This window comes from Ursus maritimus, unplaced genomic scaffold (genome assembly GCF_017311325.1).
Source record: "Ursus maritimus isolate PB19 unplaced genomic scaffold, ASM1731132v1 scaffold_12, whole genome shotgun sequence".
NCBI lineage: Eukaryota > Metazoa > Chordata > Mammalia > Carnivora > Ursidae > Ursus > Ursus maritimus.
The window spans coordinates 31,420,929-31,491,935 of NW_024423564.1; the positions used below are offsets into that span (position 1 = coordinate 31,420,929).

Here is a 71,007-nt window from a genome sequence, read left to right on the forward strand (position 1 = left end):
AGGGGAACTGTGGAACAGGAGGGGTATAAAGTATTCTTAATATGGAAATACATCTTATTAAAACAGTATATTTAATCATTTGAATTAAATTGTACCATGCTATAATGGCACGTAACTACTTTGTCCTTTGGAGAAATACTCACTATTGATTCAAGATTATTAAAAAAAAAGACTAGGAAGCTCATGAATGTTTTTAACATTCCTTGTCATATATTAGCATAAAATAATAATTACCAAATTATGTGATGTTCTCAGGAACAACTCTTAAGAGCCTTGGAATCAAAATAACTCCATCAGTATCAATAGATTCAATGTGTGGCTTAGCTTTAATTGCACTTAGGAGAACCTATTTGTTTTTAGCATTTGAAAGCAAGTCTAAATTGTGTCCAGTGGGGGCACTTAGAGTAGCAGGCTTTGGCACCTGCCTCAGGTAAGGAAAGTTTTTGTTTATTTCATTAGTGCTTGATGCTTTGACAGACTATGGCTTTCTACTTACTGCAAGAAGAGCTGCCAGCTATCCCTGCTGGGAGAAGCTAGTATGGGACTAGCAATGAACTTTTGAAAGAAGTTATTATGCCTTATATGGTTGATCTCCCATGCAAATAAAAGAAGCATTTCATACTGTAGCTAAATCGAATTGGTACTTCATCCAGTGTAAATGTATGCCAGCACGCTTTCTGGCTTTTATCAAATACTGCATCTCTCTCCAAAGTAGCTTCCAAGTTCATCCGTCTATAGGGCAGCTGCAAGGCAGGGCTGGAGTAATGCAGACTCATGGATCTATATAGAAATAAAAAGGAATCAATCAGACCAGCACATGTTTACCAGTAATACCGAAATACAGATTCCAGGGATCCAACCTCCAAGATTCTGTAGGTCTAAGATGGGGGCTGCCTTTTTTTTTTTTTTTTTAAACACATGGAGTCTTTCTGATGCAGAAAGTTAGCAACTTATTATAGGAAATACCGTTCTACTCTCCACCCAGTACTGAACCAAGCCTCATGATAAATGAAAAGAAATAATAGATGTGGTCTCTACCCTTAAAGAAGCTTAGGAATGCAAATATCTCCCAAACACTAACAGCTAATATTCATTGTGTTATTTCTAGAACACATCAAACAAGCTCTGCATCAGAGCTTTTGCACTGGCTATTTCCTCCTCACAAACGAGTCTTCCCTCAGATATGTCTTTGGCCCACTCCTTTATCTCCTTTAAGTCTGTACTCAGATGTCACCTTCTTAATAAGCCCTCCTCCTTCTGCATTTAAGATTACAACTTCAGTGTTCCTTATATTCCTACTGTCTTAATTTTTTTCTATAGCACTTAAACCATTTGATAGAGTATCATTTTTTTTGATAGAGTATCATTTTAATACTATATATTTTACTTACTTGTCTGTTGTCTGAAATAGACCCCAAGAAAGCAGAAATTTTAGTCAGTTGTGCTCACTGCACTGCTAAATCTCCAGTCCTATATAGTGTCTAAAACATAGTGGGCACTGAGTAAGTATCTGTCGCCTGAGTGAATAATAACTACCGTTTATCGAGCACTTATTGTTCTAAGGGCTTTGCAATAATTCTGTTAATTTCCCCAAGAAGTCTAGAAGGTAGGAAGTATGATTATGTCCATTACGAATAAGGAAACTGAAGGAAAATACTGCAAGAAATCATCCAGGTGGTACATGATGGAGCTAGAATTTGAATCTGGGTGATAGGACTATAGATCTGATCCCCCCTTTTTTATTAAATTTTTTATTATGTTATGTTAGTCACCGTACAGTACATCATTAGTTTTTGATGTAGTGTTCCATGCTTCATTGTTTGTGTGTAACACCCAGTGCTCCATGCAATACGTGCCCTCCTTAATACCCATCACCGGCCTATCCCAATCCCCCACCTCCCTAAATCTGATCCTCTTAACCATATTCCTTACTAGCATAGATAATATATTTAATATTCTCTTTGTGTAAAATTCAAGAGGCAGAGCTCTTATGCTTGTTTTTTGTTGTGAAATTTGCAAAATTCTGAAGGCAAAGATTGATGAAGCAAATTGTGTAGGATATAACGCCCTTGCTTTCTGATCTGGGGCTATCCTCCCAACAGGCTGGTGTTATTTCTAAAAAGCCTAACATTTTAGAATTAAGTCAATCTGACATTTGTAGCTACAGGGTTGACCAGGCTCTTGGTGGGCATGGGAGTGTTATGGGTGTTGTGGTGGGGGAGCTCTCCGTCACCCATTCTCAATCCAGATGACCTGGAATCTTAAGGATAATACAATGAATCCATCCATTTGAGTCCTGTGAGATAAGATTAGATTCACTGACTTGGATAACTCTACTGGCTGATTTAGGTAATATGGTTCCTCTAGGTGAATGCCAGCCTAATCTTTTACCACCTCTTGTGTGTCCTTCCTAAAGCAGAGGGTTTAATCAATAAACCCTTTACCTCTGCTGTTTAACTCTTGTAAATATTTAAAACTTCTCTGAATTCTGACCCCTATCATTTTGATGATCTCAAGAGTCCTAGAAAAATCAAATACTTATTGGAATTATGTATGTTGGGAGGAATTTACTGATTGTTGATGATCATTCTTCCAAGTCCCTGCTGCAAGTGAACAACAACACACTAACTTACTACTTTTGCAAGGATATATGCTATTGGCTATATTATTGATTGATACTTATATATGGCCCTTGATCCATATTGTTTTGAATCATTAAGGAAGGCAGAGTTGGTCATTAAATAATGAAACCCATTCTATATTTCAAATTTATTACTCTGCTCCAATTCATTCGGAGATCATAACGCTGTTTTGATTTCACTTGGACTGAAAGCCAATTAATATGATTAACCTACTCTAGAATACCCTCTAAGAAAGGAGAACATGGATCTTGAGAATTTAGATGCCTCGCCTGGAGATGACTGTATCAGCTTCAAGTATCACCTAAAATTTCTAACAACCACCTAACACGTACTTATGAAGAAAGAAGCCTATGGAAACTTTGTCCTCCACTGAGCAAGATTGCATTTGTAAAGATAATATTAATACAAAATTTTAATGCTCTGTGGATCATTATCTGGCAGCAGACCAACAGTAGAGCATAAAACATTAACAACTAAAAGGGGGTTCTGAGTCTTTAAAGTTTCTAATTGTGGTTCATTATAAAAAGCCACCAAAATCATCTTGAGCCAATTCATGGAAAATTAAATAGATTTGGTTTAATAAAATCTTCAGGTCTCTGAATAAATTATGAATGCATCCTGACTGTAAGAAGGGTACATTGACATTAGGAAATGGTAATGAACAGATATTCAAGAGGAGGGGGGGACTCTCTGCTGATCATCCCATTTGAAACTGATTAAAAGCTGAGGAAATGAAAGTTTTTCATGGGTAGATGTGCAACAAGTCATGAGTTGTGGACTTTAATAATATATTTTCTTCACAAGCAATAACACAGCAATTAGGAGATGCTCATTGAGGTAGAAATAATGGTAACTGCTGTGCAGATTAGGTTTGCTGAAGGGAGCTCTCAGACATACACTAAAACAACATATTCCAGGTTCTTGTTGGTGTGTAATTTCTACTTTATTTACTTATCATCTCAGTTAAAGAGGACTCCTGGCAGTAATGAGGCTACATAGAAATGTTTAAGATGCTACAAATTATATAAAAGATAAATCTAATGATTACCTATTCTAATGACAGTGCAATCTTGTCTTTCCTCATGGGGAAATTGTATGGTTGTGAGAAGCTCATAGCTGGGGAGAGTGCCATGGTACAAATGTATTCATTATTTTTCTGCCTGCTTTGCTTCTGCATGGCTGTTCATGAAAGCTAGGTAATTCATTCGAGCAGGAACCACTTACCGAATGGTTCACAAACCTTTCACTGGTGCTGCAGTGCCTGTAAGCAACCTGGCAAATACATAAAAATAATACGCTGGAAAGCAGGATGGAAAATTTTTTAGCAAGGAGAGAATGACCTACAATGGTGTTACCAAAATAAGGGAAAAGAGGGTCGGGTGAAAATAGTATATTGCCACCCCATTTCTATTCACTATAATTGCCTTAAAAGTAAACACTCATGAAAGACACATAATGAAACTTAGAGAAGACCATATTTCTGAGGATTTCTGCATTCACTGGGGGAGGAAGCTAGACAAAACACAGAAGACTCGAGCAGAGTTCTGTGGTTTGTTTGAGCAATAACTCTGATTTGCAGAAGACAAAGATAATTTGTTTTTCTTTTTCTTAATTGTATTGTTCCAGTTCAAATGGATTTTCTTTTCTTTATCTCTTCCCTTTTCTCTTTCTTTCTTTCTTTCTTTCTTTCTTTCTCTCTTTCTTTCTTTCTTTTCATGAGAATTTCCCTTCTAAGGCTCTGCCATCTAAATACAAAAAAGCTTGAGAAAGTAAATAATACTCCACCTCCTCCTCATGGTCACCCCTCCTTTTTTATGAGGGAAGTGATTGAGAGAAGTCTATGTGGCAAGTAAGTGACTTGGGTGAATCTTGTGACTTGAAATGCACTTTGTTATTTTCTGTGAAAGAAAGATGTATCCAAACCTCTGGTATGATGCCTAGTATATCTTAAATGGCAAAAATAATTTTATGTGATCTTTTCCAATTTTCATTTTTTAATTCTCTGAGTTAAATAGCTCCCCTTCCTTCCCTCAGCCCCCATACCAAATCACTTAAAATTGGTGTTTAAAAAAAAATTGGTGTTTAGCATATGCTCCTACTTGTGTTGATTAGTAGCAGCATATTTGTGTGGCTCAGATTGAAATCTGTCCCTTTCATATCCTTACAGGTAGCAAGTGCTTTCTGATCATTCAGGTGTCTCTCAGAGGTGTGCATGACAAAATCCCTGATTGTCTCATCTCTTTGCAGTCCTGAGTCCATGATAGGCATTGCTAATAAGCATGTCTTTGTTTCTTTGGAGCCTGGAGATGGCCTCAAAATCTTTGTCAGTAAACGGTGGTCCACTGTCAGAACAGGCAAAAGTGAAAGCTATCAGCCACTTCTGCTCTAAGGCCACACTGTGCAGGAGTCAGTGCGATGTCGTCCTGAGCTCTGGACCTTGTTCTTGGCTTGTTCTTCCTTTTTATTTCTGACCACTTTCACAGTTCAAGAAAGGAAACAGTTCTAGATTTAGAGTCAAACAAACCAAGTTCTGCTATTCTCTTTGCCATGATAACTTACTTGCTGTGAAAACTTCTAAACCTTAGTGGTTTAATACAGTTAAAGTTTGTTTCTCATGCAGGTCCTAGACCAATGCTGTATTGTAGTGTGGATCTGCTCTGTGCCACTCTATACTCCCTCTCATCTAGGGACTGTGTCTTTCCTTAAAGTCTTGGAATCCTCCATTAGATCCTCTGCATTTAGCCCCAGAGGAAGGAAGAGAGAAAATTCCTGAATTCCAAGAGAAGTTTTAGGGAAATGTAGTTTAGATGTATGTCTAGGATAGGGATTAGTACACTTTTTCTGTGAAGGACCAGATAGTAAATATTTTAGGCTTTGTGGACCATACAGTCTGTTTTAATTACTCAATTCTGCCACTGTAGGACAAAAGCAATTCCTAGTAATATGTAAATGAATGGGTTTGGCTGTTATCCAACAAAATTTATTTACCAAAACAGGTGGCAGGCTCGATTTGACCAGCGAGCCGTAGTTTGCCAACACTACGAAAAGGTAGGTGGTTTGGTGAGCACGTAGCTGGGTCTCTTCTATGGTGATCCTACTGTTTGACCTTGGTAAAGTAATTTACCTTCTGTGAGTTTCAGTTTTTACATCAGTAAAAAAAAGAAAAAAAAAGATATGGCATCTGCCTTGATTTATCTCAGTATTGTTGTAAAGATCAAAAGGGAGAACGGATTATTAATACTTTATACATGTAAGACAACATATGTATGTATTCTTTTAAGAGTGTACAGAAATGGGGGTGCCTAGGTGGTGCAGTTGGTTAGGTATCCAGCTCTTGGTTTCAGCTCAGGTCATGATCTCAGGGTCGTGAGATCAAGCTCTGTGTTGGGCTCTGTTCTCAACATGGGGTCTGCTGTTCTCTCTCCCTCTCCCACTGCCCATTCCACTAGTGCTCTTTCTCTCTCTCTCAAATAAATAAATCTTTTTTTTTAAAGATTTTTTATTTATTTATTCGACAGAGTTAGAGACAGCCAGCGAGAGAGGGAACACAAGCAGGGGAGTGGGAGAGGAAGAAGCAGGCTCCTAGCAGAGGAGCCTGATGTGGGGCTCGATCCCATAATGCCGGGATCACGCCCTGAGCCGAAGGCAGACGCTTAACTGCTGTGCCACCCAGGCGCCCCTCAAATAAATAAATCTTAAAAAAAAAAAAAAGAGCGTACAGAAATGCCCATTGAGGACAGCTGTGACGTTCTGCTTCTAACAGACATGAGAACCTTCATATACTGGAAAAAAACAAGGGGAAAACAATGTTATTTTTTTTAAGACACTTGAATATTAGTTAAAATTATTCCTTAAAATCCAATGGGCTTAAATTAATCCAATTCTTGATTTATTCTTTCTATGAAAATCCTAGGTTGGATCCAATTTAAGGATTCAGTGTACTTAGAAAAATAAATCCATGGTTGATTTCGTCAGCCACCTGAAAAAAACTTTTATTTAGAGGACTTGTTATGGATGTGACTGGAATTTCTTTGGAAAGGATTCTTGTTGTAATAATAAAGGAAGTTTAACACTATACGAAAAGTATTCTAGTTTGAGCATTACAGACTCAGACAATAGAAATTTATTTCCTCACAATTTTAGATGCTGGAAGTATAAAATCAAGGTGTCGGCAAGGTTGGTTCATCCTTGGCTTGTAGATGGCTTTCTTCTCTATATCTTCAAGTGGTCTTCACTCTATGCCTGTATTCTAATCTCTTTTTGAAAGGACACCAATCATATTGGATTAGGGCCCACTCATATGACCTCATTTTACCCTAATTACCTCTTTAAAGGCTCTATCTCCAAGTGTAGTCACATTCTGAAGTACTAGGGACTAGGACTTCAACATATGAATCTTTGGGAACACAGTTCAGTCCATAACACAAAGTTTCTGCTTTCACTCTAAAAAGATGGAGATATCTCTTAGAATCCGAAGCCAGTTTAACTTTGTCTCTTATAGGTATCTCTTTCAAGTTTTTCCTTTCCTCTTAACTACTGCTCTTTATTACCTTTTTCTCCCTTCATATTATTAAAAAATCTTTCCTAAATCCATGTGTCTTCCAGAAGTAGAGTTTGGATAAAAAGAGAACAAAGAGAACATTTAATTCTCTGTTATATTTTCACTTTTCTCTACAATTTCTCTTGTTGACCTCAGTAGTTTGAGTCTAGAGGGAACAGCTCTTAGGAAATGAAAAGATTAAAAATAGATACTAACTGGTGATAAAATCAAATGTATTTGTATTCCATAACTATAGAGAAGGCTCTACTCTGTGTGTGCGTTTCCTACCTTAACAATTTTATGCCAATATGAATAGGGTTGTAATAAAAAATCCAAAAGTAGCATTATGAGTATTAATTAATGATTGAAAAGCATTTGAAAATGAAAAAGCATTCTGTGATTAAGCACAAGGCAATATTACCACTGTCACGTCAGCAAAACAAAACAGGGGCACCTGAGTGGCTCAGTGGGTTAAATGCCTGACTTCAGCTCAGGTCATGATCTTGGGGTTCTGGGATAGAGCCGTGTGTCGGGCTACCCACTCAGCAGGGAGTCTGCTTCTTCCTCTCCCTCTGTCCCTCCCCCACTCATGCTGTCTCTCTCTCTCTCTCTCTAATAAAGAAATAAATAAAATCTTGAAAAAATACCATTATGGCATGCTGGTTCTTACCTCTATCTGAAATTCTAGTTTTAATGTATTAAAGTGCTCAGATTTCCCTGTTTATAATTCTACATTATCAAAAGCTTATTCCTAAAAACATTTAAAGTCAAATGGAGCATGCTAGTAAATTCAACCTAAGTGTGGCCTTTTAAGCCCCATCCTTTATTGTGACTTTCAGATAAACACAGTCGCAGGCTATGATTAGCACTTGATAATACCTTTGAGTTTTTTTATTTTAAACCTTATACAGACTCTTCATGTCTCCAAGCCTTCTTCCTATTCATTCAATACATATTTATTGCCAGGCATTGTGCTAGGTAGGTCCTGGGGACATAATCGTGGGCAAAACCAAATGTGACAAAATGGGAGAAAGTATTTGTGACCATATACCTGATAAGGGTCCATCATCTAGAGTATATAAATAACTCTTACAACTCAACAACAAAAAGACAAATAACCCAATTAAAAATTGGGCAAAAGACTTGAATAAACATTTTTCCAGAGAAAATATAAAAATGGCCAACAAGCACATGAAAAGATGCTCAATACCATTAATTGTTAGGGAAATGTAAATCAAAGCCACAATGAGATGACACTCCATACCCACTAGCATGACTATAATTTTTAAAGACGGAATACTTACCATTTACATTGACATGGCTGGAACTGGAGGGTATTATGCTGAGTGAAATAAGTCAGTCAGAGAAAGACAATTATCATATGGTTTCACTCATATGTAGACTATAAGGAACAGTGCAGAGGATCATAGCGGAAGGGAGGGAAAACTGAATGATAAGTCATCAGAGAGGGAGAAAAACCATGAGAGAATCTTAACTATAGGAAACAAACTGAGGGTTGCTGGAGGGGTGGTGGTGGGGGGGATGGGGTAATTGGGTGATGGGCATTGAGAGCACATGATGTGATGAGCACGGGGTGTTATATGCAACTGATGAATTATTGAACACTCCATCTGAAACTAATGATATACTATATGTTGGCTAATTGATTTAAATTTTTAAAAATGGAAAATAACAAGTGCTGGATGAAGATGTGGAAAAATTGGAATGCTTGTATCCTACTGGTAGGAATGTAAAAAAGTACAATTGGGGAAAAGTTTGGTGGTTTCTAAAAAGTTTAAATACAGAATTACCTACTATATTACCCAGCAATTCACCTTCTAAAAATAGACCCAAAAGAATTGAAAGTGGGACCCAGACAAACACTTGCACACAAATTTCAGTATAAGGACTCTTCACAATAGCTAAGAGGTAGAAACAACCCAGAGGCTCATCAACTGATGAATGGCTAAACAAAATGTGGTATATCCATATAGTGGAAGAGTATTCAATCAGAAAAACTAATTAAGTACTAAAATGTGCTTCAACATGGATGGACTTTGAAAACATTGTACTAAGTGAAAGAAGCCAGAAGGTCACATAAAAGGTCACGTATCGGACATATTGTCTAGTTCCATTTATATGAAATATTCCAAATAGATAAACCCATAGAGATAGAAAGTAGATTAATGGTTACCAGGGGCTGGGGGAAGGGGAGCAATGGGGAGCTTAATGGGTTAAGTGGGGAGACAAATATTAATAGATATTAAATTATTCTATAAATAAATAATTTTGTGTGTCAGCCTGGTTGGGCTACAGTGTCAGATATTTGATCAAACAATATTCAGGATGTTTCTGTGAAGGTGTTTCTTTGGATGAGATTAACATTTAAATTAGTGGATTCTGAGTAAAGCAAATTACCCTGCATAGTGTAGGTGCCCCTCATTCAGTCAACTGAAGGCCTTACTAGAACAAAGACTGACCTCCTCCGAGGGAGAAGCCATTCTGCCGGGAGACTGCAACTCTTACCTGAGTCTCCATCCTGTGGGCCTACCCTATCAGATTTTGGACTCTCTGAGCCTCCACAACCATATATGAATCAATTCCTTAAAAATCTCTCTCTCAGCCTCTCTCTTGGGGTATATATCCATATATCTTGTTGACTCTTTCTCTGGAGAACCCTGAATTATACAGGAAGATTCACTTGACTCCTGAAATCTGGGTAAAGGCTCTTGCTATGTATTCCCACAGCACCTTGTGCAGTTCCTATCCAAATTCTCACTGCAGTGTATAATAAGTATCTGTTTGCTGGTACCCCTACTACACCATGAACATTTTGAGTATAAGGACCATCTCTGTTTCGCTTACCATTTTATCAGCTCCACAGTTCTGAAGTTTAAGGTATGTTCTAGAAGCTTCTCTCTTCAGGAACAGTTTGAGATAGTTTTACTGCATTTATCTATAATTTGGTCACATATCATTCTTTGAATATTAAATTCTAATCTGAGTTCCAAACATTTCCCAAGATGGTCTCAGTAACACAGAGATCAGTGGGAAGCCAAGAGTAATAGAGATGTGGTATTGCCCAAGGAAACTTACCTTAAATCCATTTCCAAACCTATAAATATCCACACTCTGAGAACAGTCTGGAGTCTGAGTGTTTCTGAGCATAATTTTTTGTTGTTGTTGTTTTCTTAAGTCAAGAATTGCATATAATTTATAGATCACCCTGTACTTCTGGGGGCCACTGACCTTCTTCATAAGAATATACCTCCTCCCATAGCTTTAGCTTATAGAACCCTACTGCTAGGCCACCCATCATTTCTATAACTGATCATTGCCTCTATGTCTGAAGAATGACAAATTTCCTCATTTCCTTATTAATAACATATGTAACTGTATTGATGCCATCTCTCCTCCAAGACTGAGGCAAGACTTATGACAAACCAAAAAACTGCTTTAGAACTTTGTCATAACGTTATGCTAGAGTAGAATTCAGTATATGTTGGGTTGATTTTTGAGAGGAGTCCTCCCTTCTGATCATTACTATATTAGAAGGACTTCTGTTATCAGGAGAGTCTCCTATGCAGTGGTCTCCTGACTCCTATCAGGACAGTGCCACACTTAATTTCTGAAAGGCTAATGAGAAATCTGACTGCCTGTAACTTTTTATTTAATTGGTCCCTTACCATAGAAATGTTGACTTCCTGTTATTCACAGTTTCAGTCTGTCTGAACTCAGGCAGTTAACCACTCAGGAAAGAAACATCAACATTCTTTTAGCTTCTTGCTGACTACCAATGATGGAAAGTAGTTTACAATGGAGAGAAGGCTGCTGGCGTAGCTATGAGTCATTCCTGCCCAGATCTCCAGTGACTCATTTTCCTTCATTAAACTGAGCAGAGTCAATAGCCCTTCAGTTTTCTGAACAGTAGATCTAACTGCACTAATGACTGGCTGTTGAACAAGTTTAGCTATGTTCTAATTTATTTATTAAGCAACAGTAAAACAAGTATAAAGTACCCATCAGCGGATAATGGGAGGACATTAGTGTTTTTGCTCATGAATTAGACCTAAAACAGAGCTTCTTCCAGATGAAAATGGAGAAAGCTGGGCTTCTCCTGTCAGCATAAGAACAAAGTCAATTTTTGAGGCTCTCCTACCTCTTGTTTTAGACCTTGTGCTGAACTGGTAGCCATCTGAGTGGTCCCATTCCCCTGGGCCTCCTTCCTTGGCCCAGTGTCTACATGACTTACATCCCACACCACTTTTTTCCTGCCTTGGCTCTGCCTCTGCACATCCCCTCCTTTTGTCCCACTTCTTTGTCACCACCTGAATACTCTGTTGGTCTCCTTGCCCCTCATGCAGCAGTCCACTAATATTTACTGATTTATACCTTAAAACCTCAGGGCTCTAGTATGCTAGACTTCAACATGATCTTCTCATCCCTAATAACATTTTAAAAAGAATTTTTAAGAACAATTTTTTGTAGTGACCCTGTATTTGTCATCTACCACAAAAACTAATGGGACTTCAGAAGAGAATTTAAGAGCGGAGCTTTGGAGTTTGATAGATTTTGGGTTGAAGCTGCCATCTGCTTACTAAGAGACTTTGGATAAGCTATTAAACATTTTTAAGCCTCAAGTTTTCCTCTTCTGTAAAATAAGGATAATAATGATTTGTAGATTAATGAAGTAATGTATGTGCAAGAGCATTTTATTGAGGGGAATGATAAATTTTCTATCATGGTTATCTGAAGTCTAGTATACATGTTTTCTAACTGTCAAAAAGCATTTGGGGAATTTCTTAGCCATTACACAATCTTCGGTGGCTTTGAAACAAATATCTGGCCACATTCCTTGATTTTTTTTTTTTCCATAGAAGCCAGAAACCAGTTGAGAGAGAAACTGAACTAGTTGCTATGAATGTGATTCATTTATATTCACAAAAGGTTGAAGAAAGGGAGCATTTATGTTACATGCAATTTGTTTACTTCACTGCCTGGAAACTAGTAGGCACTCAGTGCTTGGTTATAGTTACTATTATGATGATAGCAGGTAAGAGGAAACCTTTTTGGGGGTAACTGTGTTTTAATTGATCTTCCAAACCATCATTCTTTCAAAGGGTATTAACAGTACTATTAATAAGTAATGCCTTACTAATGTATAGTCTTTTTACTGACACATGTGTTATTTTCTTTAGTCCTGAAAACAACCCTGTGATTATTCCTGTTTAACATTCTCATTTATAATGAGCTGAGACTCAAAGATAGAGTGATCATATAATTTTTTGTTTAAACTGAATGCTTTGGGAGTGAAAGGGCACTAAATTGGGATTGTCCTAGGCAAACCAGGATGTTTGTTTACCTTAATCAGGGAATTTATGACTGCTCCAAAGCCATCTAGCTTGGAAAGTGACAGATTTTAGAAGGCAAATGTTCTAATGACTCTATGTAAGACTCTACTAGAATTTCTGGGGAATGGTATAATGTAGGAAATTAGCCCCGTTCCAGTCGGTGTGATCATCACCATGAACAAGTACAAATAAAGCTGTCACATCAAGTAGGTGCTAACCTATCTTGGAATGTGCTGGGCTAGCCATGAGGACAAGGGATTGTAATTGTTAGATGAGATTTCCCACACTTTTCTTAATTAATTGATTCATTTGTCTAACAAACCTATATTGAATCTCACAGAATCATTTATTTATTGCTGTATAACAAAACACCCAAAAATCAATGGCCTAAAACAACAAGAATTTTATTTGCTTATGGTTCTGTTGAGTCTGCCGTTTGACTGGGCTCAGCTGGATGGTTCATCTGTTGGTCTCACTTGGTGCCACTCATGTGGCTACTTTCATAAATGACAGCCCAGGAGGAGCTGGATGGCCTCATAGAGCCTCACTCACTTATCTAACAGTTGATTCTCCCTGTCAACTGGTTGGTGAAAGGAGCCTCCGCTGGAATGGCTCCCCATCATTGTTCCTTGTGGCTTCTCATCCTCAAAGACGCTAGCCCAGTCACCTTCACAAGGTGGCAGCATCACTTCATGAGAACAAAGGCAGATGCTTCCTGGCCTCTGGAGGCCTTGGCTCTGAACTAGCACACTGTAATTCTGCCTCATTCTATTGGTCAGGACAAGTTATAAAGTCAACCTGGATTAAAGGGGTAGGGAAATCAACTCTACTTCTGGATGATAGGAACAGCAAAGAGGATGGTGGTACATACACAGATTGAAGGAATTTATAATTAGTTTTTGGAATCTACCTTAATTATTATTTATCAAGTCTTATCCTAGGCAGTGAAGACATGAAAATTGGTAATGAGCACTCATCTGCTTGGGAGAGGTAGGCAAGGAGACAACAATTGCAATGGAAGGTGCGCCTTTGACAGAAGGGTGCGTATGGCATTTTGGAAGCACAGGAATAGAATTAGCTAAATCAAAATGGCAAACTACTATCAGAAAAGTGGTCCTCTGGGCCTGAGAGTTTATTTTCATCATGCTTATCCTCTTATCCAAGACTCAGGGGTCAGATTTGAAGGTTCTGGAATAGTTTCATCATCCTGATCATTTCCTCCAGCCACCACTTAGAGATTTGAGAGTGAATTGGTAAGAGAATGAGAAGGTATTACGGGCTAAATGTTTGTGTCTGTCCCCCCCCCCCCCCTCACATGTTGAAACCCTATCCAGCCTGTCAATGAGATACTATTAGCACCTGGAGCCTTTGGGGAGTAGTTAGAATTAGATGAGGTCGGAGGGTGGAGCTCTTATGCATGGGATTAGTGCCCTTACAATAGTCAGGAGAGAGCTTCCTTCCTTTCTTTGCCCTCTAGGATGAGAGGATACAGCAAGTTGGCAGAACCTAGGCTTCACAACTGTGAGAAATAAATGTCGGTTGTTTATAAGCCACCCAGCCCATGGTAGTTTGTTATAACAGTCCTCACTGATGAAGAGAGAGTACAAGAAGGAGAGGAGTGGAGGGGGGAAGGAGGGTTTTTAGATGTTCTTCACCCACTTATGAATGGGTACAAGAAATTGAAGCATCACATAAGAATGAGGGGAAGGTCTTTTTTAACTACGAATGCCTTCCAACTCTAATGCTGCTTTAAAGGCTTGGGAATTCTGAATTCAGTTTACATATATGATACCAGAATATTCAAAAGATACAAGAGACTTCAAGAGACTTTTTATCCAAACCATGTCTGGGAGTAGTCAATGTGCTGGCAGTTTGGCATTTGACTGGTATACCCTCAATTCAACATCCAAAAAGAAAGGTCAACTTAAGGATATTTGGTGAGTAAGTTCATCTCCTAGCCAGGAAGCATTAGATTGAAAGAGAGAAAAAAGAAAAAAAAAAAACCTTGCTAGATAATAAAGCCAGTTAGATTTATTGTATATATGGCATTAGGGAATTCCTTTAATCACATATTCTCAAGTGCCTTTGGGAACTTGGACGATAATAAAGTGTATGCTGAGAGGAATCAGTGACAATGTTCTCCCCAAGGAGAAAAAATGATACTGAGGCTCATCATTCCTGTGTTTCTTGAGGGGCTCAGAAGAGCAAATCTCACAGCTGGCCACAACATGGCTAAGTGGAGCACTGGGCTGGAACCTGCTTAGGAAAACTGTTCTGATCCCTGGCTAGTTCCGTCCTGGAAAAGGCAGTTTTGTCCTGGTTTATTTAACAAGGTAAGGTAGCACAAGGGACTCAGAGAAAGCTGAATTGGAGCCCTCCTCCTAAGTCAGGCAATCATTATGAGCCCTACCTTTGGATCTCTGGGTGACTTCGTGGTTTGTGTCACTCGTGGTTTGTGTCACTAGCTAGAGGGGACCAGACCGAGGTCAGAGGGAGTTCCAGATGGTTGGGTCCAAACTATACCAGTTAGTGGCCCAGATGGCTCTCATAATCAAATTAAGTTCTGGGCTATCAATCAATGAGTGTATATTTAGCACCTATTATGTCCTCAACATTGTGAGGATAGAGAGGAAATATAAGACCAGTTTCTTGTGTCGTTTGAGCCTGCTGTCTAATTATGAGATAGAAGAGGATGAGAGGACAGATAACAAAAGTCAACTTCTATTTCCATTTTGGTGAAGCTGTGTAACATCAAACATATGGGGAAAATGATGCATGTGTTTATAAAAATATACCTTAAAAATCTCATTCCTTTATATGTGGTACATCACGCAGTTACAGAGAAGCTATTAAAATATGATCGAATATGATTTCCATTGATGAGGAGGTGTAGTAGAGAGTCATGTTAACAAGCAGGATAAAATCACTGCTATGAGGTCTCCGAGTCTCATTTGTTACCCTTGCCTCATTAATGACAGGCAAAAATAATAGGCAACCTATGTTGAGTACTACGTGCTGTGCATTCTTCAAAGTACTTCACATTCATTATCTAATTTAATCCCGTTAAAACCCTCTGAGATAGTTGCTGTCACCATTCCCAGGATCTGGGAACAAGTAACATGCTCAAGGTCACATAGCTAGGAAGTATGACAGGATGCCAGACTTGGGATAATCAAGAGTTTGGGTGATAGTCACAGAGGCATCTGGCCCTGTTCTTGTGCTAATCAGAGTTCTTGGTTGCAAACAAGGGAAACTGACTCCAGTTAACTGAGGCAGAAATGGAATGCATTGGAAAGGATATAAGGGATTTCATAGAATAGCCAGGAAGTCTTGAGAACGAGGCTCAAAAAATAGGCAGGAGCCAAAGGATACTTGGCAGCAAATTCTATAGAGAATGCCACAGAATAGTCAATTTGGGAAGCTACTATTGAAGCTGCTGCCAGTGGCTACTTGCCCCTGGATCTCTGGACAGTCTACCCATAACTAGAGCCAACAACCACTCTCGGCCCCTCCATCTCCATGTCAAGTCAGGGTCACATGCCTATAACCCAGCATCGGGGAGGAGAGAAAGGAATTACCTGTCTCTCTTCACCTTGATTTCCCCCTCCTTTGGAATTGCCCTCGAATGTTTGTGTGCTGGGTAAGCCAATGGACAAATACCTGACACATGCCCTTCTCAGTCTCCCCATTGTGTGACTGTATGCTGCTGGAATACCCACACTGATCCCTGTCCACAGCCCCTGACACTGAGATGTCTTGCCTCACAATGACTTTTGCTGGTTTCTGTCTTCAGCACCACTGCTCACTCACATAACCTCACCTGTGCCTTTGCTCTGACGCCGGGCTGCTGTGGCAGTCCCACTGCTCCTGCTGCTGTTACAGGAACCATCTCATGTTGAAAGAGTTTTTCCTTCCTGGGAATTATGTATTGACTCAATCAATCTTAGATAGTTAGGCTTTAAGTCTCCTTTGGCTCAGGAGTTGGAAGAACATTTGAGTAATCACTTTCAACCTTGAAAGTATTCAAAAGTTTAACGAATTCAACTCATTTCAACAAATAATGAAAAAGCACCTAGTAAGCACCAGCTCTTTGTTAGTAACTGGGGATATAGAGAGGAATAGATACAGTTTCTAATGTCAGGGACTTTGCAGTTGAGTTATGAAAACAAATATGGACTTCTAATGTAGATATCTTTACTTAGTTAGCCCTCTTGTTACCTCTGAAATCTCTCTTGGTTAAAAGGATCTTACCAGAAAGCAAATGCATTCTGGATAAATGTAGTGACACATATTAATGAGTGCTTATTATACGTCAGCCAGTGTCCTAAGTGTTTTGCATTTAACTGACAATCACTGGAACAACCTTTTGAGAGATCATTATTCCTCTTACAGATGAGGAAACTACAGCAAAGAGAAATTAAGGAATTTATTAAATAACTTGCAGCTGGTAGGTGGTGGAGCTAGGTTTTAAGCTCCAATACCCTTGTTCCTAATTTTATGCTACATTATCTATCCTTCTAATGACATCTATCTGAAAACTGTGTTCTTTCTATTGGTAGGAAAAACCTAAACACTCTAGTTGTTCTTTCTCGCCCTTTTAGACTCATTTCCTGTTTTTTCTAAATCATCTATTAACCAGCATGCATATTTAAAAATTTGCTACATATTTAAAAATTACTGTTTATATTAATTTGAATTCACGTATGCTAAAAAGTTTCTAAATAAAGTGATACCAGTCAGCTGTACCATCAGCAATTGGCCTCATTAAAACAACAACAATGATCCGTATTATGATTCCTGCCACCCCATGATGCTTAGCAAAGTGTTGGATATAAAGTAGATGCTCAATAAAAGCTTTTTGATCCAGTGATTGTATATGCAGGGGTGCACAGCTAATAAATTTTATGGAACCAGGCCTCTCCTCAGCCCCTTGGGATTGAAACTTACAGAAGTTGTCAGAAGGATGAAGTGAAAGAAGTAGTTTGAATGTGATGCTTGGCAGCTGGATGATCCTGCTTCCCGTTGGGTGTCCCATTTTGGAAAAGTGAAGACCACCCACAAAGGGTCATTGGGCAAGTGCCCAAATTCTGAGTGAGATAGAGTGACCTTGGATGGAATTAATCTTATATAAGCAGGACCACAATCATTAATCATTCACAATAAGCTCTTACTTACGAACTAATTTCAAATAGACACATTGAATCCATTTTCCCAAGCAAAAATGAAGTTGGGTAAATCACAAACAGCTAAATTATAGTTTTGGCCCATGTATGCCGTTTTTTTTTTTTCATATTTGGAATTATTTGCCTCCTAGAGTAACCTAATACAATGGGAACACTCTGAAGAAAACTAAAGAGAATGAGTGTTTATAGAGACTTACATCTGATTTACATTTAAAGAGCATAAAACTAATTGCAGAGAGACTGCTACTAAAACATTAAACCTAGAAGACAGCTACGTATGAATGCTTTAAGAATGCCGATATGACTCCTTGAAATTGAAACCTTCGAAATTAATTTCCACTGCTAGAAATAAGGGTATCTTAAAATGTCCTCAGTGGACACAGATATATTGTAAACGATTCCAGACAAAGTAGCTGTTATATGAGAACATCTTTCTAATATGAGATTAAAATCTGGAATTGCAAGTGGTAATAAATATATCCATCTATATTAGTGCAAAAAAGTGACAGTATTTTAAGAGCAATAAGCAGGTAGACAGCTAATGGTCAGTGCCTATGATAAATTGCCTTGTCGTTATTGTAGTCTCTTTGATTTTCACTAAATAGCCTAATTTTTCTTTTTCTTATTACTGCATATGTATATGAAGAAAAAATTCCCCTTCAATGATATTATTTTTTAAGCCATCTGAAATAAAATACCTAAAAAAAAATACCCTTCCAAACTTCTGTTATGGAAGTTAGCACACCTAGTAGTCTTTTATGATGCAAAATTCTCTAACTGGGAAATTATATATTGCTTTAATATTATCATTTTCAAACATTTTGGAGCTTTCTTTTAGTAGTAGTTTCATGTAGCAACAGTTACTCTAAATGTAATAAAAGTAATATTTTTATGTGTTGAGAGTGTTATATTATTTATCAACTCCCATGTACTGTGCATAACCCTTTAAATCGTTTGCATCCGTGTGTGTATGTTGTATGTGTGTGTGCACACACATAATGACCTGTTTTCTCTGAATGCTGTTTGTGCGTTTGCCATTTTGTCGTGTCTTTGCTGTGATGTTGTCTGTGAAGGTTTAAATGAAATTTATAGCATGCATCATGTATTGTAAGTTTGTCTGTCATATAATAATCAGCATGCAAAAAAAAGCCACATATTTGGACTGTATATTTAAGCTTTGTAAGTAATCATATACAAAACAATGCAAAAATGTGAACATTGTATGGCAATTAATAACATCTCTGCCAGTGTAAATACGTTTTTTTCCCCATAAATCATTTCCAGCTTGTCAAAATGGATCTGTGCTGGCAAAGAAACAGGGTAATGTTTCAATTTTCTCCATCTGGCAAGAAATTTTCTGTTAGATTTCCTCCTTCCCTTTTTCAGTTACAGAATTTATATGAGCAACTACATATAGTATGATTAAGAAAGGGTGCGGTGTGGTAGGGTGCAGAACAAGGCTGAATATTAGGAGCTTGACTCCGAATAACTGCTCTAAATTGTACATTCATGTCACATGTGCATATAACAGAAAATATTTGGTTGTTGAAGCATAAAAATGATTCCCTTTGTAGCAAAACATTGCTCTCATTAAATAAAGCACAACTTTCTTTTAAAATGTTTTCCCTTAAGGACTTGAATCTATTTTAACTTGTTTGGAATAATTTTTTATACTGATTGTGGACGCATTTAAATCTTAAAAATTTTTATCATGTCACTTGAGAATATTGTAGAAATTCCAGTAGCAAATACACACACACACACACATAAATTCCCAGTACGGATCTAGGAAAGAATTTACCCTTTCATGACCCAGTATTCAAAACAAAACTCAAGAGAGCAAGGGCAGTATATACACGTTGTGTTTATAGGTCTCCAGCAGTAGCAGAGTGGTGGTGTTTTTAACCACAAAGGTGTATACAAACTACTCTGATCATGTGGGTATGAATCCATTCACAAGCACCAAAATGCACTTATTTTCATGTAGTGATGGGTAATTTCCAACTTTCTTTTCTTGTTAGTATCAAAATGTTCTCAGAGCTTATATAGTGTATTCTGTGTAATCATTCAGTTCTATATAGCATGAGCAGGCAAAGGTTTGATAAAAAATAATGTATATTTGAGTTTTTGCGTGTGTCTTATGAGAAACCAAGCACAGTATAATAGGCATGCCAACAGCTGTCTGTGGAGCACCTTTCCCAGATATCTCTGCATTTGGAAGGGCGTAGATAATCCAGAAGCACAGAAACATCATTTCTACCTGGTTTGGGGTTACACTGTAATATGTCTTAGGCAGCTCATTTTTCTCTTCAATTTTTAAAAAATGATAGTTAATTTGTATTAGTTCAATAATTGCACCCCAGTAAGGAAGGGGTAGGAGGGAAGGGAAATGTGCTGGGTAATGGTTTGGAGAATTCATAGGCAAGATAATCAATGCTTGTAAGCACAAACGTCCAGATAAACTTGTACAATGAGTGAACTGTAAGCGTTTTCCTCAGGAGGGTGATCAGTGCAGCATCTTTGGGTCACACGAGCAAACCAGCTCATGCATTTTTTGTGTATGACTTTATCCATCATGTAGGTCATTGAAGAGGTGGCTCCAGTGTGTTGATATTAATCACTTAGAGCCAGGGCGCTTCACTTGTCACTTAGCCTTGCTGCGGATAGTTTTAACTGCACATATGGAACATTATTTGTCATGCACTCTTCTGAGACCCCTAGAATGTCAGGACACAACAGATGATTAAAGGATTGAGAAGCAACCTTCACTCTGAATATCTTTGTCTTAAATTGTCAGATCAGGGCTTTAATGCAATTTGACGGTTTAGTTTTCTTTCACTTAAGTTTTATGGGCACATGCCAAAAATAATTTGTATGAAACTTCACCTGAAAAGTAGCCAGGAGCAAGGGAGGTGGAGTTAAAGTGTAATCAAGTAAATGGTTTGTTCCTCACTCCCCACCTGATTTCCTCCCTCTTCACTTTTTCTCTCCCCGCCCCCATCCTTGGGAGGATCTATTACTCAATCTAAGGCTTTTCTCGCTCACCTTTATTTGGGATTAAGTCTTCACACAGAGAGAGATTACCCTCACTTTTTACTGATCTTAATTAAATAGGATTCCCTGTTTCCTTCGTTCCATCATTGCCTTCTACTCACAGCGCTCTACACGCATATAGGTTGCGTAGGATTCCTCAAGCTGAGCTACAAGTGAACTCCCGGAGCTACCTACAAATCCGTTCCGCAGAGGAAAGACAGGATTCCCTGTGGACGTAACGGAAAATGTGTATTGTAAATATTTCTACAAACAGATATTTAGGTCCAAAAATTTAATACAGTCATATCGAAAAGTGGGTCAAATATCTCAGTATTACAGATTTTAAAAGAAAAAAGGAATAATATTTGTACTGTATTGAAACAAAATTGCAAAAATAACTGAACACCCAAGAACGTGTGATTATCGCAATGTGAGGCAACACTGGAGCATGCAGGGATGTGGAGAGGCTGGCGTGACGTCATCTACCTCAGCCTGGGAGGGGCCATTTTGCTGTTTCAGGCTGTTACCTGGAGAGCAGCAGAGAACAGAGAAGGGACACTTGGTCTGCCTCTGAGCTTCTCAATAAAGTTTAATCTCTTGCTTCCCTTTCCCTATGGTTGGACAACAACTCTGTAAAATCTTACATTTTTAAAAGGTCAGTTTCCCTCCCTTGTCCTGAAAGGTTTTGACTCTCACTTGCCAGAGGCAGTATTAGGCCAAAAGAGGTTCTCATAATTCCTTCCAGCTCCTAAGTGCTGTCGATTCTTAATCTTCCTTAGTCTGTCTTTTTTTATCTGTAAACTGGGAAAACTGATTTGTATTGGTTTGTCAAGTCTTAAGGAAAGGTTCTTTCTCCATCCAGGCTAAAACATCTGGCAATCTTTCCTTTGCCCTCATGCTGTTGATTGCGCTTGGGGAATCAAGGAAGAGACAAACCAGCAGCTGCTTTTCTTCTAGGTTGGGGGCTATTGACAAAAACTTGTACGTGGAGGCCCTCCGGGATTTATAATTACGACACTTTCTCATTTGAACGGTCCAGAAGTTATCATAGACAATGGGCTGGTTATTGCAGGCCCATATACTTAAGAAAATTAAGCTGCATTTTCCTATAAGGAAAGTAAAATTAAATGAAGGATCAAGTTATGAAGAAGTAGAATGTTTAATGAATTCAGGAGCCAGGGCTCGCTGCGTCACTTCTACACATGGCTTTAGTGCTTTGTTGGGACAGACCTCCCTAGGACTCTGCAGAGGGTGGGAGTCTGTATTGTATTTTTATAAATGGTAAGTTGACATTCATCTGGAGCAATTGAAAAGATAGAAGCTAGAAAATAACATGATCTAGTAATATTTTAATGATATTCCTCCTCCTTATGACATAATTTTACTTATTTCCACTACATTTAATCATAGCCTAAAGATATAACTTATAGTCTTGCCAACTACCCAAAAAGTTCAGATCATCTAAGGAGGAACTGTGAGATTGATCCTGTTTATCTATTTTTCATTTTTACAAGTAGGAAACTGAGGCATGGAGTACCTACATAATTTGCTTGAGGTCAGTGGTTAAGACCCTTCTAGAACATACTACCTAAAGGCAATAGAGCAAAAAATTTACAAGCCTAGGCTTGGAGGTCAGGCAGACCCAGATTCTGACTTTAGCACTTAGTAACTCCCCAAGCCTTAGTTTCTTCAACTATTAGCTGGAAGAGTAACACCTGTCTTATGGGGTTATTGTGTGCATAAATAAAATACATATGAAGCTCTTAGCATAACTATTGGTATACAGTTGTTACATGTAGTTATATTTATTAATATAGTTTTCTCACTTACTGTTATTTCATTTAAAGTATGCTGCCTGATTTACTGGCTTGGTTGATCTTTTGATAGCATCTTTTCATTCTTAATAGTATTAATTAGAGTAGAAGAAGAAAAAAAATGAAACTTAATTTCCTCTAAAGTCCTAAGGGATTTGTGTGGGTCAATTTATTAATGAAATGTGAAGAACATTTGGCAAACCCACCAAATGAGACAAGCATTGTAAAGAGCCTTTAGAAAGAATTGGTATCTAATGTTAATGTCTGTGGAATGGAACTGTCATGGGATAATGGCCTTTTGATGGTACAGAAAATACCAAGGCAGGGAGAAGACATTTATTTTTAAAGCACTAGACAATCACCTTTGGACAGTGTCCTTCCACCAAGTCTTTATTTCTAATAGACCAATAATTGATACGGATGTAATTATTTTTCTTGATGGATCTGATATCCTAGGCAATGGCCTTGCTCACTCTGTACAGCCATCAGGGTGCTGCATCCTCACTGGTCACCAGAACGAACCTTTTATCGTATAGTCTCTCCAATCAGAATTCTGAGTACCTGTGATTTTTTTCTCTCAATACCGAGAGCAGCACTTTATTTTCTTCTCTCAATACCAAGTGTAGCACCCTAGTATATTATTAGGGTGACCACAGACTCAGGGCATCAGCTTGCCTGCCTCACCTCATTTCAGGCAAGCCGTGGCCTTCTCTGAGACTTGTGGTCACCCTAGTGATATAACCATCAACTCAGGTATTTTTTGAGTCTCTTGTAAGCAAGAAAATCTATGTTTTGTGTGTGTGTGTGTGCGCGCGCGCACGCATGTGCATGTGTGTGATGCAATAAATAGTTTCAACACGGAGAATCAGATTTGCAGCAGACTATGATCTTTTTTTTTTTTAAGGATTTTATTTATTTATTTGACAGAGAGAGAGACAGGCAGCAAGAGAGGGAACACAAGCAGGGGGAGTGGGAGAGGAAGAAGCAGGCTCTCAGCAGAGGAGCCCGATGTGGGGCTCGATCCCAGAACTCCAGGATTATGCCCTGAGCCGAAGGCAGATGCTTAATGACTGAACCACCCGGGTGCCCCCAGACTATGATCTTTACAATAAACTTGAAGTACAAAAACTCAAACTCTGTGAAAGTTTCATGGAACCATTTCTGTTGAGGAAAGTATTTGAAGTAGCATAATAAAAACAACTGTACAGTCAATTCTGTATGCCTCATGGTATCAGAGTCCCTATTATCCAGAGGAAACCATTGTGTGTGCACATGCGCGCACTAGTGCATGTGACAGGGAGACATCCAGCACCTTCACTGGTTATTGTCATTCTTTTACGGAATGTAATGAAAACCTAGTAGAATGTTTCTGATTTGTTATTAATCTTGTTTAAAGGAAACATGAGACAAGGTTGATGGTTCAGATTGACTTTTTATTTGCTATGAGTGTGGTAATTTCAGCTGCATGCTATCTTGAATGTATGCATTTCAACTTAATGGATTTCTCAAGGGTCAAGTTATGGCCTTGCTACTGTGAAGTTCACCCCATAGTACTATAGAATAGTACTACAAAGAAAAGAAGGCCTTTAACCTTCTTTTCCAGGCCTACCCATAAACTCCAGTAGAGCTCAAATGGCAAGAGCAAGATTTCATCTTTTGTCTCCTGTCCTGAACTTCTCTGATACATGTCTTGAATTTTTATTCAAATTACTTTGGGTTTTAATTTATTCAGTCAAATGTCAACCAAGTGTTGTTTATCCTGTGGATTACATTCATGCTCACTGCAGAATTCTCTAACATTTGATTTCTAATTATTTTCTTGTTTATCCATGTGGTGGGATGTTTTGAATATTACCTTCTGACCACTGACCAGTTGGAATTATAATTTTCTCTCTTTCCTAAGCATCTGGTAGTAAAATTTGGCAAGCATGTAGTCTTAGCAAATCTAATGACTGCATTGCCCCAGCTTTTATTCCGTATAGCTCTGTCTTCCTTAGGTATTTATTGTACTTAAACAAGCCAGTGCATTTTGGCTTTTGGAATTGAGCCTTGTACACAATATACAACTTCAGCCTTTCTAAGATTTCTGAACATAAGACAAAAGGGCCTTGAGGTACATGTCCAAGGAATGTGAAACTAAAAGAAAGAGTTGACTCAAAACACTGTGAAGCTGGTTTTACAAGAGAGATACACCTTGAACTCCTTTCCACTACCTTCCATTCTATTTTTAAACTTGTTTCCTTCTACCCTCTTCTGAGCCCAATTCTCCTTCTTCTCCCATGCACATAATTGAATAGTACTGAACCTTTCCTCTGTCCCTGGCAACCAGGCTGATTTAGACTTGGGATGGGAAGAGAAGCATGATATTGGGCAAAGACAGTGCAGACTTTTGAAAAAGGCATTAAATCAAAAAAGAGGGGATCTGGTTCTATCAGAGTGAAGAAGTGAGCATAGTCAATGACACAGAAGATAATAGTCTAGAAAAAAACAGAAAAGAAGGTAAGCATGGTTAGAGAGTACATAGGGGCAAAATAGAATAGGAAACCTGAAAAGAAAGGGTGGGTCCAGATTATAAAGACCCTGGTGCCATGCTGAGGAATCAGGCATTCACATCTGGTAAAGGAGAGTTGGTGGAGGTTTCCAAGCAGATTTGGAATACAATTAGATTTATTATTTTAAGAAGGGGTCTTTGGGGGCACCTGGGTGGCTAAGTCAGTTAGGCATTCCAACTCTTGGTTTCAGCTCAGGTCATGATCTCAGGGTCATGGGATCGAGCCCTGCATCAGGCTCTGGGCTCAGGAAGGCATCTGCTTGAGGTTCTCTTTCTCCCTCTCCCTCTCCCCCTCATCCCCCTGGATGTACTCTCTCTCTCAAATAAATAAATAAAATCTTTAAAAAAAAGGGGGGGGGTTCTTTGAAAACAATTTGGAGAATGGGCTGAAGAAAAAAAAAAGGCTGAAAACCAGGGAGACCCATTTAGGAAGATGTTATAATATACAAGGTCAGAAGGGATAAGAGCCTGAAATAATGGGATAGAAGAGACCAGAATTGAGAGATGTTTTTAGTGTTAGGGTGGACAAGATATAGTCATTAAAAATTGAAAGAGAAAGAGATATCAGAATCTAAGATAGTTCTGGGTTGGTGGGTATAATAGTTTGTTGAGGCTACTGTAACAAAGTACTATAAACTGAGTGACTGAATGATAGAAATGTATTTTCTCAGAGTCTGGAGGCTAGAAGTCAGAGATTAAGGTGTTGGCCATACTCTCTTTGAAAGCTTTAGGGAAGGATTTGTCCCACATCTTTCTCCTAGCTTCTGGTACTTCTTTGGCTTGTATAGCATAATTCCAGTTGTTACATGGTGTTCCTCCGTGTATGTGTCTGTCTTTTTGCATGGCATTGTTTTTTGTTTGTTTGTTTGTTTGTTTTTTAATTAAGACACCAGTCATATTGGTTAGGGTCTCACCCTATTCCACTATGACCTCTTCTTAACTAATTACATTTGTAATGACCCTATTTCCAAAACACATCACATTCTCAGGTACTATGAATTAGGACTTCAACATATCACTTTTTAGGGGACACAGTTCAACCCATCACAGTTTGCTATCAAGCCTGTAGCATAAGAATCCTTTCCTGAGTTACCAGCTAGCCTGGCCTGCCCTGTAGAATTCAGATTTCACACCGCAACATCAACTCTTACCTAAATTTTTAGCCTGCTATCTTGCCTTATGGATTTTGGGCGTGTCAGCTCTCACAATCGCATGAGCCAATTCCTTAAAAGCTCTTGGTGTAGCTATAGATGTAGTTATAGATGTAGATATAAACGTAGATCTCCTTTTGGTTCTCTTCCTCTGAAGAACCCTGACTAAGATAATGGGGGAGGCTGAGTGCTTTTGGAAGGGTGGGGAAGAGTTGGAAAAGATCAAAGTGACAGTTAAACTCTTGAGAACAGAGCAAGATTCAAGCCCAGAAGGAAGTGAAAAAAAAAAAAAAGAAGAAGAAAGAAGGAAAGGAGGAAAACGTTACATATTTTTTGAGGTTCTAGGATATAACTTTATCACTCCAGTATTATTTCTATATCAACTTGCAAGTTCACAACTAGAGCTAGGCCCAACTAATCTTGGCTTGCCACCTTGAAATACAGTGTTCTAAATAAATTGAAAATATTGGTTAGGCCATACGAAATTACCAACACCTGACAATTTATTATATTACCAATGATACCGGTAATTTTGTGTAATTCAACCTAATATAAATTTGATTATTTACTTGTGTGGAATCTGCTTAGAAGTGCAAGCTGTTTTCTTGACTACCCTAGGACCAAAACCATTGTGTGACAGTTTGGGAGAGGTGTAGTTTGTGGAATCAGGTGTTAATGTTTGTCTTGGTTAGGTAGGAGCATTGTGGGTGGGTCACCTGGCTGGCACATTTAAGAATATCCACTTAAAGGCAATAACTAACAGTAGCCAATAGTTATCAAACGCAAAAACTGTGAAACACAGTACTAGTCATCAAACTTATATTATCTCCATTCATTTCTCACAAAACACTGTGAAATAGATACTATTATAATTGGTATTTTACAGTTAAGGAAACGGAGGACTAAAGAGTAGAATGACTTGCCCTAAATGGTGGAGCCAGGAATTGAGTCTAGGCATGTCTGAAGGGCCTGCACCGTCGTCCCTTAAGTTATATAGTTCTGATACAGTAGGTAGTACCTGAGGGCTGCTTCAAATGGGAACTGGAGTCCAAAGTCCATGGACATGACTAAGGCAGGAAACAGAAGCTAATAAAGCAGAGGATCAGGTACCAGAAGTACCAGACAAATTTTATTAAGTAGTTTTTCTGCTGTTTCTACTATGATGCTTGCTCTTCATTTATTCACTCAAAAATATTTATTAAACAGTACTATGTAGTAGGTATTGATCTAGATATGTGGGAGTCACCTTTGAACAAAACAATAAAGATCTCTACCCTTGAATAGCTATAATCCTAGATGGGGAGACAGAAAATAAGCAATAAACCTAATACGAAGAGATTTTATAGCACGTTAGAAGGCTATATGTGTGCAGTGTAAAAAATTAAATATAGATGAGTAGGGTGGTGCAGTAGTACTGCGGTAAGGTGGGAGGTAGGCAAGTTTCAGTGTTGCATAGCATGGGGAGGGCCACCTTTAGTGAGAAAGTATAATTGGAGCACAGCCTTGAAGAAAGTGAAGGAAGTAGTCAGGTAGATATCAGAGAGAAGAACATTCTTATCAGGTAAATGCGCTAAGGTGGGAATATACCTGGCTTGTTCTAAGAACATGCAAACAGAGTGAGGAAGTAGAGGGAGGAAAGGGGGTGAATAGTGAAGATGAGGCTAGACTAAAAGCTGGAGGCCTTGTACATAGCAGTGGGCTATGTTTTGGTTTTTACTATGAGTGAAATGGGAAAGGAGAAACCACTTCAGGGTTTTGAGCCAAAGAGTGATATGATCTGACATACTTTAAAAAGGGTTGCTCTGATTATTGTGCTAAGAAAGACTCTAGAGGGTCAAGAATGGAATCAAGGCAACCTATTAGAGACCATTTTAGTAATATAGCCATGGAATGATGGTGGCCAAGATTGGTGGTAGCAATGGGGGAGATGAGATGTCATAGGATTCTGGAGATACGTTGCAGGTAGAGCCAACATGAATGTAAGATAGGAGGAATCAGAGATGTCTGTGAAGATTTTGCCTGAGCAGCTGCAAGGAAGAAGTTACCAACTGACATCAATAAGTCTGCAAGTGGAGCAGATTTGGGGAGAAACTCATGAGTTCAGCTTTGAATGTGTTGAATGTAATATGTCCATTTGACATCCGCATGGAGATGTTGAACACAAGGTTGATATATAGGCCTGGAGATTGGAAAGAAAAGTCCAAGTAGAGATGTATATTTGGAAGTCTTCAACATTAAGATGTTATTAAAGCCATGACCCTGGGCTATATTACTGAGTAATGCCTTAAGATTGAGAAGAGAGGAAGCCCCAGGACTGATACCTAGCTCCCCATCCCCTTACCTTGGCATTAAGAAGTTCATGAGAAGAAGAGAAATCAGCAAAGGACACCAAGAAGGAATGACCAGGAAAGTTGGAGGAATATCATGGAATGGGTTGCCTTGGTGTTGGCATGAAAATGGCGTGAAAATCTCACACGTGTTTTCACTTTCCCAGCCACTGGTTGAGTGCAGAGGACTCCAAGGACCTGGCTGAGTGCAGAATAATGAGGTCTGAGGAGCCCGATCACTGGATGATGGCATGAAGCTGAGGCCCTTGCTGCCAACCTGGACTGTCATGAGGGCAAGAAGTAACATTGTACTGTGTTAAGCCTCTGAGGTTTGGGAGTTTTTTTAACAGCTGTTAGCCTACCCTGACTAACACCAGAACTGTTGCCATTTTAAAGGTGCCAACATCTCATTTTGAGAGCTTTAGCACATTTTAATTGTTGGTATACACATGAGTGTTAGTCATTATTAATGAGTCATTAAAGAAGTCCTTGCACTTAGAAAATCTTTATTTGCAGTGAGGATGTATTTGAAAGCAATAGCACGATTTTCAAAAAAATGATTTATCCTCAGATTTATGCTTACTTGAACTAGGTCTGAAAAATTATTCCAAGTTATGTATTCTGTCTACCCTGGGTTCTCAGTCTGAGTTGACCTGCCATAGGCCAAGTTTCAGCACAGTCTTGTCCCATCTTGGACTTCTGGGAACTGGAATGGGTGATGATGTGTTCTTGTTGCTCACCTTTAATTGGCTCCTGAAAACACCTGTTTCTGATGGGAAGCTGTCAGGTATATTTTGAGAAGCCCATTATTGATAAACCTTTGATCGACTATTACAGTTAAAGAAAAATGTCTGCCTTCCTCCAAATGCAGAGTTTGGAATTAAACTTGGAGAACTGGTTGGAAAATTAGTGTTGTAAGCATGAGGTTGATACTGTGAGCACTGTTTGATACATTTGAGTTTAAATTCTATCAGGATTTTAAATTCTATCTAGAAAAGGACAAGTTTGAATATCTATTACAATGGCTTTTCCGTACACATAACCTAAAATCCAAAGATATTATTGTGACCTACAGGGTACTACTTATTCCAGCTTCCTGCTATTTCCCTACCTGCCTCGCGCTGCTTTCCCTGCTGTTCCTGCAGCACTCTGCATGTGCTCCCTGATCAGGCTCTCTGCCTCTGATTCACCCACATGCTCACATGGCTTCTTCTTTGACTTCATCCTGATCTGAGGTCTCCCTGTCCATATGACAACTAAAAATTGTAGTTCCCGTCATTGCCTGTCCCCCTGCCCTAATTTGTTTTTCTTCATAGCATTTATCGTTAACCAACATGAAGCTACCTAGATGTTTGTTTCTTTGTTGATGGTCTAGTTTCTCCCACTAGAATGTAAGGTCCTACTAGAATGTAATGTTTCCTTCACTGCTGCATCTCCAGCACCAAGCACTGTGTCTGAGACATGGTAGGAGCTAGGCAAATATTCGTTGTATAAATGAGTAAATGGATGAATGAAGGGTTATGGTCATCTGATTTCTCAAAACAATCTTATCCGACCTTAGGAAAGACTAATTGTTCTTTTCTCACAATATAAAATACCATGACGGTAGCCAACCTAGGTAGGCTTTGAGCATCAGAAATTTTGGAAAATTTGAAAAAAAAAAACGCTCTTGGCTCCAATTCCCCCTACACCCTCCTCTCCATCCCCTACTGCTTCTTTCATATTTTATTTATTTATTCAATAAACATTCAGTAAATATATATTGAGCATCATTTCTTCCCTAACCTACTGAGGAAAAAAGCTCCACCTCTCTGCTGATATTATATGTAGTGGAAATACTATCTTGAGTAAGACAGGATGCCTTCAAAGGAGAAAAAACCCATCGGCTGTTGTTGCTCAAAACTTTCCGGGGTCCCAAAGGGAGGGAAAAACACAGGCTCTGTCTGCATTTGTTACTATCCAATTTGTAGCCATGGAATCTATTGGTTTTCACATTTCCATATTTTTGAGGCACATTAACAACCATAAGGAAATACAGTAAATGTGAAAGCAGTTAGCTGTGTGTCAATAGAAAGTCGGCTTCGAAAATGCTTCCTGCCGCACCGATTCACAGAGTGCTGACCTACATGATTTCATAAACTCGGTTACCCGCTCGCAAAGTTATCTGGTGCTTAAAATGTAATAAGAGTTAGAGGCTTTTTTCTTTGTTTTCACTGTGAAAAACTGTGTTTCCTTTAGAGGAGCTCACAATTTATAGACTGAAAATATATAAAAGAATTATGTGTCAACAAAATGATGTTTAAGGTTTTAAATCATCCTAACAGTCAGCCCTGAGACTTCCTCACTAGACATCTCAGAGACTTTATGAAAGTTTTATTCTACAATTCCCTGCTTGCCTTTACTCGTAGCTGCTTCTTCCAGCTATTCATATAGTTTGAAAAATAGAGTTTATATGCTTTAAGTTGCAAGGCATTTAGAATTTTCATAATCTCTTTATTGTGGCTGAAGCAGTCAAAAAAATGAAGTCTACTGTTGATAATATTTCACTGTGCTTTTACTAGATTAACTGGAGCAAGAAGCTGGAACTTGTGGCATTTTTTAAATACTCTATTTTTAAGGAAGCTTTTATTAGGAGCAAGGTATAGGGTAATTAAATTAGTTTCAAAATACTTGGTAAAGATCCAGGAGCAGGGTGATAATGAACCTTTATAAAGAACAAATGCTGAAAATAAGATTCTTAAGAACACGCATTTTTGTTTTGTACCTTTCATAGAATGCAGCAATGTACTAAGCACTTAGTAGGTGATCATTAAGTCCTTGTTTAAATTAATCTATAAAAGTGTAATCAAGAACTATACATAGTTCGAGTGCCTGCATGGCTCAGTGGGTTGAACATCGGACTCTTGGTTTCCACTCGGGTCATGATCTCAGGCGTCTGAGATCGATCTCCCCATCAGGCTCCATGCTCAGCAGGGAGTCTGCTTGGGATTCTCTCCCTCTCCCTCTGCCTCTCTCTGCTCCTGCTTGCTCTCTCTCTCTCAAATAAATAAATAAATCTTTTTTAAAAAGAACTGTACATAGCATCAAATTTCAGGGTCCATATTTTACAAGATAGAGAGGAGTGTGGAATAACTTCCCTTGCATAATTATCAGTTAAAAAAAAAGTATCTGTAAATAATTGATGTTTTATAGTTAACCTATAAACTAACATAGTTAACCTAAGCTTATTGGCAGCAGATCTCCATCACCTGCCTCCTATACCCTTTCTTATTGGGTTCCTCATTTACGGATTTCCATAGCTATTCTATTTAGTGTTTACTATGCTCCAGATACTATATCTGCTCCTTTTTTTTTTTTTTTAAGATCTTGTTTATTTGAGAGAGAGAGAGAGAGAGAGAGAGAACACGCACAGGGGGAGCGGCAGAGGGAGAAGCAGGCTCCCTGATCAGTAGGCAGCCCGACATGGGGCTCGATCCCAGGACCCCGAGATCATGACCTGAGCCGAAGTCAGACACGTAACCGACTGAGCCACATAGGTGCCCCCTATATCTGTTCTTTTACCCTTAGGAAGCTTATAGTCTAGGGGTAAAGACCAATGAGGAAAGAGGAAAATTCAGTGCTGTTTTAATTGGGCTCTTACTTACTAGAACTAAGATTCATCCCATTCTTTCTTCATGTGTTAGAGAGGTTAGTATAGAGATTATTATTAGAATATAAGCACACAATAACCCAGGGAAAGCTGAGCCTCCTGACATCAGAAAATGCAAGAATTGAAGGTAGTTCTGCATCCTGGTGGCTCTGGGATTTCAGTGGTTTCCGAGCAGGAGGTCAGAGTCCTCAATATAGTCTCTTGACTTCTCTGTCTCTTACCCTTCTGCTTACTTGTGGTTTCTGCTCTTTTAAAACTTTTTCTTGCGAGGGACCAGTCTTGATTTTTCTCTACATAATGGGCTTTCAGAATTTGCCCGTGCTTCTAACTTTTTTTATTTCTTAGTTCAAAAGACTTACAAACATGATAGAATTGGTCCAGGTCATGTTTTTCAGAGCAACCATGGCTGCCCTTTGACACTCTGTGCCTACCCCTGATTTCATCAACTGCAACAAGGGGGTAAAAGTCACATGGTAAGAACAGGTCTAAGAACTGTATGTTCATCAAAGGCTGCGGGAGGAGGCATAGAACAGGCACTGTGTTGATGTGCCTACTTCAAATTTATCCTTGAAAGTGCTAGGATGTGATGGTACACAGAATTCCCTAGGGTTACGGAATTGGACCACTTGGCCAAGTCTGAGAGAAGTCAGAGCATACGCTGTAGGAAAGATGACACTTAAGCAGTGTCAGTAAGGTTTAGTCAGAGTTAGCTAGTTGAAGGAGTGGGAAGCTGTGTTAGGCAGAGAACACTGCATGAGAATGGAATAGAGGCAGGAAGAAATGTGTTTCAGGGACTGAACCACATAGAGTTTAATCTTCCTGAACCTGGAATAGCTAAGCCCAGGATGGTGGGAGGTAAGAATAGAGCAGACAGGACCTGCTTGGAATGCATGGCAAAAGTAATGGGAACTGTTGTCTTATGCAGGGAAATGGCAAGGTCACATATACATTTTAGATATTTCATTCTGAGGGCAGATGGAAGATGTATATGAACATGCAGGACTGGAGGCAGAGGCACAAGGTAGGAGGATAATTCGGGTAAGAAATTTAAAGAATGCCAACTGGAAAATGCAAGTAGAAGTAAGAGGAGGTAATATATTGCAGAAATATTACTTGAGTAAAATCAAGTCTACTTAGTAACTAGTTAAGATGTGGTGGGTGATAGAGAAAAGCCCATGCTTCAGTTTGACAAAGTTGGTGGATGGTGGTGTCATAGTTGAGATGAGTAAGAAATAAAGGAGACTAGCTCTGGGGGAAGGGTGTTGGGAGAGAGGTGAGACAGAAGGAGCTGATATGTTGCAGGTACAGAAGAAGTAAATGACTGAGAATAAGAGGGAGAGAAGTAGTATTTTAGTCAAGGAAGTGGTCCATCCAGCTTTTCTTCGTATCACTGAAAGTACATTGGGAAGTTGACGAGGTGGGGCAAATATGAAAGATAATATGAAAGAAATTAACAATTCATCCAAAAAGAGATGTAGATTCATTCTCTTAGTCACAGATGACCACACCCGAGAACCACATGCTCCCAACCTAAGACCTTGCTGGATCTCCAGGTGAAATCCATTCCTTTTGATCCTGATGACGTAGTAGGAAGGTTTTCATTAAACTAACAGGAAAGTGTAGTTGGGGACACTAGGCCCTTCCTTCGAACAGATACCCACACTGTGGTGTACTCTAGTAAATAATTTAGAAGACAAAATTTGCTTACTGCCTGCAAATGAATTTGATGAATTGAAGAATTACTTAGGACAATGAGGTAAGTGGGAAACATTGAGGTTAGTAAACAAAAGAAGAAAAAAGTCAAACTACCAAAAGAATAGAATACATGATTGGTTTACTTTAGATGAGAATGACAGAAAAAAGATGGGTCATAGTGAACTATGGATTGAAGAGGATTCAACAATGTAAAAAAGCAAGTGTGATATTAAAATATATAAATCAATCATAATATTGAAAGATCTAAATAGAAGAATACATATAAGAACAAGCAGAGATTCATCTTCCTGGGAAGTCAGATTCCTAATCGAATACTGTATCTGTTAAAGTTCTTTGATTCTTAGTGACAGAAGCAGACACTGAATATGATTTAGGATGATTTCAATTATAAATAATAGAAAACCAAATCAAAATGGCTTCAACAAGAAAGGGAATCTTCTGCTTCATATAACTAAAAAGTTCAAGTTTCAGACCTCTTTAAGGATGTGGTTTCTTTGTTTTCGTCACAGTTATCACAGTGTTGGCCTCATCCCGGGACTAATTCTTCTTGTGATGGGAAGATAGTTCCTAGTACTGATACAACTAGGTCTTTATGCTTCACATCCAATGAGAAAGAACAAGTTTTAAGATAATTCCCACAGAAGAGAGAGGTAACCTCGTTCCCAGAATTCCTAACAAACATGTCTTATATTTGGCCCACATTCAGTTATGGCCCATTTCTGAACCGTTTGCTGTGGCCAAAGGGAGGAGATGTGATAATTAGCTTGAGTCCATCAAAATCCACCCTTAGAGAGAAAGATGAAGTGAATTCCACATCAAATCCATGGCTGGGATGTCCAGGCCCTGTTAGGAAGAAGCAAGGGGGCACGTGGGAGGTAAAACCAGCCAATATCTACCACAGTATGAAGCAGGAAAGGATGTTTTGGGGAAGCCTGGAGGGTAACTCGGCATGATGCTTCAGCTTCCTGAGGGAAAGGCTAGAGAATCCACCTCGGACAGATGACAGCAACTAGGTCAGCTCCTGGAGCCTAGGGACCTAGGACCAGCTAACAGTTATTTCAGAGCATGCTGCCAGAATGAACCGCTGGATTGTTTTTAGCCTCTTGTTTTACTCTGCATACAGTTCAAACCACACTAGGGAGAGTTGGCCAAGCTTGGTTGATGAGCTCACAACTCAGCTAAGAGAGGTCAGAGAACCTTGACTGCTGGTCTCAAGAAAACCGTTCATAACTGAGGAGAGAGAATTATTTCTGAGGACACTGAGGTTGTTTTCTAAAGAAAGGCAGAAAGGAATCTGAATTGCCCCAAACGATTGTCCACTACAAGTATTATATTCCAAATATAAAAGGGGTATAACGAACTTAGAATGAAGAATTAAGTAAAGAAGATAATTATAGGACAAACACTTTTGGACAGAAAATATGCTATAATAACAAATTTTTATGGAGTACCTAATGTATGCAATGTGCTCTATTGATATGATGATCTGTATGATATCCTTTCTACCCTTCTGGACAATACAGTGAATTTTAGAGCTAGGAGGAAAGAACTTAAAGTTCATGCAATCTGACATCTTATTTTTAAGGTAAAGAGAACAAGGTAAAGAAAGGTCAAATCGTGAATTTTGACACAGCATTATTCTAAACTATCTGCTGTCTTTCTCTGATGCTTTATCTACCTGCTTAGTTCTGCAATGGTCATAAACAAAATAAACTTCAGAGAAAGGACCCAGAATTATCTAAGCTCGGAGATAAGACTGAGAAGAGATTGGAATGTCTTCTCTGTCATCAAAAAGGGCAGGTCAGAACCCATTGTTAAGACTCTAGTTGTTCAAAGTCACTTTAAAACAAGAGTCACTAGTTGGAGGAACAAGAACATTTGCTCCAAGGTCTTTCAGTAGACACATGGTGGCTGTGAAGGCTGTATGCTTGGAACTTCTTTCCTGAGGACTAAAAAAAAAGCTAAATTAAAGATAAAATAAGTACATATGACTTCCATATAGTTGTACCCCCAAACAGAAGAGGGTGAGAGGGGCAGGGTCTCTGACTTTTAAAGGTGCCTTCTGCTCCTCAGATTCGGCAGCTTTGGGCTCCTAATTTGCAATTTAGTTTGAGAAATGTTTTCTTTCATATGCTCCTTTTAATCTGTTTGCTACTGTAGTACATTTAAACATCAGCAGATGGGGCCCTTGGTTCCTTTGAAGAATGTCAGGCTTGAATTTTGTTAATGTCTGTGGTCCATATGAATTTTTCTTGTTGTTTTACAGCATGTTAAATTTGCACACTCTTTATAGTTCACAAACCTTTATTTAATCAGGAAAAAGAAAACTCACTAATGACAAGAAATTCCTTTTTTCCCTCTTCCACTGTTCTATAGGGATAAGTTAGATCTGTTTACAAATGGAAAATGAATATAACGTAATACCCAGACAACAGCATCTTTGAAAGGACAGGAAAAGTCAGTGTCAAAATTAATCTGTTGTCCGTAAGTCGGGAAGCTGTGTGGGAGGCTTTCACTGCATGGGACCACAGGTGACAGGTCGCATCCAAGTTACCTTCATTCTGGATTACTTTCTTTTTTGCTTTCCTGAATTTCATTTTGTGAAGGCATTGTGTGAACCGGCTGGTTTTGAGCACTCACCAATGATCATCATTTTTTTTTAAGTGACGTTTGTTGATAGTCCGTAAAGAGAACAACGGGTCATCTGGTCCTTGCATCTGTTCCAGTGGGTAAGTTGCCGCTTTTTCAACATGAGATCCTTTCCCAGGAAAAATGGGACAGCCCTTTGAGGAAGGAGTGTAGTTTGCAGGGCAGAAGAGATGGCAGCATTCAGTCCTCCTGGAGTCCTCACTTAATTTTCTGCCTGGCTTTTTAACCGGAACTTGCTCTGAGAATTAATCACTGTTCCTCTTGTGTCCCCCAAAATGGGATGACCCAGAATTTTATTTTTGGCCAAGTACTGTGAGATATCCAGAGCAAAAATGTTTCCTATGTGTGAAGCTTCATTATGTAAATACTTATTTCAATGGGCTTACTGCATCTCCGATTAGTATGATTTAATTGATAGATTGAAGGCATCCTCCTTTGTGTAATTAATATTTGTGTTGTAAATAAGCTCTTATGCTTGGACAGATCTTAATAGCAGATTCAAAACCCAGTTTAAGAAGACTAAGGGTATATCCCTGATGGAAGAGATAAGATTGGGCCTCCTTTTTGTCATTATTCTGAGTTTAAACAAATAGGTCTGTTTTCCAACGTGACTGACACCTCTTAAGAACTGATATTTTAGCTGGAAAGACTGCCTATATATTTTAAGGTACATTACAGATCACGCTCGTTTCCAAATTCAAGTCTTAAATAGCTCATAAATCGGTGAGGATGAAGTGTCTTCATTGATAATATTCTCTATATTTTTATAAATTTGCAACCTAATGTGGCAAATTGGGATGCAGTTTGCAGATTTAGGGTTTACAGAGTTTACACTGATGAGACTAATGTATTACTTCTGGGTAGAGATGATGTTTGCCTGTGGTTCGCCTGAAGCCAGTTTTAGGGAGGAATTGTTCAGTTCTCCTCTCCTTTTGTGCTGACATGCTAAGTGATATATACGGAAATTGTGTGCACTCCTTGTGCCCCAGTCTGAAGAACTGCTTGTGGGCAAATTTCATTAGTACTTGATTAGTACTTGTGCTAATTAAGCCAGGCACAATTTTGCCTCCAGTCCTAGTATGATGAGTTAAGGCTGGACTGAAAATGTGGCCCTCAATGCATATGTTGGAAGCCCATAAAGCCCATATAATCCCATAGAGAATTCTCACTCGACTCCCCCATTAAGAGGCTGAAAAAGTGGAACAGAGCCCTCCGTTTCCAGTGCAATTTGAGTTCACCCAGATATGTGATATGCTAATGTTTAGATTAAGCAGATGGCAAGGAAGGCAGTTGTTAGTTGAGGATTGTTTTCCCCTTTCTGCATATTATTTTCAAACAAACAGCTTAAGAGGTAAGTTACTCTACCTCCTCCCTTCGCTTCCTCTTGAATTAAAAAAAAAAGTTAGAAACCCTTGGTTATATTATTATCATCCTCTGTGGCCAAGTGTGCCCATCTTATTCAGGATATGGTTTAAGAGTGGTTTCCACTGCTTCGTGAGTTTTCTGCTAATTTTATCATTGCAAAAAAAGGGAGATAGGGCTTGGCTGAAGCAAAGAAAGGAGAGGAGGTGAATTTGGAAACAAAAGCTGCTTGGAACAGAAGAACAGATGTTATGCCTCCATGTCCTTGTCTAATTTCTCCTCAGGGCTTGGCAGCGCCGGCCCCGATTCTCGATTCTCCTGCTTTTCTGTGGTCCTCCTCCTCCTCCACCTCCTGCCTTCTCCCAGAGCTTTTCCCCCATACTACTTCCCTTGCAATTTTGGAGTTTTCCACGTGAGGTTTTTTTTTTTTTTTTTACATACATTATGATGTGGCATCTTGAGTCACTTTATTAAAAAACCTTCAGTAACCTTCAGAATTCCTCTGAGCTTGCTCAGCCTCTCACAAATGAAAAGGTGGAGTTTTAAGTATCAGGTTTATCATTTATAGAACCATAAAATTTTAGAGCCAGGACCAGATATCATTTCATCTCACTCCGTTTATATTTTTAGTAAGAGATTTTCAAGGCTCTGGAGTAGCGGGAAAAGATAGAGGTAGGAGCGCAAGGGGCAGAGATAGAGGCAGAGAGGTGAAGAAGTTTTAGGAAGTTTTGGGTTTTTTGGTTTGTTATTAATGCATTTCCTTTGGGGATTTCTCCAGAGACTGCAAAAAATATTTAACTGCTCTTCAGTTATGTTTGAGTACTAGGCTGACCTGTCTTTGAACACAACTCCTTGCTTCTGTAGGCTTCAGGGCCAGTTGGTTCAACTGGGTTAAGTGAACAAATTTGCAAAACCTGCCCTCACTTGTACTTATCTTCCTTCTCCTTCTCTTACTTGGGAAAGTATCCCTCCTTTCAGCCAAGACCAGGACCCTCGCTGCTGTCTGGATGTTACTGCCCTTCCTGCATTCTCAAGAACATTAGTTACCTCCTGCCCTTTTCTGCTTTGTCAATTTGTCCTTCTCTGTTAGATTATTCCCCTTGGCCTACAAAACTCAGCATGCATGATGCCCAGACCATGCATTTCCCTTCTGGTGTCCTCTCCATTTTGATTCTTGAGTGTTTTTGTCTTCTCCATTTTCTTACCTCCTATTTACTCTAACCCATTCCAGTATGGCTTCAGAGCCCTTTAATTCATTGGAACTATTCTTGATGAGGCAATAAAATTTCTTGCTAATGACAGATCTGGCTCATATTTTTCTGTTTTCATCTTGTCTTTTCAGCAGCTGCTTGCGCAGTAGAGCAAGGCCCCAGACCCTCTTGAGGAACTTCTCTCTGAGTGTCCATGATGCCACATTCTCCTGTTTTCTTCCCACCCCTCTGGCTCTTTTATCTCATTCTCCCTTTTGGTCAGAAACTAATGTCTATTTTATTCAGTGAACAAATTCCATATAAGGCGTAATACTGAGTCTAGTATATTGTAGGCTCTCAAAAAATATTTGTTGACTGAGTAGATTCGATAGTTTCAGTTTAATGAGCATCACGATTTTTGCGGTAGAGATGAGCTGTGGTATGGTATATGGTAGCCACTAGCCGTAGGTCATTATTTAAATTTAAATTAATTGAAGTTAAAAATTAAAGTTAAATAAAGTTAAAAAATTCCATTCTTCAGTCATACTGAACAGATTTCAAGTGCTCAATGGCCACCTGTGACTAGTGACTACCATACTGGACAGTGCAGATTTTTAGAACATTTTCATCATTGCTGGAAGTTCTATTGGCTCATACTGTTCTAGAAAGTTTATTTTTATTTTGTTTTTTAAAAAGATTTTATTTATTTATTTGACAGAGAGAGAGGCAGCTAGAGAGAGAACACAGGCAGGGGGAGAGGGAGAGGGAGAAGCAGGCTCCTGCCGAGCAGAGAGCCCGTTGTGGGCCCCGATCCCAGAATGCTGGGATCATGACCTGAGGCAAAGGCAGAGGCTTAACGACTGAGCCACCCAGGCGCTCTAGTTCTAGAAAGTTTAAATTCAAGTGCAGTTTTGGAGCCTGGGCCATGTGAGTCATAAGGTCATGGAGAAATGGGCAAGAGACTGGATGATTCTACAGTACTATAAAAACACACAGGATAAATGCTCAACTAGGACAATGAGATATTTTAACCATAATGAAGCAATGGAGTGTAGTGTACTAGTTAAATGCATGAGATTGGTTATGGACAGATTTGACCTAGTCCTACTATACCATTTAACAGCTGTATGTCAAGAGCAAAGGTTCCACCCATTTTGCTCCTCTGTATCTCAGTTGTCTTACCTATCAAATAGGGTTAATAGTGGTACTTTTCTCATAGGGTTGTTGTAGAGATTGAAGAGATTGATATCCATGAAGTATTTAGTATTGTTCCTGGCACAAAGGGAGAGCTCAGTAAGTGACAGCTATTCTTCTTGGCCGTTGTTGCACATCTTCAGGATGAAGGCACCTGTTCACACATCTGGTCTTCTATTCCATCAGTGCTCTTGAACCTTGGTGTCTTTTTTTTTTTTTTTTCTGTAAATAACATACTAGCAGTGAGTAAGGGGTCACACATACTAGGCAGATATGTCAGGAGAACAGGATTAGATATGAGAGAGTCTTGAAGAGTACAATTCACCTGGCAAAGTTTGGTACAGAATGAGTGGGATCTTCTAAGACGATGTATTTTCAGCTTGGATCCCTGTATCCACCGTGGCCACAGCTCGGAAGGTTGGTTGGAGTAGCTTCCTCCAGGAAGCTCCTACATGCTCCTCCCTGAATTACAGGGTCAGATAGTTGTTCTCTTTGGGCTGACAGCTCAAGGAAATGCTATTGTTTTTCCCCAGTTGGGAGAGTGCCTAATGGAACAACAGCCATCATAGCTTTGCCAGTGCTCCTCTAGTGGATCTTATGAGTTTCTCTATGAAGGTGTTGTCCAATCAGTTCCCTGTAACATGTCTATAACTACCCACAATTTTCAGTTTCATTGCAAGGATGCTGGAGAGTTAACTAACCCGTCGTCGCGGGGCCTGACAGTCTCTGAAGAAGCACTTCTGCAAGTACTTGTCACTTGTAGTTTCACATTTCTGACTCACTGTGCCCCATAAGCATGAATCCAGAAATTCCTTTAGGAAGGATATACATTTCACAAATTTTAGAATAGGTCTGATTATCATTCGTAGTCTCAGATTTTGATTTTCTTTTTATTAGAGACTTGCTCAGCCCAGGTCAGCAGTAGTTTCTGTGAAGGGAATTGGTTTGCCAAGTTTAAACATAGAAAGTGGCTCTGACACACCTGTTTAGGGATTACTGATTTCACAAGTGCAGTAATTTGAGCAAATCACATGTGAAACACTTTTTTTTTTTTAAACATCCATTAGTAGCAAGAGCCCGACTGCCTCTATCTCTACCCTCCATAGCACCAGACCCAGCTGCTATTAGTAGATTCCACTAATGAGCTGCTTCATCTTCAAAAGTTCTTACGGTCAGCTTTTTATAAATCAAAGTGTTTTAATTCAATTTGATATCTACTGGAAACAGAAGATTGACTCAATTTTGCATTTTTTTGTTTTGTTCAGATATGACTAAAAATGACCAATTTCCGTATTTCTAGCATTCCCATTATCTTCCTGATCTCTGTGCCTGCTTAGTTCACTAGGTTAGGACTTGAAACCCATTGGTTTCAACGCCAGCCCATGGCCCCGTGAACCCCTGTAACCTACCTGATGGCACTGTCACAAGGGGGACAGCTAAACATCTGTAGATCATGGCAAACCTTATCTGAAACACAGCTCAGAACTCGCCCTTCTCAAGGTGGGTTATCCTTTATAAATAACAGTATACTCTCTAGGCTTTAACTGCACAAAATTGGGGTTACAAATGAAATTACAGCCAGAATGTTTAACTGGGCACCACAAAAGATGGTTTTCTAAGTGAAAAAAGATTAACTAGTAAACCCTGTCTCTTTCCTGTGATAATTCCATCAATACTCACCTCTTAAAAATATGAAAGGTAATTTTATGATTTGACGTATATGGAATGCTCTTTATATAGACCTGGGAGGTTAAAAAGAGAAAATGTTTCCCTCTCTATTGCTGAAATAGCCAATGAAAGAGAAAGAAGACTGACCAACAGCAGCCAGCTTCCTATGGGGAATATATTAAATACCCCCATAATGAGAATGTTAGTTCCAGGAACAAAGAGTTAGTTCATGTAAATGATTATTACTTTGTTGTCTCACTTGATTTTTTTTTTTTTTTTGCTTCCACAGTTATTTTTTTGTATTTTTCTTTGAGCCACTGTTTCCGTCCTTACCAACTATTTACAATTTCTTTCAAGTGAGATCAAATGGGATTGCACTTCCTGTTTCATGGGGGTTGGCTCCGCCATTGAAAATTATGAGTGCCAAGCAGAGAAAATCGGGTAACTAAAGGGAGATTTCTCTCTTTAGAAGGAAAAGCTGCATTTTAGTTGAAAAGGAAAGACAATGCAGCTGTTTTGAGTAGCTTACATCTTTAGAAATGCTAATGAATGTGATTGAATTTCACTGAAAGTGGGGCTGAACAGTTCAAGTCAAAAAGAAAAAGGAGTTTTGAGGAACTAGTTTCATTTAGAGACAAAGATCTTATTTACAGTAACTTTATCCTAAGATCTCCATTTGCAGTGCTCCTAATTTAAAAATACAGAGCCAAAGCGAAAATGTTCACCTAAGATTTTGGCTCTTATCAGTTTTTTCTTAATGTCTTTTTTGGGAAAAGCATTGTTCTCCAATAATAATAAGTTCAGGAAATTTGGTGTCAGATTTTGCTAGCCCTTCCTCATTTAATTGAATAGGGCTTGTGAAATGAAGAAACAATGCAGGCAGGCAAAAGGAGACACTTGCCCCTGGTGAAGAGCTGGTGGTAATGCTGAAGGGAACCTTGAGAGCAGTGGAGCTGTGTAATTACCTAGGATTACGGTTGTAATTCTTCATTATACATGGATTTTTAAGGATAACAATCGATCTATCCATCTAGGCAACAAGCTCTCCATTTTGTAGGGATTTGGAGGGAAGTCTTAGATATTGTTAAATAACAATAATTCAACTGAGTAAAATTGAAGATCTCATTGGCTTTATTCAACCATTCATGAATTGGGCAGCATCCCATCTAGCAAGTGGAAAGGAGCTCCACCAAGCTGTGGAAAAGGAAAGGATTTTAAAAACAGAAAGGAGGTGGAAAAAGGAAACTATTAGCAAAGAGTGCATTGTTTCCAGCAAGGTCCCTTCCTAAGGAATGGAAGGGGTCTACTGGGGAGATTATTTCACTAGTGTTGACAAGGTAATTCTATGTCGACTTGTTAAAGTTTGCATTCCTTGGGGGTTGAAACTGCAGTTAGTTTGGGTATTCAGTCTTATTTCTGGACTCGGGGTTTAGCACAAGAACCCCATTTTGGGCCTGCTGTCTCCTTTTTAACAATATCTACAAATGGTAAACTTCGTCTGTTACGCATTGTTAGGCTTTCTACAGAGAACAAGCTCATGGCTGGGTGGTAATGAAGCATCCAAAGTCAAAGACGGCAGGAAAGGCGGAAAGTAGGAAACTGCAGACATCCTGATCTTAACATAACTCAGGCCCATCTTCCTGACCTCTGGCCCGTGTTTCTCTTCCAGTCATGCTTTCTTTGTCTTTTTCTCCATCTTTTCCATTACCTGAATTAGTTCAGAGTCAGTAAAATAAAATGTTGAAATAAAGAATTTGGAGGCGTCGTTTGTATCTATCTGCCCCTATCATGGTCTGGATTTTGCCTGTCTTTGGTGTTTGGACACTGATGGAACCCTGATACTTAGAACAGTGCCTGGCCCTCAATAAATATTTGTGAAGGAAAGCAGAAGAAATCTTGCTGGTAATTTGCTATTTCACTTTGATGCTACCATTAGGATCTAGTTGGAGTACTATAGCTAGGGACGCTTGGTTTTGAGCAGGATGACATGGCCTCCTTGTGCTGACACATGATAAAAGCTCAGTAAATACTGAAGGAAAGAAGGAAGAATGGGAGGAAGGTTACAGTCAGCTTCAAGCAGGTTGACATCAATCTATTTGTTTAGGTGATAACTTCAGAAAAACAGCTGAAATACTGTGAATGAACCTGCTCTTACACCCTCAACGTTAAGTATGTAAAATGCTCCCTGCATTTTGGACAAATGCATTTCTTAAAAATAAGTATAGCTTTGCTTTATCTGCTTTGAATGGTAGGGCTGCAACTGTCTCTCTGATTATACAAGCATTTTGGCTTTTGGTAGCACTGTGGTGTTATGTATAGTTGTGTTAAAAGATGAGAATATTGATGAAGATCCTTAGAAGAATGCCTGAGGGTAGGTAGAAATATTTAAATGGAAATATTTGTCTATATTTTGCTGAAACTTAATCTGAGTAGATTTAAACTTAAATCTACATGTAATGGGTTTTGGGAATGTAGATTTCCTGCCTATGAGAAGTGATTTCCTCTGGACCCAAGAAACTTTTTTATTTCTTTGTCCATTCATTCATTCACTGAACAAACATAGGAGAGTCTTCTCAGTATAAAACACATTGTGATAGACCAAAGGAGAGAAGGAATGAATCCAGAATGATTTTCACTGTCTTTCAAAATGCACTATTTTATACTCCATCTGAAAATCCCTGAGGTCTCTTAGACTCTGCTATGATCAGGCCTGGTTATTTTCATCAACAACTCTGATGGTGGAATTGAGAACATGTGCTCGAAAGATCATGTGAGGTCTAGTTGAGTGAACTTGAAGTTGGAATGTTTTAGGTACTAAAAGAGTTTTGGAGAGCATATTTAGAGTTCTATATGCCCTTGACAAAATGAAGACACGGGGGAGGTAGAGAAGGTACAAATCAGTGAAAAAAGTAGCCACCTGGTGGGGGCAGTTAAGCATCTGCCTTTGGCTCAGGTCATGATCCTGGGGTCCTGGGATCGAGCCCCAAGTCGGGTTCCCTGCTCAGCAGGGAGCCGGCTTCTCCCTCTCCTCCCCACTCATGCTCTCTCTTGCTATCTCTGTCTGTCTGTCTGTCTCTCTCTCTCAAATAAATAAATAAAATCTTAAGGAAAAAAAACAAAAGTAGGCACCTGGGAAACGAATAGGCCTAGGCACTGGTTGCCTATGTCTCTGTGTGGATCTGATTGGAAAGGTCCACTAGGCAAAGCAGGTGGGCACTTCAGCAAGTCTGCCGGTGTGGCAGAACAAGAACAGAGAAATTTCAGAATAACCTTCTTTAACAGAGAGTGGCAGGGCAGGGCGTCTATGAAGAGAAATGCCTTGGGTAGGGTCCGGGATGGGTCTTTTCCTTTCAAGGGCAAACTTACAAGGATAAACTGTGAAGAATTTAAAGTGGAGTTCTCATCCGATGCAGGAGAACAAAATACAAAGCTACCAATACATTGCAAGAATCTTCTTGGTGTGTTAAAAAGTTTTTGGCTTTCATGCCTGCTTACAGTAATTTATTCATATCGACTTTTTGACCAGATTGATTTAATAGAAAGGTGAAGAGAGGATTGAAAACAGCAGGAATGTTGCACTGAAAGAGTTTTGGAGAAAGAAACCCCTGATTCCAGAAATAAATGTTATTCAGCCAGGAGAAACATGTTGAAGTTAGGCATGAAAAATAGCCAACTTCTCTTTGTCTCTAGTGATGGTAATAGGGGCCGTTGTACTATGCGAAGGTAAAATTGAGCAGTTAGAGATGTTGGGTTGAGGGTCCCTGAAGAGATTATGGCATCCCGTCTCCAGTTGCCTTTAAGGACACAACTCTTGCTTAGGTATTGCTTTACCCAGGACACAGAAGCACACGCCTGCTGTCTTGTGGGCATTCTTTACAACCCTGTGATTTTTGTGAATTAAGCTTGTTGGAAAACCACATCAGAAACCAGAGATAACTGAGCTTGAATAACAACGTGAGAGAAAGGCAAGGTCAAGAGCCCAAACACTAGAATCTGACAGCAGGAGCTAAGGGTCTGTCTGATGGGCCTACTGTGATGCTAGTGACCACACGGGCACACTCACCCGCGTGAGGTTCTGGTGTGACAAAACCTCATTGGCCGGAAGGCAAACAAGAGTATGTTTGCATAACAACCACATCTACATTTGATCTTTATGTCCAAGACAGTCAAGGGAAATGCACCAGCATTTGCTTCTATCGTTAGATTTGAGCAGGACCTGCTTATCCTCTATAAGCCCAACCTGACAGTTCTCCCTGGTTTTGTTGTATTCAGCTGCTTTTGGAAAGCTCCTTTGGTGTTTGGAGCTGCTGCCAACCTTTTTCAATATAAATTAAAAGTCACAAGGCTTTGCCACTTCTCTGCATGTGTTAAAGAGTTGCAAAAAGCCATTCTGAGTTCACTTTCCTTAAAGAGTCCTTTTTATTATTCACATCGAAGCTGTCAATTCAAAAAGGCTTGTTATAAATGGATTAATTTATGGCAAGATTGTTGATTGACAGGAAAAAGTTTGTTATGTATGGATTTGACATCACAACCATGCATAGCCAATTTTCCCACTAACAGCTTCTTTATGGAAGAATTCTTCCAGCCACATTGCATAAACAGCTGTTGGAAACACCTTTGCATCGATCATTTGTAATAGTTTATTAAAGTGGTACCTGGCAACATGTCTATATAGTTAAAGGCTTGCTCATTACCAAACCCCATTTTTCAGGAGTTTATTACTCAAGCTTTTCAAATCGTATCAAACTCAAACCTCACATGTGAGCACTCACTCTAGGCATTGTTTCTTTTGTTAGTGAAGGTTCCAAAGCAGTGGCCTCACTTCTTACGAAGTGGCATGGACTGTGATTGATTGGTTCTGCTTCACATTTTTGGAAAAAGGCGGTGTTTTTATAATCTTTTTTTTTTCTGAAAATGAGTTTTTGAATGCTTATATCTTTTCTAAAAATAAATATTTATTAAAAAAAGAGATGTCCTAAGAGATGACCTTTACAATTTTTTAGTTTATACTTTTGTCGCATATTTGGAAGCTTATCTTGATCATTTAGATGCTTGCTATTTCCCACCTCTGTTCTTTGCTATTCTCCTTTCCTTGCAAAACAAAATCCTTCTTAACTGGCTTTCGCCTTTGTCTTTGAGTTGAAGGACAGCTCTCCTTCCTTAAAGGTTGTACTGAATAGCAGGTAAGAAGATGGGCTTATTATTGAGATGCCAGCTCTTTTTTACATGCCATGTGAGTACAGGCAAGTTATTTTGCCTATGCAATCCCTGTTTCTGTTTCCTCATCTAAAAAATAGGGATAATAATAGTACCAAGTTTTTAGGTTTGTTTTAAGATCTAAATAAGCTAATATGCGTAAAGAGCTTTAACGTGTTTGGCACATAGGGAGAGATTCATAGCTGGCTGCTGCTTCCCTACGGATGTAGAGCAAGGTAGAATGAGTAGCTGATGCTAATTCTCCTGCATCCTTGGAATGCCTTCTAGCCTTCTTCTGGGGTCAGGACACATTTTCTTACAAATATTGATATCCCTTAGCTCCTCCATAGGATATTGGCAGCTCTTTTTGGCAGCTTCAGTGGCAGTGATGCCTCCTGCCCCAAACCTGGTATACACTGGAGCTTCCTCACAGGGGGTAGAGGAGGAAGGTGCATAATGAACTGTGATACTCCATTAGCCTGGATAAGCCCCAGAGCATACGAAGAGCTAAAGGAGCCAGCTGGCTCCCCAGTAAGCCCTGGTTCTGCCAAGACCCACTGATTGCTGATGAGGAAGCAAAGAGGAAGCCCTGGTGCTGGGAGGAATGAGAAGGGCATTTCCCCCCAAGACTAGAAAGTTATTGGCTTAAGCAAATTGTGAGGATTAAATGAACTAATGAATGCTTTGAAATCCATTGGGAAAGATTTTATTAAAATCCATTGTATTAGTTTGTCATTTTTTCATCTCTTGGGTATAGGCCTTTGAATAGGGTGGGAGCAAATGTCTTGGTTTTAGATTTGCTTTTAGACTTCCTGAACTGACTTCCAGATCATACTCATACAGTGCATACAAAGCTCTGTGCTAGGCTTCCTCCAAAATGATCAGACATCCACAGCTGGATCCTTAAAAAAAAAAAAAAAGGAGAAGCTGATACCACAAATGTGCTGGTGTAAAAAAATCATGTAGAGTTTATTTCTCTTCTTTCCCTTTTCTTTCCTTTTTCTTTTTTTTTTCTTTTTCTTTTTCTTTTCTCTTTCTTTCTTTCTTTCTTTCTTTCTTTCTTTCTTTCTTTCTTCTTCTTTTTTTTTTTAAGTTTATTAAGAATGAAAAGACCTCTGCAGCTTGGCTTTACTTGTTATTTTCCCAGATATTTGAAAGAAGATATTCACAGGCAAAAAAAGTAACTTTTTCCAGCCAAAAGGCAGCATTTTTCCTTCTGTCCTCACAAAAGTGTTGCTATGTGTGTCAGTTATAGAGAATACATCACCCTCTTTTCCTTAGAAAATGCTCCTTTTGCTGCCGGTGAAAAAATAAAAATCCCCCTACTAGGCATACAAATTCTCATGGGAGTATGGTTTTGTTCCTGAAATATATTACAAAGTAGAAATTGAAAATGTCATGATATATTTTCAGAATTATCAAAAATGCTCAGGTGAAGACGTAGGCAGTTTTTGGAATCACTATGAAAACCATACGCAGTATTGCAATGTCCAAAATCATGACTTTGAATACTCTTGCTTTAGTGCATGCACCTGAGAATTTTTTTCCCTTATTTTATTTTCATGAGAATCAAACTTCAAACAAATAGAACTAATCAAACCAGACAGTTCTCATCCATTGCTTCAGTATAGGCAGTAAAAACAGCTGAGGGATCTTATTGAGAAGTACCAGTAATTCATGAGCTCTGCTATCTTGATACTATTTGGTGATCTGCTTACCTGTGATGTCATTCACCACAGTGACAAAAGGCAGGAAAATCAATGTGCTTTGACTTTATTCCAAAAAGCACTCAGGAAATACTAAATTTTTTGAGATGACTAAATTTTTGAGGTGAAGATCGGCATTTTTCGAAGACAGAAGTGTACCCCTATGATTCTAGCAATACCACCATCTTTTGAATCCCACCCAGACATATTGGGAGGAAAATCATAGCTAATCAGAATATTCATCAATTTCGTACCCTTTACCTTGGTGGATGGTCCAGTGTTTAAGCAATTGCTGATGGAATCCACCAGTAAGAGGTCATCTCAAAGTCTTCTGCTGAGTGAAATCATTGCATTTGTGATTTTGGGGCGCATTCCATTTTCATGACTATTTGAGGATATCCCAAAAGGCAGCACAGGGAGGTATTTGGACCAGGAATGATTGACAGTGTCTGTAAGTACTTATTATGTCAAGGCTTCAGCTCGTCGATTGATGGGAAATGATGTATAATAAATTAGAATGATCACACATCATTTCCCATCGATTGAAATGCCAAATCCTTGACGGAGTAATGAGTTATGGCCAATACCACTCACTGTCTTAGGGGGAGATTGATTGCATATCCTTTCATCGATGTGATCAAACAACTAAGAAATCCTAAGTACACATCTAGCTCCCCAGTTTTACCCTCGTTCCAGTGCAGAGCATGAAGTTAGTGTTGCCTCAGTGAGCATTGCACAATGCCATGTGGGCATTGGAGCAAGGGCGTTCTTCATCATCTGATGCAGTGAGAGCCTCACTCCCTGCAGAAATACAGATGCATCCTAAGTGCAGAGAGACTCAATGAAGCACTATTAGCCATCCTAGCTACAACAAAACAAAATAGGAAGGCTCCCAGGTCTCTCCATAAAAGCAAAAAGGAGGAAGTTCACAGTAAACTCAATGGAATGGATATTTAGTATGCTCATGGGCCAGTGGGTGGGTGTTTTATCCTTTTTCTCTTGTGTCACTTATTCCCAGTATAATATGCTTTCTACATCATTCCAGTGGGTGAGACCAATTCATGTTCCTCCCCGGTAAAAAAAGCAGTTCCATCTCATCTTATAATTAAATACCAAAAATCACCAGCTGTGAAAAATTTTTGTTTATTTAGATAGCCAACCTGTCTGTTTTTTCCAGTGGAGGCGGAAGAACTGGCACAATGCATGAAATTCACATTCTTTGCTCTTCAGTCAGCATTCAATGACTATTTCTAAGGCTTTTTTGGGCTTGAAAAGTCTTCCAAGGCATTTTAGAGCTAAAATAAATAAAGGCTCGTTTAAAACTTCATTAATTCAATAAATGTTTCTTGAGCAGTCACTATGTGCAAGACATTGTGATAACCTTAAAAACATGTTATTGGGAACCAATCCAACATGAAACTTTTGTCGCAGTTAAGAAACTATAAAAAACTTTCATGCTTAGAAAATATAAACTGTTTCCCAGCTTTCTGTGTAACCTCAAGCATTGGAATTCTTCATAGTTTGAAGAAGGAAAGCCCTTTATAAGGGTAAAAAATATTGTCTGTGCTGAGAGGCATTTTGTAGTCAAATTTTGGTTATTTAGCTTTGTTTTAGAAGTCTGCAAATGTTGCTATTCTTCTTGGTCTATCCAAAAAAAACTAGGGTATAAGAAATGGGGAGTTTTTGTGTGTAAACAAACAAACAAGTAAGTAAATAAGTGAATAAATAAATAAAGTGTGTAAAAAATGTTGTCTGTCTTAACTGCTTTATATTCAAAGTATGCTTAACCTCTCCAGACCTTAGGCATTTAGTGAATAGGCTTGAATGAATAAATGAGTAAATGAGTGAATGAAGTATTTGAGATTATAAATCCTTTTCAAATGCAGGTGACTTAATCCATGTTTTTAAAAATCTCCACTTTTATAGTCACTTTTTTTCCCTTGGTAGAATTATAGTGGCCATTAGGATTATCTCCAATATGGTTACATCACATTTAGTTGTTGAACGAGGACAGGAGTAGACAAGGAAAGCAAGCAGATTTAACTGATTCCCTTTATATGCAGGCACTCTCTAGGGTGTTCTACTCATATTGCCTTATGTACAACAGCCCTGTGAAATAGGTATCTTTCTCAGTTTACAGATGTGAGGTCTGGAGAGGTTAAGTAACATTCTCAAATTTACACAAATAGTGAGCAGAATTGCTGAGAGTCCAACCAAATTCAGGTTTACTGCTGACCTATTCTTGGGAAACCAGACTCCCAGATGAGTCTCAAGTAGGCATCCAGAACACCAGAGTAGAATTATAGCTTCAGGATTCCAGTGAAAGACTCAAATAAGGTAGGGGGACATGGATAATGCAGGGTTCATCATCTTATGTCCATGTAACAGATATACAAAACCCACAAATACATCTTGAATTATTCACTGGATGAAAAAATAGACGAGATTAATGAATACCCTATGAAACTTCTTAAGCTGTCAGGAAGCTTAAACACCACGAACACAATACTTGACACTCAATACCACTTACTCATGTCAGAAAAGAATGATTGACTATTTACTTGATTCATAGTTTTATTCTGTAGTTACTATAGATGAATAATATATTCCCTGCCCTGAGCAAACAGTCTGTAAACAAGTATTTATAGGACGGCAATGTAAGTGGTAGTGGAGCTAAGTGCAAAGTGCTTTGGGAGAGTAACACATGGACCAAGTGAGATTATGTTTGGACTGGGACAGGACTGGAGGGAGTATGGAAGACCATGCAGATTAGCTTGGATTGAACACACTATGAGAGAAAGTGGAGAGGGTTCCTCTGAGAGGCAAGGAGGGAAGGATTTCAGGCAGAGGGAACAGAATGTACAAAGGCACCATGGCATATTTAGCAAACTAACTGGCATATTTAGGACACTGCAAAATATATGCTAAAATTTATGCCAGTATTTATGACTTCTTTTCTGGAAAAACATAATTAGGTTGGGTCTATTGAGCTACGATAAGCAGACTCTGATATGACACGATAATATATGTACTCATGAGAGTTATTGCACCTCCCCACACAACTGATTGAGTCACAGCTATTAATTAGCATAAAGAGAAACAGCTGAGATGATAGAATCATCTGGCTCATAGTCATTAATTTATTAGTAATTTTAAAAAGGGATTCCTTATAATGATATTTGTGTCAGGTTGTGAAGAGCACTAAGGTTTAAGATGGAGTCACTGGCAATGAAGAAGAAAAAGGCCGATTCCATTGGCTGCCTTCTCTTAATAAAACAAGTGAAATGTTCTATCAAAACACTGTCTCATGGGGCACCTGGGTGGCACAGTTGATTGAACATCTGTCTCTTGGTTTCTGCTCAGGTCATGATCTCAGGGCTGTGAGATTGAGCCCCACATTGGGCTCCATGCTCAGTGCGGAGTCGGCTTGGGATTCTCTCTCCCTCTCCTTTTGCCCCTCCCGACGTGCTCATGCATATGCACACATTCTCTCTCTCAAATAAATAAATAAATCTTTTTAAAAACCCCACTATCTCATTAGATAGCACAATATAAGGTAATAGGAAAACACCCAAGTAAAGATGATTTGTACCAAAGCAAGCTGAGACCATTCCCGTGATATCAGGATTCTCAATAGAGCATCATGGGCAGCAGTTTACTATTATGAATTCACTATCAGGCAAGTCCCTGATTCCATCCTCAGGAAATCTAACCCTGGCAGATTTGAAACACAATTTATATTTAATTGATTATTCAAGCAATCTCTAACTTTGAGCAGAGTTGAATTCTAAATGTTTATTTAAATGACTTGTTTGTATCAAAACCACATTTTCCTATAGAGAGAATGTCATGTGTGATGGTTGGGTTCAGAGGCTGTCTTTGAAGTCTTCTTGAGCACAGATCTGGAAACCAGAGGTATAAGAGTGATGGCAAATCCTATTTCAGCTACACCTCTTACACCTAACATTGTTTACACAAGAATATATATCCGAGCTCTGCTTCTGAATACTGGGAACCACTTTCTTCAGCAGTGATATCTCTCCTGGCAAAGGTCCCTTCTTAATGTGTACCCATAGTTTTCCCTTCTAAAAATAGAAGCTCATGAGATCTTCCTCTTGCTACACATTTTATATTAAGGAAAAAAAAGGTAATAACCTTCTTGGGTAGTAGGAGCTGGTTCTTCCTCCACATTTTATGTAAATGGGTTATTTGTAATCCAGAGAAAGACTGTGCTGTTATGATATTAATACACAGGATCACAATGATGTGTTTTCTACCACCTCTACTCTTGGATTAGTCTGCTATGTATTCATTCAATATAGTCTTAAAGGCAGAGATTATAATGTAACTGACAGTTGTATAGTGATTTGCAATATACGAAGTACATTCACATTTTTTCATTTAATGCCAATAATAGCCCCATAAATTAGGTGTTGTTATCCCATAATGCTAACTGAAACTCAGTGATGTGAAGTAATATATGCAAAGACCCACCACTGTTGGATGGCAGAGCTGTGTTTCAGGCAGATCTTTTGATCGTCAAGTCCAGTGCTCTGTCTATGATATCAGACTGGCATAGCAAAATTTATATTGTCAAAAGACTAAAGGTTGAACACTCAAATCAAGTTAAAGCATTTGTACCAGTCTTTCTTTTAGAAAATGGAGAATCCTCCTCAGCATTAACTTGGGGTTTCTTTGAAGTCCACCAATATTGAAACAATTGGATTTTCTGCCAAGAAACATTAAGGCTGATTTGACAAGAATGACGAGGCACTTTAAGAGTTGATTGACTGTTAGTACAAGGCTTTTAGAGCTTTCTAAAATTGCATCAACTATAAGTGAAAGAAATGGAAGTATCTACTCAGAGCTTCAAAGAAAAGCCTGTGACATGAAGAACAAATGGTAGGATGGTCAAATACGAATACATCTATCCAACATTCCTCAGATCCCATTTGGTTCTTCCACAATTTTCTATAGTCTTCACACTCAAGGACCCATTGAGATCTAAACTGATCAATGTAAAAAAATTATTTTGTGTTTATTGAAGGATTTTCAGAAGACCCATTCAGCTAAGACTCTTATTGAATGTGTTTGCATATGTGTTTGCAACTCTATCTTGGAGCTTCCTATCTAAGACAAACTTACCCTCCTGTCACCATATTGATAGGGTGAGGCAACACCAGAAACCAACTGAAAACAAAATCTTTGAAGCTTGACAGCATCTATGCTGAAATCTTCAAGGTGAGTGGTAGAAACTTCCATTATGAATCTATAGTTCTTGAGGATCCATGGTGACAAGAATGATTTCAAAATTGTTGCAATTTTAAAGAAAGAAAGATAAGGCAGATTTTTCTTTCCATGTTTGTTTCAAAGAACACATCAAACTACAATATGGATTAGTGTAACAGATTTTTCACTGTTCTCCTGTTAAAGAAAAACAAACATATTAACAAACATCTTTTATATATGGCTTTCCTTAATCTCATAAAATTCTGCCTTTAAAATAATTTTTTAAAAAAGAACTTTGTGGAATTTCCTAATCTTTACATTTGATTAATGATCATTTATTTTAGAATCTTCTCTACCGCTTTTAGCAATGAAACCCCAAAAAGAATATGTTGTCTTCTAACTCTCACATTGCTGCAATAAGATGAGGCCATTGACAAGCTGAGTGTTGGAAACAATAACCAAGTTCGGGGTTAGGGAAAATAACCAAGTAAATGGTCAACTGTTTAAATAGACCTATAGATAAGCCCACTTTGATTTCCAAATTGTATCACTTTTATGATGCTTAGACATTTGGTGATGTGAAAACAGATTTTTTTAACTGCCCTTACTGAGATAAAAAATACAATGGGTGCTTCAGGTGTAGGTGACTCATTTTATATGAATAAACATTAAGCAATTTTGACGGTTGAAATCAGTGGTGATGTTCTAGACTTTTCTAGATATTTTCCATCTTTAAGAAGATGAAGTTCACGTATTATCACCTGAGCAAGTCTAGAATCCAACTATCAATGTTCAAACTTAAATAATCTAAAAAAGTAATTGTTTCAAGTTCTGATCTAACACTCATTTGAATTTCTCTGCTATGATAGGGTGCAAATAGAGGATAGAGCAGGCTTTCTCAAAGCTGTACTATTGGCATTTGGGGTCATATAATTCTTTGTTGTGGGGGCTATCCTAGGCATTATAAGATGTTTAGCAGCATCTCTAGCTTCTACCCACTAGGTGACAGCAGCTCCTTCTCCCAAGTTGTGACAATATAAAAAATTTCTCCCAACATTGCTAAATGTTTTTTGGGTGGATAGGAAGGTAGTGAGGAGGAAGGGTTGGGCACAAAGTCATGCCTGGTTAAGAACCACTGGGGTGGAAGCATAGATTTCTAGGGTTCCACTCCTTTTTAGCTTATGTAGATATTAAATTTGAAGATGAGTGAGCTTAATGACCTGTCCTAAATCACACAACTGATTAGGAGCAGAGGTGGAACCCAAACCCAGATCTTATTATTCCTATAGTGTTCTTTCCTTTGCAATATATTATTGTTGAATATTGCTTATGGAAGGAATATTCCGCTGACCCACAGACACTAAAGTCATTACCCAACAACATCCTGAGACCATTGAGAAGATGGCCATCTGACCTGAGTCAGAAGGAACTCATTTTTTTAATGAATGAAATAGCAATACTCAAAAAGCTCTATGGGATTCAATCTTGCAGATACTTTGGGTGATGATACCAAGTAACATCAAACTACTGAGGCAGTATGTATGAAGTTGTAACCACAGTGAGATCAATCTGTGTGAGTCTCTTGCTTTCTACCACCTTATTTTAGATAGGTATTTGTTGTAAGTGTCCCAACACTTTAATGATATTTTATAACTAAAGATAGACAAAATGTACCTGGCAGGAATAATAACTAAAGATTGTGTTAACAACCCAGGACCACTCGTTAAGCCAGGAAATATGTGCTTACGCTGTGACAGTGGCTGTCATCTTGGATTGGCCCCATTAACCACCTCTGGTCCATCAAGGCAATAATGGAAGCCATTCTCTTCCTCTAACAAGAGATTGCCAAGAAAGTACACTGCTGCGCAACCAGCTGTTTGAGGAACTGAAGAGGATGAAAAGAGGGTGAAAACAGATGGGATATATTTTGCATTTCTACTTAGATATGAATATGTACATATGATATATTAGGGCATCTCTCCCACACATGTCCCTCTCTTCTTGGTACATTATGTTAACCATTTATCACTTTCATACGTCAACTTTATCCAAAAGTTATATATGCTCTTTGTTTCTTAGATTTACTCCCTTACTTACACCACTTTTTACTGAGCTATTTGGTTAAAACTTGTGAAGACATTTTATAACTTATGCTGCATTGAAGGTACTTTGTGTGGAGGGAGCGTTTGTTTGAAACAAAGCTTAAAGTGTACTGTTTGCTTCAATATAGGGAGGATTCTACATAGTTGAAAGTGTTTGGATTGTCCTGGTGCCAGATTTTTAAAATCCCACATGTAAGAAATATATATTCATTTTTGTTGAGTTGGAAAATACAGAAAGAAGAAAAATAAATAAATACATAAATAATAAATAAAGAAGAAAATTATCATTGTGCATAGTCTCATCACCTGGAGATTATATGTTAATGTTCTTCCTCTATCACTTTTTATCTCACACACAAGTATATGTCTGTATATGTATGCATATATGCATACATATGTATATATTTGGGATTATATGGTAAACACTAGTTGCTACTTTTTCATATCATTACAACTATTTTTTCTTGTTCTTAATTAAAAATATATTCTAATTGTATCGATGTACTCTAATCTACTTAACTATTCTTTGTTTTCTTGTTATTAAACTTTGTTTCCAATTTTATTTGGGTATGACAATAAAATCATATATAATACAATAACAAATTAATAATACAATTGATTTTGTAACTTTATTCTTCCTAGTTTATTATTTCTTAGATGTCAAAGGCTGGGTCAAAGACCATAACATTTATAGTGCTCTTAATACATATTGCCCACTTGACCTCCCAAAAGATTTGTCCATTTAAATTTTCACTGGAAATGTATAAGGAGATTTTTAATTTAAACGAAAATGTAATTGCTGAATTGAAGTTAACAGTAAAGAATTCAAGAATTTCTGTATCTGGATTTCTTCCCTGCTTTTGGCACTATAGATGTTTTCTTTAAAGTTAACGCCTTTAATGAGTAGACATGGATCAAAATTTAAAAGAATTTTCCATGGGCTACCAAAATGGTTTCCAATTTAAAAATAACAAAACCAGTAAAGATACATAAAATATTAACTATGAAAGGACATGGGAAATCATTTAGCTCAATTTTCTCTTTTATTAAAAATATAGTCATTTGCTAAGCAACTATTATATGACTGCACTGTAATCTTAGCTCTAGTTGGCAACACAGCGAAGTACATGATTAACTGTAATACAGTTCCATAAATACTATAGAAAATAATGGGCAAAATGCAATGGAAACAGATGGAGGTAGGGGAATGTCTAACTTTTCTCTGGAAGATGGAGCCAGAAAAACCCTTGCAGAAGAGGTGATTCCTAAAGAATTTTTTCTTTTTTTCCAGGAGAGGTAAAAAAGGGTCTCTGGGGCAGAGCAGCATAAAGGGACGCGAGAACATGATGTTATACGGCTCGCTCACACAATGCTGGTAGTGAAGTACGCTGAAACCTCGGAGGCTGCGGATGTAGTGTTAATATCATGTTTTCAAGGCCACATTTAGAAGTTCTGACTTATTCTCTAGTCAAAGAGTAGCCATTGAAGAGTTTTGAGCAGGAGACATGGTTCTTTCTGTATTTGTTTTCATGCTAAAATGGACTGAAAGCAAGAGGCCTGACAATTAGTGTTGTCTAGATGAGATGATAAGAGATTAAACCATATCAAGTGGTGGGAAGACTACACATGAGGGGCGAGGATAAGATGTGTAACCCATCAACCAGTTAACAAATATTGAGTGCAAGCAAGGTGTCAATACTCTTGGTGGTGGAGATTCAAAGAAGAGCAAGATAGCAAGTTCTCCCCCATGGAGCTTTCATTTCTTTAAAAAATTGTGTGTGTGTGTGTGTATGCTACATATATATATATATATATATACTGGTGATTATGAACACTACGGTCAGGGTACCATGAGAGTAGGGAGAAGGGGGTGTTCTTAGGATGACACAGAAGCTGCTACATGAAAGAGAAGAAACCAGCCATGTGAAGAGCCAGAGTTCCCTCACTTGCAGAGGGGATGAAAAGGGAGAAGGACTGCATGAGGAACTTTCTAAGGTGGAACAGATTACTAATTGGAAAGGCTTATAGTCGAGGAGATAATCATAAAGACTTTAGAGTTAGATACACTTGACTACAAATCCAGGTTCTGCTGCTTAACCCACAAAGCCTCGGCTTCCCCTATAAAATGAGAATAATAATGCAAACATTACAGAACTACTATAAAGATTATGTGAAGTTATGTATGAGAGAGTTAGCACATTGACTTCTGATAGTAAAACCTCATCAGAAAGTATTTGCCATCATCATCATCATTGTAGTCATCATCATCAAGATGAATAGGGAGAAACTGGACCCTTTGTTTCTATCTTAGGTGACTGCGAAGTGAGATAGGTGGCCTAGAATAGGGGCGTATTGAGGTATTCAGATAGTGAATCTGCTTTGAGGGACCTATTGGAAAGCCAGTGGACATTTGGATCCAGAGGTCAGAAAAGAGGTCAGCACATAAGGTACATTGAGTCACTGGCCTTGCCCAATAAGAATAAAAGTAAAATATAAAAACCAAGGTGAGAAAACTGGGAACTTAGCACTTCTTGAAGGTAATCATCTCTTAGAAACTTCTAATTGTTTGAAAAAAATTTTTCATTTTAATGATTTTTAATCTACCTTTTTACCTATCCAGTGGTCAAACTTTTTGGAAATATGTAGAATAAGAACAATAGCTATACCAAATCAAAGCCTTTCAAATATTTGGGAAAACATTCTTAACTGCCCAGGCTTTATCTGGGAAAAGTGTTTACAGATATCTCCGTCTTTCCTCAGATTTTGGGGTTTTCACGTCCTCTTCTCATTCTAATTGATTTTTGGGTGCAAATCAGTTTGTTCTTGCCCAGAACTAAATCTGATATTCCAAATGTGGTTTAACCACCATGTTAGTTTCATCTATTGTTTTTGTCTGTCAGGTCCTTATAATCTTGATTCTGTCATCTAGCATAGAATGCCAGCTTTGTCATATACCAATTTGACGAGCAGGATTTTAAAATCTTTTTCAAAGTCTTGGACTNTTCCTGCTGTTGACTAGTAGGTAGACATAAAACCCTTGGCTTCATTTAACGGGGGCAAATAGTTGTGCTTGAAAGTTAGACTTTAAAGGGTTGAATGAGAGTGAACACAGAGAAGTCAAAAGCAACTTAAAGACAGGAGATGGGATAAAAGCTATTTGATATAGAGGGTGGGAGCTATAAAATCTTGGGGTGCTTTGGTGGGAGTTATTTGGGGCCACTTCTATAATTCCTCCTTGATGATAATGATGATGGTGATGGTAATAATAATAACAACAGTTTATTGGATGCTTATCTTGTGTCAGACACTCTGGGAAGTGCTAAAAGTCACTAATTCTCAGAAAACTTATGAGGAAGCATTATTATTACTTTCATCCCTTTTCTCAAATGAGAAAATTGAGCTTTAGTGTAAATAATGTGCTCAGAGTCACACAAATAGAAAATGAATGAATCTGGGATTTGAATCCAAGCGGTCCATTACAAAGACACTATATTACACTACTCTGTTTTATGACTAATTATTATTACTTTTAGTCTATGTCACTCACTTTCAATACCAGCTACCTTTATTTTAAGGATTTTTTTGTTCCACAAAGAAACATAGATATTATTACTGAATACATAAAAGTGATTAGAAAAGGAAGCTAAATCAAGATAAGGATTGCGTACAACTGGCCAGGCGCACTTCCTAGCTAAGTCATTCTTTTAACATACCAATCTCATCATGAACATGAGGAAAAATTTAAAAATAACCACTTCATGAACCTTCAGAATAAGTTTTGAATAGTCAAAGATTACATATGTAAATACCAAGGAATGAATGTCTCCATTTTGGGGGAAAAAGAAGAAATTTAAGTTACAGACTCTTACCTCACGGAATTCTTCTTAGACCTGATGTTTATGTATTTAAGTTCAGATCAATGATGCAAAATCACCAGTGCCTCCAATGGCCATTGAACGTGGACAGAGGACATAACAAACTAACAAATATTCTACTTGATTGTATTAGTACAATCCAAGAGACACTCAATATGTACTAGAAGATTTAGTGTTCAAATGGATCTATTGGCATATTTAAATGAGCTAACCCACAAAATTTAGAAGTGATTTTTGTAAAGATAAATTGGAGAAACCGGAAACTTCCCTTAATGCAGATAATTATTTTGCTACTTAACTAATTAAATGTATACATACCTTATAAATGCTAGTACTTAAATTAGAGAGAATTTTCCAAGTTCTTTTCAGATGCATACCATATTTAGTTGAACAAAAGGAGAAGCAAGTGATGATCCAGTGCTTTTTTTCAAAAACTCTGGTGAACTGAAGAGAATATGACATTGAAAATGCACATCTAAAAGCTTCTAGGTGGAATTTAAATAACTTCATTATTTTACCTTTTTCTTCAAACCACCCCAAATATTCTGACTATACTGTGGACCAATCACTTGACCAATTTTCTATATAATTAAAATCATATGCCTTCAAAACTATTTGTAAGGGGAATGCTTCTGAGACTCCTTCCCAGCTGTATCTTTTTATACTTGTGTAACTTAAAAATGACCAGGCAGAAGTTTTTCTCTTTTCTTTAAATTGCTTTGCCAAGTTTCAGCTTTGAGCACATTTTTATGACTGATTTATTAAATCTGGAAACTAGAAGTTTATAATGGAAATTCTCATAAAGCCTTAACTGTAGCATTGCTAGCAGGTACTCTGAAGAATGGGAACCCTGATGGACCCTCAGCTGAGGCATTTCTGAAACACAACCTGAGGAATTTGGTCAAGTGTTCATTTATTTATTTTTAGGTGAATAATCTTCAACCATTCTAGCAGAAATTCTTGTTCCGTTGACAAAAAGGAATCATATAGTAGTGTGGCTATGAATCATACCTTCTGTTGTCATTATTAATTTTAAGGACACATTCAAAGAAGCTTCCTCCATAACATTGCACTATGGGAAAAGAAAAAAAAAGTGTGCTTATCTTTGAGGCTGACTGAGGAGATTTATTGCAAATAAAATGATTCCAAATTGACTAAGGAGATTTATTGGAAATGAAATTATTAGAAATCCCTGTTCCTTTTTAAGATATTTAGAAATTATACCTAAGTGGAACATTTTTGCTTTAGTTTCAGAAATACAAACTTCTGGCATTGTTCATCATTAGAATTTTTCCCTGCAGGCTTTGGCTTTATTAGCAGCTTAAGAGTATATTTAGCACTGTCATATGTGAAATCTTTTCACTCTGTTAAACTAATATGGGATAAAATGTCTTTTTTTGCAGTGTTACTCATTCATTATATAAAAATGAAAGCAACTACTTCCGTGTGGATCTGGAGCTACTAACTATTTTTATGACAAAAGCGAGGTGACAATACATATCCCGTAGGCACATGAGAGTATTATATAAGAGTCATTAGTATAATTGATATCCATAGAAAGAGTGTTTTATCCAACATGATTAAAATGTGCGATACATTATGTAGGTTCCAGCGTTCCAGCTGCTATGTTGTAATCTTTCCTTTGATAGATATCTAGTGAAAAATAAAATTATCCTCGTTAAAAAGATAATCTTCTCCTACTTAAGGCTGTGAGAATGTGAGACAGTTGCATGCCTTGTGCTTCAACCATTTACATGTGATTTTTGCCTGTGTGTTGTGTTTTGTTGTGGGTTCTTGGACCACAAGTAGAAAAAAAAAGACAAGTAGAAAAGGCCTCTTTAAGATAAGGCTTCTTTCCTGGTAGACAGCAAAAAAGCCTGGGTTATAATTCCATGCCTCTGTCTTAAATTCTCCTAGCCCACCTTTAAATAAATGCCTACAGTAGTGGCCCAATCAGGAAAACAAATCATACAGCCTAAAATTTTCAATTGGCTTCAAGGTGAGAGTAACTTCTTAAAGGCAAATGACCCAAATAATTATTTTAAAAGGGTGTTTCTGTACAATATATGCACCGATTGATTCATTCACCTCAGAAGTATTTATTGATTACCTACTCTATACTAAGCGCTTAGTCAGGTGCTGGGGACCCGTAGAACTACAAATCCATGAATTCCATTTTAAATAGTGAATCGAGGAAGGAAAAACAGGGGGATATCAAGAAGGTCTTGTTTTCCCCGGTCAGTTACCAGAGCCGTGCATTATTGAGTCATAGAGGTAGAAAAACAGATAATATTGTGTCAACTCAATGTTCATCTCAAAGAAGTCAAAGTGGGGTGTATATATACTATTACCCCAACACCTGTAGTAGTGTCTCTGAGTTACTGTCATTTTTTTCCTTTTTGCATATATGTGTGATAATAGCAATGCTAATAGCTGAGAAAAAGGTCACATGCTTGGGACAATGCGACATATCTGCTACAAGAAAGTAAAGGGCTGAAGAAGCAATATATCTAATTCTCAATAAAGTGCCCTCTCTGCCAGGGCAAAGAGGTCTGTTGGAGGCTATCCTGGTAATCGGGAGTTCCACTTTCTTCCCTTCAACTGACCTATGGTGTTGTTGAGAGGAAATAATGAAATAAAACATGTGAAACTGCTTTGCAAACAATCCACAAAGTGCTTCATAGACTTGTGAAGCTGTTTAAATTTTTGTCAGCTACCTTCTGTGAGCTGCAGGCCTTATCTCTAAATAGGGGACAGCACTTTTGCTGCCCATCTAAGTTACAAATGCATTTCAAGTGGGATGGAAATCCATTGGTTTTAAGGATCCTGGATATCAAGAAGTATTGAAATGATTAATATCTGAAAATTATGTAAGTAAATGAGGTGCTCAGTAGTTCCACGGTCTTGTCTATCTTTGATACTACAGTGTAGAGAGTAAGACATCGATGTTTGAGAAGGTAAATTATCCTTTAAGGACAGGACAGTGAAAAATAAGAGGCAATATTAGATTAACCACGTACCTAGGTACAAACTTTATGGGATGAAATAATGATGGACCAAAATAAGTGCTAGGAAGATTGATTTATCTTTACCTGTTCCTCATTTGTCTGTATGTGATTGCATGCTTTCATTTGTGAAGAAGAAACTAAAATCATGGTATCATATTCCTCTTGCTTCCCAAGATGGTCAGATTCCTTCAGGTTGTGAGTTGGTGTTATTCCCCCCCCCATTCTATAACCCCCCCCATTACTCTTTTCACAATGCTAGAATAGGTTGCTGGTATGTTTCCCAGCCCCACTCAAGCATGATCTCTTTTCAACTTTTCCTTCTGATATCTTCCGTGTCATTTGCAATCCTGGAATACAGAAACTTTGCCCTACCGGTATTCTAAAAAGTGACTTTATCCCACCTGTTCTTCCTTCATCATTGCAGTCATTCTGTGTTATTGCCCCGGTGTACTGGTTTACATGACATCTTCTCGCACCTTGAGGTGATAAGGTTTCTTGTGAGAAGATTTCCGAATTTTCTGTACATTCTCCTTCTTGCAAAGATTCAGAAATGCATGTGGTCTTATAAAAAGTTACACTGTTGAGATTCTGAGTCTAATACTACATAAATATTGTTATTATTAACTAGAGTAATAATACTAGATGAGGATAATACTAAAGACTTGGCATGGTCTTTTCCTCAGAGTTTTCAGTGTTTCCACTGGCACAATTGCCGATATCATTTAGTATACCGAGAAGATCCGTGATCGTCCGTGAGCCATTATCTGCCTCTGTTAGAGTCTTTTCAAATCCGGTGCTTATTGTGTACGTTATGAATAAGAGAGCACAAAAATTATGCATGCGGGGCCAAATTCTCATCTTGCTCTGGACCCCCATGGACCTCACTTTGAAGTCAATAGGAGCTCAGCAGGAGGTGGAACAAGATGAGAATTTGGAAAAGGAACGTGAAGAAAAAGGGATAATTTTCCCCGACCATATCATCATTTGGTGCGCGTTAAATGCTCACACAGTGCCTCACCCCAATCCCTTTTTACTTCAGTCTCAATAAAATTGCACGACAGATTTTTTTGTGTGTGTCTCTATGTGTATATACTGTAGGTCATTTTCAATAGGAAGAGAATTGGATAACTTCAATTACTCTCCTGTAAGCTGTTATTATTGAACTGAGCCCGAAGTGCTTTATTTTCAATAAAGAAATATTCATATAATACAACTTTCATGCAAATTCAGGTGCTACAGGTTTTCAAAGATTTTCCAGAAAGAACATTTTTTCACTGGCTCAAATAATTAACCACTCGTCTTTGTGCCCTTGCTTTCATTCACCTTATTTTGTCTGCTGTGGGATGCCTACACAAATGTGTGCTCTCCCAGGACAACACTGTTTGAAATCAGCAGTGCAGTTTTTGTTTCTGCACTCTGATATCCACCCCCTCTTAGGATTTGAATTGTTTGGTACACACAATGGTAAAGGAATGTCCAGAGGGGAACTTTGGGAAAAAAAATCAAACAACCCTGTCTATGAGCTAGATGCCACACCTTCCCCATTCCGGGCGATGCCCACTCTTTGTCAAGTTGGCACACGCCTTTTGAATAGGGCCTGCCCTCAGAAACTTGGCTTTCACGATAAAGCTCTTTTAGATCCCACCACTTTCTTTCAGGAAGAAGCCAGACTCCATCAGAATTTCACACCTGGATATGTGTTGATGCAATATCCCGTACCTTAAGACCATCTATATTCATGGGACATCTAACATAATTCATGATGGTCTATGATATATGATAGTAAACAATATCATTTACACTGAATCTTAAAAGTATTGACAAAGATAAGTTCCTAAACACTGATGAAACCTTGTATTTTGTGTTATGATTTCTTGGTTTTATACTTGGTGCAGTTTTTCAATTAACTGCTCTGTATTCAGAGCAATTATTCATTTATTATAGTCAGTTTAGATACGGTAAAGATTAGAGGAGTAAAACAAATCATTTTAGTGACACTGGCTAGTGATACATTGTTGTTATTCTGATTTTTATTTATTTATTTATTTGGCTCTTGCATGGCAGGATTTATAGTACCTTCTTTTGAATGCTAAGTCTTTTTCCTTCCTTGTCTCTATTTTTATGGTTTTAAATAAGCAAAAACAGCCATAAGATTTTAACTGGAGTTACCTATTTCATTTATCAAATGATAGATGCATGTGTAGACATACTAATTCACACACACACACACACACACATTTTTAAAATTATTTTTTTTGGTCAGTAACAAGATTTTCTTGGTTATGTGAAATCAGTATCGGGTCTTTTTAAAATGTGAAGATTCCCAGAAGTGTTGAAGACAGAGCTGAATTTATGTAGTACATAAACTAGGCATCAATATATGAAGAATCTCATAAGAAATAGCATGTAATTTTGAATGCAAGTAAACCAAGGTAACTACACATATTAGACATTTGGAAGTTAATGGTATGGAGCACAATACTCACGTCAACCTCGCAGTGCGGTTTTCCCAGCGTACTGCAACGCCATGCCCCGTAATGTGTCATTTTGCTTCTAAAGGGGTTTACATGCTTTTAAAAGTGCCTTAGATTTTGGCAAAGTTTATTTTATGCATTATGCATTAAAGTTGTCATCAGGATTTAACAAAGCATTTTGCACAGAAAGATTAGAAATAAAATCTCTGCACACCAAAATGATTTGGATGGTTTTGCTAGATGGTGTGAACTTAAAAAAAAAATTAGCATGTATCTTACCCTTTTCCCAAGTTTCAAAAGATGAAAAAGCTCCACAGCAAAGAGAATTTTAATGTACAGAACTGGAACGGGGCTCACCAATGCTTTGCTTCCCTTTCAGCTGGTATTCTCTTGTTTATTGGTTATAATATTAATAATTTCAAATCAGCAGAGCTACAACATTTCGCCAAGGAATCGTCAGGCTCAACAATATGTGCGAGATAGATTTCTTACTTGACAAGTGAGGGTATTGAGAGAGGCAACCTAACCCGTATGTTTGGATTTTAAAAAGTGGGACCCTCAGTGAAATAAAATAGTATTTGTGGATAAAGAGGAGAGATTGGTAGGGAAAGCTGATAGAAAGGAAGAAACATTTGGACTTTAAGCTTAAAATGACCATTTACAGGGTTTTCTGTATTTCAGCACTTTTAAAAGGTAGACACATGCTAGTTCCTTCCATGTTTTCAATGAAGAATGCAGTGCCATGGGAGTGAACAGTTCTCTCAACGATCTGCCTGTGTAACTAAGCTTCTATGGAGACAATCCTGAAGAATTCTATTTTTAAAGGCATATGGAGAAAGAGTAACTTTTTTTTTTTTTACACAAGAAATGGACTAATTGTGTATTGAAACTTGAGTCTTGAAATGTCTCTTCTGAAGTTAAAATTCAGCCCCTGACATCCAGTGTGTATCCCTGCACTCCCAGGGTCATGTCTAAATGTGGGTGTTGCCCTGGAGGGTGTGTCTTTGTCTTTATAATAGTCCTTCCGCCAGTCATTCTACGGGTGGCACGCCTGAGACTATTTCTGGTGTCTGCTGATACGCCAGCCATCCTCATTGGCTGATAACTCCACATCATTAGCTTGAAGTCATAAATTGAATTCCCTGCATTTTATTGCTATTTTTGGAGGTTTCATTATTGACCATCTTTGGGTGCAGCCCTTAGAAACCCACTTCTTTTTGGTAACCACGAAGCTGCACTTCTTAGAGGGTTCCTGCAAATCACAACTAGATGAGGGTAAAGTGTGAGCAATACCAACAGGAACCCAGAGATCTTGCTCTTTCCCAGTTACTGGAGGGTCTTACGAGTGTTGTTTCAGGTAGCAGTTAGCATTTTGTTAGTAATGTCATTGCATGTTAGTATTGCATGTTAGTATTATTTTTACTATACTAGGCTTCAGTGGTTTTTTCAACACTGAAAAGATTTTAAAAAATACATATATAACTTGCTCTTTTATTTTTGGCTCCTCACTTCCAGGAAAGTTAATTGGAACTGATTGATTTTATTTGCTGACTTACAAAGTACCACAAAACTGGAAACGAATGAAGAAACATTAGCTTTCCACTGTCTGCATTAGTTTTTAAACTCTATTCCTCTTAGCTCGTCTTTTATCCACAAACTACTTTTTTTTTTTTTAAAGAACACCAGTCTGTGGATAAGAGGAGAAAATTGAATTGAAGGATCATAATAATAATGCTTTACACTTGCATAGATCTTTAAAATTTTTTTCAAGTATATTCATTTCTACCATAATTGGATTCCCATAACAACCCTTTAAAATAGGAAGGAAGGAAAAGGACATTTATCGAATATCTACTAATACAAAGTGCATTTACCACATTATCTCACTTAATTCTCACTGTGGCACTGATGAGGTGAGAATTCTTTCTCCCAATTTCAGGAGGAAATATAGGCTAACAGTGTGATTTGTCCAGCCTTTTACAGAAGGCAAGAGCGGGACCCTGGGTTTGAACCCTACTCTGTCTGGCTCCAAAACTTAGTTCTGTCCACTTGGATGTGGACAGGTCAGATCATCATCTCATCTTTTTGGTCATTCAAATTTGAGGTACACATATGTGATTTGCTTGTAGTTATTCAGCTAAGCTAATGCCACCAACCAAACCTGAAGATACATGTGTGTATTTGTTTTTGTTTGTTTCCCAGGCTTGCATACTTTCTGTGACTCCTGCCTGTTTCGGATGATCTGTCAGAAGTCAATGATGCTTCCCTGTCCAGACTGACTCCTCAGCTTCTCAGCCTGTGATGCACCCCCCCCCCACACTGCTTGAGGGCCCCTTAGCAGATGATTACAGAGAAAGTGAAAGAGAGAGAGGGAGAGAGAGAGAATCAGCAGGGGAGAAGGTGAGAATCAGCCTGGATGATGCTTGTCTTTGCGTCCGTGGGTTTACAGATTGCATTATTGCAGGGTGGGTTTTATGTTCAATACCAATTTGAATCAATGTTGCATTGCAGCATAGCATAGCTAATATTTTTTGTGAGTGCTGCCTCTAAAAATCAGATCAATACAATTAAACTTTAAGCCAGTGGTTTTAATGTGAATATCTTAATACTTGGCACCAGAGTTGATATTTTAAATCTGATATATTGGAAAGAATAAATATCTTAGGGGAACACTAATGGGAAAAGAGTTGAAATCAGGTAAACCTGATTTGGGTCATAATCAGCTAGTCAATTAGTCCATTCCATGGAGACCGGTGCCAGGCTATATTTTGTCTGTCTCGTGTGCCTCAGAAATGTTTCTGGACGTCATGTTAGAATAACACTTTCTAGTATTTGAAGCACTGTCACACACATTATTTCATGCTTGAAGTGTGAGAAGAGCTGATCAGTTATATCGTTGGTATTCTCTTCTTTTGAGCTTTCCAGAATGGCAGGTGGCACTAATGAGCTCTAGAACCAACTTGCAAGGATTCCTTACTTTCTGGTGTTAACATCAACTGCAAAAATCCTTCAAAGAAGCCCATTTACTAGACAGCTATCTTTTCCCCATTCCACTTACCTCAGAAGTGTCCATCCTAACTGTCTGCAGAAACCTCTTATAGGAGGCAGGATTTCAAAGAGCTTCTGAATGGAGAAGAAGGGGAGTTGCTGTTCTTCACCTTTTTCCATATTTTTCTTATGCTGCATTGTACCATCTTTTATCTCCCCACTGTATGTTGCTCAGGCCCTTCCTCCATCACGTCTCCTATCTTTCCTTCCACCCTTGACTCCTATGGCTTTAGTCAGAGCTTCACTTCCTGCTTAGCCGAGTGCAATAGCTTCCTGACTGGTCCTTCTCACCCAGCCCTTCATGTGAATGCCAGACACACCTTCTGAAGCTCAGCTGTACATTGCTTCTCACCAAGAAATACATAGTGCGTTCTGATGCCTAGAGAACGAAGTAGAGACTTCTCGGTCTGGCTTTCAGCGTTTCCATGAGTGACATCTTTGGAGAGTAATAGGGAAGCATTATTATGGGTGCAGGTTTAAGAGGCTGAAGAGCTCTGTAACTTGCCTGTGTGACATTGAACATGATACTTAACCTCCCTAAGCCTTGGATTCCTCACTGTGGGAGGAATAAAGTGAGACAGTATATGGAAGGCACCGAGCACAGTGCTTGGCTCCCTAAGTTAATGTTATTCACCTAACTGTCTAGTCACCATTCAGCATATTTTGGGTATGAAAAATGTGCTAGGTATTGTGCTAAGTCCTTTCAGTGGTCAATCTCAATACTAAAAATAGTAAGATAGGTGATTGTATTATGGCCCTCATATAGTTAAAGAAACTTGGGGTCAGAGAGGTTAAGCAGATTTTCCAAGGTTACACAACTAGTTAGTGCCAGGACCAGAATTAGAACCCAGATCTCGCTGACTCCAGACCCTAATCCCTAAACTAGAGCACCTTTCTATCTATGCTTCCTTGCCTCTTCAAATTTAGGATGTTCTCGCTCCATTTCAGGTCTATGAACATTCTTCATATGTTTCAAAGCCCAGGTCAAATGAGACTTCAAAAAGAATAGAGGCAACAGAGATAGAGAAAAGAAGGAAATGACAGAAGGAAACGAGGCTGTCAGAGAGCAGACAGAATGTGTCAAAGCATTGATTTCTTATATTTATCTCAATAGCATTTGAATTAAAGTTGTCTCATGTGTATCTGTGTTCTTAGAAAACAGTAAGTCTTTGAGGACCACAGTCTACAGTATAGTGCTGCATGTATTCTGATGCTCAAAATACAGAGAATCGGCTCCTTGAGAACCTAGGCAGGAATCCTCTCTTCCTTGGACAAGCAACTCAATAGTCTCAAATGCCGAGATGTAGGAGGATGTTCAGAAGGGGGTTGTTCCTTTGAGTGAAACAAAGATTTATGTTATGGGGGGGTCCCAGGTGGTTGTGGGAGAGGCCAGTCAGGAGGACCCTAGCAGAGAGACTGAGTGCAATTGGGGGAGTAGGTGGGTGGAGGTTGGTGGTGGCATGGCAAACAATGCAGTCTTGACTGGGTGTCAGAGGGTCCCAAAAAGTTGGAAGATAAGCACTAGAGGTTGGATAGATAATAAATTAAGTGCAACTACAATCATTTTGGGGTTCGTGAAATTTTAGATGTTTAAATGGTATTCTCATGTGAAAAATTTGGAACCGCTGGTTGCAAAAAGAACACTAGACTGCAGTCTCAGCTAGGGTACTGTTAGTTTGTCATTCAGTATAATCTAAGTCTCATTCCCCATATCTGTACAATGTCAATATTCAAAGACTGTCCTGGATTACCTCACAGGATTATTGTGAAACTAAAATAGAAAGGAATATGTAAAGGGAATTGAAACTTGAAAAGTTGTTTTACAGTTTTCCAAAGTGTTTTCACAGGGGCAAGGAATTACTATTCCTATCGATAAAGAATAGGACAACACCCTGCCTTTCAGTAGCTTTTTGTTGAGTTATTGAGATATGGCACCCACACACTTAAGAAGGCAAGACCATGGGACATAATAAAAATTCAGAGGACAGAGGGTTCACTGTAAAGCAAGATTGTCAATTGTCAAAGAAATTTCAAAATAGAAGACGACACTGGAGCTAGCTTTGAAGAGTTCATTGCAACTAGATAGTTAGAAAGGATAAGTGATGGGTCCCAAGCTGTGAGGGGCATTGGAAGGACAGATGTAGACTATACATCTTTTTAAAGTAAAGGGTCAGTATCAGAGCAGGGGGAATGAGAAGAGGCTGGGGAGGACTTGGGACTCAGGCACCCAAGTCTGTGATAAAGCACTGATGTTCTAGGGGCTCATTTCCTCTTTCATGATCACAGCCTGGAGGCCTCAGCATGGATTCCCAAAGAAATTTAATCTATCCTCTTCTCCTTTGCTAC

The 71,007-nt window shown here is 38.4% G+C and overlaps 1 long non-coding RNA gene across 1 annotated transcript; it reads left to right on the forward strand.

The window, feature by feature from the left end:
* Positions 1 to 28,763: 28,763 nt before the first annotated feature.
* On the forward strand, positions 28,764 to 56,437 carry LOC103662928. Its single transcript, XR_568595.1, has 4 exons — positions 28,764 to 28,921; positions 36,622 to 36,686; positions 54,093 to 54,166; positions 55,869 to 56,437. It is a non-coding gene; the product is annotated as an uncharacterized LOC103662928 (long non-coding RNA).
* The last annotated feature ends 14,570 nt before the right edge of the window (positions 56,438 to 71,007 follow it).